The 70,409-nt window shown below is 45.9% G+C and overlaps 1 protein-coding gene across 1 annotated transcript; it reads right to left on the bottom strand.

Moving 5' to 3' along the window:
* Positions 1 to 26,479: 26,479 nt before the first annotated feature.
* On the bottom strand, positions 26,480 to 70,050 carry IFT43 (intraflagellar transport 43). Its single transcript, XM_069017926.1, has 9 exons — positions 69,941 to 70,050; positions 69,510 to 69,599; positions 54,290 to 54,357; positions 41,793 to 41,825; positions 41,271 to 41,317; positions 29,374 to 29,446; positions 27,899 to 27,974; positions 27,494 to 27,556; positions 26,480 to 26,724 (listed from the first exon to the last, which is right to left on the bottom strand). Exons 1-9 carry the CDS (start codon positions 69,992 to 69,994, stop codon positions 26,614 to 26,616), a joined length of 615 nt encoding a protein of 204 aa, XP_068874027.1. The 5' UTR covers positions 69,995 to 70,050; the 3' UTR covers positions 26,480 to 26,613.
* Between the last annotated feature and the right edge of the window lie 359 nt (positions 70,051 to 70,409).

The following is a 70,409-nucleotide window of genomic DNA, read 5'->3' as shown; positions in this document are numbered from 1 at the left end:
TATCTTTTAATTCGGACTGCATGAATAATATTTACCCTAGCTTAATCAGTGATATTTTTCCTCTAAACATAAGTTATTTCTGGCCAATGAAATGTCACAAAGAAGTTCCATCTCTGCCTCTGAGAGACAACTAGAGCAACACTGATGTACATATTCACCTCCGAGTATGAAGAGATGTCATTCCCTGTACTGTCAAAAACACTAATCAAAGGCTCAAAATGGCACCAGGTACAGCTGTCCACGTCACCATCATCCAACTACAAAAGTTTAGGGGAAGATCTTAGTGATGAGGCACATTTGCCTGTCTCATGAATCTTGCTGTGACTCACAGATGACAGCTCCTGTTAGAGGATGGCTATTGACCTCGATGAACCACACTTGCCTACTCTGCAGGGGCATTCCTGCATCTCTCAGTTCTGAGGGCATGACAGCACAGTACTGTATGTTCTTCACCATCTTCCCAGGCACAGTCCAAGAGCCTAATGCTAAACTTCAGGCTTATAATGAGAGATACTCATGCTATTCCATGGCTCACCAAGACAGTTTGAGCCAGTGAAACCATGGGAACTGGAAGTGGTCTCATGTATACTCTTGGAGGTTGAGAGTATTTAAGTCCTAGCTTAGGAAACACCTTGATGAAGCGGTTCCCAGTTACAAGACCAAACTAGAAATTCAAGTTTAAGCAATGGAACCTTCGAAGGCACAAACAAAACAAACAAAAAAAAAAGCAAAATTTTAATACCCTGGAATTACCTAAATCAGACTAGAGACAGAAACAGTGAACTCTCTTCTCACTTCCTGCCCCAAAGCTCAGCAGTGCTGGAGTCTAACCATACTCAGAACTATGCTCACTGCTGAGACAATTCTCAACATTATTTTAGCCTTTCCAGCCCCTATGTGCCAGCCAGCATTCTTAATCTTCCCATTGTCAGAATCTAAATTATTTCTCTCATTTATACAGCTTTATGATAGTTGTTCTCCTGTTCCATCCAAACTCCTCTTTTCCAGGATAGAGATATTTACTTTTCAGTCTCTCTTCAACTACTTTTTCCTCATTATTTGCTCTGCTGAAGATCCCATCTCTACCTTGGGGCTCCAAGGGGACATCCAAAGCTATATACTACATGGTGTATCTGGGAGACTATTCACCCAGAAAGCCTCATCTTGTCCACAAAAGACTCCAGACGGGGGAGTTGCAGAAGGAAATGAGCAGTGCCAGCACCAGGCACTGGGTTACCGGGGCTGCCAGTTTCTCCGTCAAATCATACCCGGAAGTGCATTCATGCATCTGATTTTTGAATGTCTGAAGGCACTCTGGTCTATGGTGTGTTGTCAGTGTTGGGATGCAGTAGTGGAGGGAACTTAAAACATATTTAAGTGGCCAAAAGCCTCTCCAAACAGAGGGCTGCTTCCTGATGCCAGCAGCTTTCCAAATTCCCTGTCTTTCTACAGGGCACAAGGTCTCAGTTTGGGGAACAGCCAGGGCTTTACACTTTCTGGTTTCTCTCAAAACCAGAAAGCCCCTGCGTCCCATAACCCTCCTGCCCACTCCTGCCTTGTGTCCATCCACTCCCCCTCCCTGCTCCAGCACCGCCCCCCCCCCCCCCCCCCCAGCCCGGGTGACGATCCATGAAAGCCCCCAGCAGTATGTCACAGGGGTGATAATTACATCCCCCCGCTCGCATCATGCCGCCTGCTGCTGACCTCTCACCCCTCCTCTCTTTTAATCACCCCCTGGCATCAGTCACTGTGACAGGGCAGCAGCACGGGACACGTGACCTGTCAGCCCAGGGACATGACTTATAGGGCCCGGCTGGTGGACAAAGGGAAGGGAGATAGGCAGCATAAATCTCCAGTACGAATAAAAGAGAGTGATGGGGCACTCTGCCGGGGCCTGCGTTAGCAGATTCTCGGCCTCTTGTTATTCAGCCCAGAGTTATGGTGATGAGGAAGTGGCCGAGAGTGACACGCGCCGGTCCCAATCAACCTTGTGAAACCTGCCGAGACCTAGAGGAGCCTTAATGTCACACATGGCTGGAGAGCCTCAACGAGGTGGGCAAGGGCCAGGGGAGCAGCCAGAGCTGTCCCCAGCCATCAGAGGCATCTGACCAGCAAAAGCTTCCACAGTGAGCAAGGCACTAAGTCACAGAGAACAAGGACCCCTCTCCATCTCTACTGAGCACGGCTGCAGCAGAATTTGCACAGCAGAGCACCCACCATTGGCTCAGGATGCAGGCTTCTCCCTAACTGGCACTTTCCCCCAAGCTTCCCACCAGCCCTTGCTCACCTGCAGACTGCCCTGCTATGTATCTTTTCCATCTACTCCCTCGCACTCACCTGTTGCTTGGTAGGATGAAATCACTGGTACATCAGTCAGCTGCTTCCATTATAAAGTTACAGGACATATGGAGTTTCCACCAAGGAATGGTCCTCCACCACCCCTCTGCAGGGACATAATTGATCCTCTTGGGACTGCAGAGACCTTTTACTTTTATACAGAGCACAGAAGGGAATGTGTTCTTCCTGCTGTGACAGGTGCTGCAGTGGACAAAGGGCACCAGAAAGATCATCAACTCCATCCTATGACAGTCACTACTCAGGTTGTCTTGTTCCCCTCAACCGTGTACTCCTCAGGAGGGAAAGTGGCAAGGGAGAGCTTATGTCCCTAGTAGTGCTGTAACTCCTCTACTACTTAAACTTCAGAGAACAGAAGTCAGGAATTTTAAGCCAGAAGGAGTAGAAATTAGAAGGAAGCCCAGAGAGAAGAACTGGGGGCAGTTTTGAATATACTGGAGAAGAAATTAGGGAGAGGGTAACAGGTGGGAGGAAGACAGGGAAATTTTAAGTACATTTTCTTTCATTTCAAAGTAGTATCTGAAATTATAGCTCTCCATCTAAAAGCCAAAAACTTTGATGATTTTCCTTTGTGCATCATGGAACAGAGTAATGAAGTCCCTTTCCAGCTTTGGGTGCAGTTGTTTCTGACTGAAAACAAGAAAGCGGAATCCCAGTAACCAGGAGAGATTTGGCTCCATAAACATCTATATCTGGGAACTACCATGTCTTGGGTACTCAGAAATGTGAAAGCATTGGGTGCAGAGTGGGAATGCAGTGTGCAGACCTTTTACACTGGTGCCACGTCCCCTGTCCTGCTCTGCCAGTGGCTCCTCTAAACTTCAAGTCTCATTTGCACAGTGAAAATATCAACAAAGCCATCTAGTAATGTTGGCTGTTCACTCTGTGCATAAGCACCACCTCTTGACCAACTCCTCCTACTCTTCCCTGAGACCTACAAATTCCAGCATTATGCCAGATATCTCATTTATAAGACAACTCCTAAAATGAGAAGTGTGTCCAGACAGCTATGGGTGAAGGTCTGCCATTCCCTGAATCAGAGCTTGCTTTTGTACACTAAGATGTCCTCTCACATGTCCCAGGTGAGGGGCCCCAGACAGGGCTGTACAAACCATACAGCTCAGTGCTGGTGCCACCACTAAATGAGAGCATAAAGGTGCTGAGACCTTTCTCCTGGACCAAGCAGCCACATCAGCATCCTACTCATATCCGATACCCTCCTCTCCCAGCAAGTAGCCAGTGCTGCTGCCCTCCTCAGTTTCCCCACCATTGCCTGCAGTCTCTCAGTCCCTGCACAGCATGAGGCAGATAAGACTCTCTCTCACACAGAACAGATTTTATTTAGGCTGGAACCTGAGGATTAGACTGAACAGGGCCCCACACTTCTCTCTCCATCCTCCCTGAAGGCTTCTTCTCCACTGGAAACTTCCTTTTGGGCCGAGGGGAAAGCCCTGAAGCCCCCAGCCTCCTCACCAGCTGGGTCCTACCCTCTGAGACAGGAGCACACTGCTCCCTACCCTCCTCCCCCCCATCTGCCTTTTAACGATGATGGAAGCTGCTGTCAGCGTGCTGCGACAGTAATAAACACTCTTCTTAATAACACAGGGTGTCCCTCTTATTAAAATGAATAGACTTCAGTGGTAAAGCCGGGCTGCCTGCCTTGCAGTCTGGTGTGGACAGCAACCCTCAAGCAGAGCAGTTTATCTGCTGTAATTACTACAGCAGCTTCAGCTCCAGGACATTCCTGGCTATAGCACTGTACTGTACCCCCAGGCAGAGACTCGGGTGCATGGAGATGCTACCAACACATGAGCACACAGAGAAATGCAGGCAGATAATTGCCTGTGTGCCTGCAAACATGTACGGTAATCTCTGAGATGCAAGGACACAGTAGAGTAGGGTTAAATATATCTACAGCCAGGCTTTTAGGCTTCCTAAATCCCACTGAAACCAGCAGCAGCAGCTGGTGTCACTCTTTCTGCTTCTCTCATACATAATAGGTATATTAATACACCTGTACATAAACCACACTGCACTGAAAGCAGGTGAAGAAAGGAAAGTGCCTGGTCTGTGGGTGACAATCCTCTCTTTCGCCAGCTCACAATATATCTGCTCAATTTTTCCAGTTCCCTGGTGGATGAGAGGTCACAGGATAAATATGTTCAGGTTTTACATACCAGTGCACCATGTTAAAAAGAACTGATGTGGCACATCCCTTTCTGGGTTTTGGATCACAGTTAATTTACTGCTTTCTCCCTCTTTGGGAGGCTGTCCATTTCCCAAGCATCAAATCCAGATGATCTTTGTATCTCAAGCACTGACTCTCCTTCACCATGCATACTGTAGCCAAACACCAAGTTTGGAATCCACATGACAGTGAAGGATACCATGTGACATGATGTTCTGCCAGAGGTTCTTTTGGAGGTATGTTTGGACTGGCTATTACACAGTGGCCTCTGTGCAAGAATTCTTGCCTGGGAAACCAAAGCACTCCCCTCCTCTGCAGATCTAGTTTATGTTCTTAGCCTTTACTAAGCTGGCTGATTCTGTAAATGTGCCCAACGTTGACCTGAGTGAGGCTACATGTATGCAGAAGAAAAGCTGCCCTAGGAAGCATTTTCCTCCTTTTGAGCTCTCTCAAACAGAGATTATCCAAGGGGAAAATCTATCAGAAAGACAAATGACAGTAGCGCATCCCAGCATCCACTCTGCTGCCAACTCAGAGCAGTTCTCTGGGCTGCAGAGACTCAGCAAGACCAAATCTGGTCCACTGCATCTCACCCTTTCAGGAGCAAGCACAGAGGAGCAGTGCACAGCTATTGCATCATTTCTCTCCCTCTTCAGTGCAGTAAGGCAGGTTTCTGCATCACTGTCACCATCAGACCTCAAAGAGCTCACACACTTACAGGATTCCAGCATTCAGAACACCTAAATCCATCTACCCTTGCAGTGTTCCTCAAAAAAGAGCCCACAGCAAAACACAAAGCTAGCGTTGGGCATTTTAGCAAATTTGCCAAAGGGGTAGAATAAAAATAATCAATTCATGTGCAGCCAGGAGAAGCAGCTGGCAGGACTCAGGTATGTCTACCTTTACTATCCATGAGAGACAGGAATTTGTTAGCTCTTTCTTAGAAAATATTCCTGGCATGGGATATTGCAGTCTCACTGGTTTTGCTGGTGTTTAGCACAGCACAAGAGACTAGAGCAGAGGAGCAGATAGTAAAAAAATAAAACAATGGGTGAATGAACCAGTCTATTTCAACCATTGTCTTCCTGGGCTCAGAAGTCAAATGCATCACAAGAAAGCTGCAGACATGCTGTTTCTTCATGTTTCCCAAGTTACTCATATGCCATGTCCTGAACTGTCCATCTTTCTGGTCGGTGGAAGGTTAACAAGTATGTATCAGGGGGAGCAGTTGATGAATGCAAAACAAGACAAAGATCTCATCTAAAAGGCTTCCAAAAGGCCAGCAGTATCCCAGAATCAGTATCTCTAGCTACATGCAAACAGACTGAACCACTGGTGTCCACAGTACTTTCACCTTTCCAGGCCATGGCAGGGATTCTCTAAAGTTCACTTCCCACCACCAGGCCTAGATTTCCAGATCCACACGGCTTCTCTTGCTAAGTCACTGCAACCAAGGGCTACAGGTCATGTTGCAGGCTGGCAGCAAGGCTGCTAGTCTGGGCTTTCAGAGCTGCAAGCCTGTGTCAGTGAAGAGGGCTAAACCAGCAGTAAGCAGCTCAGAAGAGACTGTGGGAGCACTGACAGAGCTCTGAGGAATAGCCTGGCTTTGCAGTCTATCTCATCTTGTCAGTGTCTTACTTAAGCGCAAACATTTCATCCATTTCTCACCTTAAAAAATAAAAAGAAAAATAAAAGGAAGAAAATAAAGGAAAACCTTGCACAAGAAGCTGAGCACAAGAGCTGGGCAAAACTAGGAGAAGTTGCAGCACATCCTTCACCCCTGCTACTGGTGAATTCAAGGGACACGCAAGCTCAACATGCAGCAGGGTTGAGATGGAAGCCACATGAAGTCTACTTGCACACTTCAAAGGCTGCTTTTGGCACGTTCAGTGCCTGCATGGCCAGGCCAGCTACTGGCTGCTGGGAGTCTGGTTACAGGCTGGGTAACTCCTGCCCTTGACAAAATCACCCTGCAGAACTGCTGGAGGGGTTCTGATGTTGTGGCATTGCCTGCACCATAGTGATGGCTGCTGCATATCTCTACATATGGAAACAAAAACACAGTATAGAAGCAAATTCTCCTTCCTATGTTGAGAAAGCAGTTGAAGCTTCATTCACCACAGTGCTGCACACAGGCCCTCACATCAAAGGGAAGTGCTTGTGTCTGAAGTCACCATGCTGTGGCTCATTGCCTGTCACCGAACAGCTCATGGAAAACAAGCCACAGTGTTCCCACCAAAGTGTTTCTCATAAATGTGGATACTCCAGCTCCTTGAGAAGGCCTTGTGCTTCAGGTAGCCTGCAGAGCAAAATTTGCTTGAGGATGTGGTTCACCACTGTTACGATGAAGTGAGACACGGGAAAGCGGACAACCAATCATCCAAAAATCTTAGCACTAGTCACACAATGTCCTTCCTTCCTTCCACTGCTGTCAACTCCAAACAACATCAGTATTTTGCTGCTGGTGCTTTTTGCTGGGATGCTGGATGGATTGCAGCACCCATCAAGCACACAGAAGTTGCAGAGGCATGGGCTCAGAAGGGCAAGGTGAGACTCTGCTGACAGCCTGTCCAGAGGATGACGAGTCAGGAGAGGACCAGCTCTTCACTAGATCCTAGAAAGCTCAGACCATGGTTTTGGCAAATCACTTCTTAACCCTGGGTGGGCTGACCGAGGGCAAAGGGCTATCGATGCCACCCAGCTGAAGAGCCCTGAAGTGCTGAGGAGGGTGCTGGGAGAAGATGGGAGCCTGGGAGAACTGATCAGCAGAAGACACTCTCCAGAGAAACTGAGCCAAGGAGAACTCAGCCCTCTGACTTCCCTGGGCTTGCATGCTCTACGGGGCTGTGACATGTCAAGAGGCAGATAAAGAAATTATTCTGAGCAAGTGTATTTTTCTCCCATTGGCCTGAAGACAAGCACATACAGATAAAGAGAGACCTCTAGTGATGCTGGAGGGACTCTGCCTGTCCTCCCCCTCTGAGCATCCCTCACAGCCAGAAACAAATGTCTCGATTGCTCTGACTAGTGCAGTAATAGCCTTCCTCCTGAGTGGGAGAAAAACACAGGCTTATCACAAGAATATCTGCTCATCCATGGAGGAGGTGGAGGAGTAGTATTCAGATTCAGGGGAATGATTACGCCAGACTTGCGGAGTTCAGAAAAACTGACAAAGGCAAGTGGCATGGGCTCAGGTCTTGCCCACACCTTGCCTCTCCAGTTGCAGCTATCTGAGCTCCAGCCTGGTCCTGGGATCAAGCATACGATTCAGCATGTGGGGAGTGGATTATTGCCAGTGCTGGGAAATGATGTTCATCTCGGTGGCAATGTGGAACATGTGCCTGAAATTCGCATTCAAGCAGGGATTTCAGTGGCTGCCAGCTCAGTGTGGACAGAGGCAGGAGCAAGGAACAGCAGGTCCCTGTCTAAGCCCAGCCATACCAGGAGATGTCATATCCCCCTTGCACAACCCTGGCAACTGCAGCATCTTGCACTCAGCTGCAGGAAGCAGAAGTGGTTTTGGCTCTTGCTGAATTCAGCCTCAAAACCCCAGTGTCCAGATGTGAACAGAAAGGATGATGGAGTCTGCATAAGGGCATGCTCATGATGAGCATCCCATGCCCAGCACAGAGAGAAGGCAAGCTGTTCAACTTCCCAACTCTTTGTAGCAAGGGCTGGACACAGAGCCAAGAGAAGTGTTTGTTTATTTAGACATACAGCTAGTGCATAAAACTTTCCAGGTACAAGAAAGGCTTGAAAGGAAACATGAGGAAAAGAGGCAAATGCAGGGGCAGACTTGCCTGTGGCAGAGGAACAGTGATTGTGCTATGCAATGTCAAAAAACAGATACATAGACCTGTCCTGTTGCTCTCAAACCCATGGCAAGAAAAGAAATCAAGGGCTCCTGCCAGCCAGGAGAGAAAGTCTCTCTTGCCTGCTCCTGCTATCTTCTCCGCAGCTCTGTGCTGCAATTACTCAATTAGCAGCTCCCGTAGTACCTTCCTTTCACTCAGCAGTCTCTCCTTTTGCCCAGCCAGCATGTAAATCAAAAAGCAGCAGCTCTTTCCCTGGGCTTTCTTTTTCTTGTGCTAGCCCAAGCCTTGGTGACCTCCTGTTGAGAGAGGGGAAGTCATATTTTTCTGGAATGCTTTATTTTCTTTGCTGCATGAAGAGTAATTGTGGACGGGAGGGAGAGCACGAACACGAGAAAGCATGTACACTGCCAGCCAGGCCAATGTCCTTGTCCCACAAGGTTATGGATCCATTTTAGCTCAAAGAATAATAATAATAAAGCCTCATAGAAGCAAGGGATTCATAAAACAAAACATGAGCTGGGCATTTGGCAGCAGCTGCCCATAGAGTGGGAAGCCCACATTTAAGTCCTGAGGTACACAAACATTCAGATTTCCGGGAGCTGGCAGGGTTTGTGACAGGGTGTGCGGGCACGTGTGTATGCAGAGAGAGCTGGCACAAGCCAACTCTCTCTTTCCCTGCATACTTCATTGGTGGTAATTCAGATAGTACAGCAGAGTGCAGAGGTGCATTCAGACTGAGGAGCACATCTGACCCAAACAAGAACAAGTGTCCTGTGTGGTGACCCCTGCTCTGCCCTGCTGCATCCCACCATGCTTCCCCACACAGCACAAATGCACCTTTCTGACAGCTGCATGGGATACTTGCACTGAACACTTCTCTTCCCTGTTTAGAGGACAAACATGAGGCACAGAACAACAGAACAGCTTCCACCTGAGACAGAAGAGCCTCCTCTGCGAGAATTCAGAAAACTTTGGGGATTTGCAAGTGTTCTGATGAAATCCCAACAGGCATGTGAATATTTCCAAGTGATAAATAAGGCCCTGAGGACCAAATTCAAGACTTTTTGAGAAAAAACACAGTAGTACATTTCCTTTTGCTTCATATATAGTGAGCTCTAATAGCAATTACTATTTCTCTCTTGTAACAGGCATGCATGACACTTTCCTGACTGCAAAGGACATCTCTATCGCTCATTTCCAGTATATCAGAACAGAGACATTTAGATCAAATGCAAAGGGAACTCAGATGAGTTAAGACTACCTGGTACTTTGGGGGAGTCAATTATTTAATAAACAATGGGTTAAAAAAAGTACTCAATAGGTTAGAAATTCAGGCAGCCTTGTTGAGAGGTAAGATGCATTTCTTCCTGATAGGTGTTCTTACATTAAAAAGCTCTACAGTTAACTGTGGAAGTTGAAGGCACGATCTGAGCAGTCAGGGGGAATTTCTGTGTTTACTGCTCAGAGTGCAAAGGATTATAATATTGACTGATGCCCACAACAGCCTAGACTGTAAGTGGCTTCTGCCCATCAGCATCTCCAGGCTACAGGGAACAAACTCAAACTGGAAGATCAAAAAGGAGTGGAAACTGAGGACAAGTCAGAAATGCTTTTTTAAAAGAAAACCAGCCATCCTTAACCTACTAGAAATCTCTGAATATAATTGTGAGAAAAGAGACACCAATACCTGGACTTCAAAAAAAAAAAAAAAAATTGTCATCCTGAAGAGGCTGCTGATGAAGCTAAGCCAGGACAAGGTAAAAGTGACAATGAAGTTCTGGCATGGGATCATAGCCAAGGATGATCCCAGCCCAGACAGTGTCCTCACGGCATGGTCCTGCAGCACTGGAGCAGGTGCTCAGAGGCAAATCTGGGTGCTGGTAACAGGGCCCATCCATGGCCCCAGCATGGCAAAGTCATGAAGCAGGCCCAGGGTTCGTCCAGGGAGTCCCAACAGGAGCAGCAAGAGCTGGGCCTGAAGACACTGCTGCAGCATAGGTCGGAGGTCAGGAGATGAGGCCAGGCTAGAGAAAGGCAGAACCACAGCACAGCTCAGAAAGGCAATGAGTGGCCCAGGCTGAGCTTAAATGGAGCTCCTGGGTCTGGGTGTGGGTCCCAGGTGAAACCAGGGCAATTAAGGCCTATTGGTGCCATCAGGACCCTGTCAGTTTTGCTTAACGTACAGACCCCCTTTACATGGGATGGGATCATACACACAAGGAGTTTATGTGCAATTTCCCCACTCTAGCTGGCCCTGGGTGACAGCCTTCCTTATGCATTCCTGTAACATCTGTCTGCCTGCACTCATCATGGGGAACATGTGTAACATGTGTTTGCATCCCTCGGGAGAGGACTTAGCACCATCTAGGCAACAGCATTAGGAAAAACAAAAAAAACACCAATTCCCTCAAAGTGCATTAAAAATTACACAAATGCATTGCATTTCCATTTCTCCTGAAGAATAAAACAAAAAGGGGTATGTAATGGGAATACCTCTTACTACAGCACATAACTAGCCTCTAGTAGTTGCCAATGGTACATGGAGGATGTAAGCCCAGGATTTTAAAGACAACATGTAATTTGTGAACCTTCTTGGTCAAGGACATGTGGCAACTGCTAAATACCTTGGAAGGAGGAAAACAGTAATCTCTGGGTAGCTTAGCCCCTAATTGTCCATTATAGCATTTCTTGGCCTTTTTTTCCTGAAGTATTCAATTGTGGCCACTCTAAGCACTGGGGACAGAAGTCAGTTCTCTCTGCCTGAGCAATTCCCATGCTAAGGGAGTGCTTTTTTCTCCAGTGCTCCAAAAGGCGCCATGGGATGCAAAACTAAAGTGTATTTTCTGTCCTGAGGAATGGGCTGTGCAGACGGAAGAGAGCATGAAAGCAGGCAGGCAGCCGGGAACAGTGATCAGCAGAGAGGGCAAAGGCAGCACAGGGGCTCGTAAATATGTTTTGCTGTTATTTTGGAATAGCAAAGACATGTCCTTGTAGGAGCAAAACCATACAGATTGCTTTATTATTTTCAGTCCAATGAAATTAGCTGGAGTGGGGGGAGAAGCGGGGTAAACAGCAGGCAGGAACAACAGGGATGGGGGGGTCTGTACCATGAGGGTACCTTGTGCTTGGTACTGTACAAACCCCAGTCCCAAACGTGCTGAGCTGGGTGATGCTTTGTAAGCTCAGTGCGGCCAGACAAACTGGGGGTCTGTCCTCACAGTCATGGCAGCCCTGCTGGTGCCTGGATGGAGCTCCAGCAACAGGGCCCCTTTGGCTCGCTGCAGGAGGCTGCATGGAGCCTCCAGTTCCTGCTGCTGCTTCACAGCACTGGATCCCCATAGAGTCCCATGCCTCTCCCTGCCTCTTCCGTGCTCCATGGTCCACCCTGTTCCCCTTCCTGGCACCAAGAGCAATGAGAGCCTGTGCTCACCCCATGCATGCAGCCCATGGGACTGGAAGGGAGCAGCACGGTGACTGCCATGCCCATAGGCACATTGGTTACTTACACTGCATTTAGCGACATATATTTGATGTAGGAGCCTTTGCATGCTCCCCCCAACCCTCATCTCCTTTCACCATCTGTCTGTTTGTTGAGAAATCTGTTCCAGCTGACCTCGAGCTGACCAGCACTTCCCTCTTCCCTCCATCCTGCCATGGGCTCCTCCAGACATTCCCAGCTCAGCTCGTGGGCTTTTAGCTGACTATGCAAATGTCACCCAGCCAGCTGGTGTCTGCCTCCCAGAAACACATGTTCAAAGGCCCCCTGGACAGCCAGGGGGGAGAGGGGGCAAGTCCCTGTGCCCAGCCCAGGGGCTGCCCAGAGAAAGTTACTTAGCCAGGAATTATTCAACAAACAGATGGGAGGAGGAAAGGAAGGTCGGGGAACATAGAAAATAAGACTCTGGTGCATCTGTGTCAGTGTGTGTAGGTGTGGGTGTATGGGGTTCCCAGGTGAGTGTGTGTGAAGTGCAAATGTAATCCCTGTGTGGGGATGGCTACTGAAGGAAGGGGTGTGAGAGAAAGATGTACAGGAAAGATGTTTTCAACAGTTTTGTGGCCTTCTCCTCCTAACGACATCTCCTGCAACACACAAAAGGAGCTCTAACAGAACAGCATAAAGGAGACAGCTGTCAGAGGGCCAAACAGCAGGTCCACAAAAACTGCCTCCCAAGAGCATTACTAAAGCAATGCAAAGCCTGAAGGGCTCATTTCTTCTTCAAGATCTGTCGTCTCTCTATCACCTAACATGTGACCACCCATCTAAGATCTCTAATTCTCCATTGAGGAACAGTGTGGAGATGCCAAAACTGGACCTGAGCATTTGGGACTGAACCAAGGAGAAGAAAGTAGTAGGGGAGTATCACCACAGCACCTCACTATGGCTGATGACACTGTAGGACACACGTGCCCAGCCAGAAGGCCATGCATGTGCAGCAGGGCAGCTCACCTGGGTATCTTTGCAGGGCTGTGACACTGTCATTTCCTGAAATGCTGGCAAGGAACAGGACTAATGTGGTGATGCTTGCTAATTCCTTGCCATGTATGAAGTGAGAGGAAGGCTTGGAGAGAAAAGGCCAAAGCATCCACAGTTCCTGTTATGGATCACCTCAGCCAATTAGGAACATCCCCATCAGCTCTGCTGCTGCACCCAAAGGCTAATACAGCCTTAGTTTCTCAGGCAAAAGGGAAAGGTTGGGTGTCTGCATGTAGTTACACAGAGCTTGGACACTCTCTCCAAGATGAGAAACTCTTTACCTCTTTCAGATGCTCTCCCCCATCTGATTTCAGGTGTCTGGATGTTTACTTCTGAGTACTTACTGACAACATTTGAGCAGGGGGATGCCAAGTCATGTTTAGCCTTCTGTCGGCTAAATAAAAATCAAGATATTGGCTCTTAAATTTTAACAAGATTCTTCCTTGGAATTATAACTAGAAGAAGTCAAGGTACCTCTCCCCAGCCTAAATTTCTCCTGTCATGACTGCTGCTCTGGCCCTCTGATAAGGACCCCTTAGGCTCTCTGGGAGAAGGCAGGATGGCAGCTCCAGATGTAGCTGACAGATGATGCTCTTCCTGGCCATAGGCAAGAACTGTGAAATGGTGAGCTGCCAGGAGCAGCTTAAGGAAGAAATGCAGAGTTTGTGTGCAAGGGACACTATGAGGTTACAGCACCAATACAGAGCATAGGGGAGCTGCTGGACATTGGAGATGTCTCCTTTGTAACCTCACAGGTGACAATGAAGCCTGTCCCTGAGCCAAGCCTAATGGTAGAGAAAATGTGCATTGCATGAAATAAATCCAGGCAGTAACATGTGCTCCTTTCCACTGAGATTAACAGGACACCAACAAAGGTAAACAGAGCTGAGTTTGGTCCCCATAATGGACTAGAAATCTAGGGTAAAGAGACTAAATCTTCAAGGGTAGAATGGACTGTTTCTGCTTGCATCTGTGTTCATCTCATCTGGATTTAGAGTAGCTCCCAGGTTGTCACTGGGTTTTAAAAACACCAAAGTGGAATACATGTGAATGGAAACTGCCATTTCTTAGGTGTGTTTGGGTTTGGCACAAGAAATAAAAGTGGTGCTGGGTTTTTTTACTGAGGAAGAAATCTGGGTTACATTTGCACTACAGCAAGGCTCAACAGAGGCAAAGCTAAGGGAACTCACAGGGCAGATCAGCAGACTATATGATCATAGAACCAGATATTCTTGGTTCTCATGTTCTAGATGACATGTCATAGGTCTCAACCACCCCAGAGATTATGGTGGAGGTATCTGACAGGTTTAGCTCCTTCAGGATCAGGGGCTTGGGAACAAGGCAACCCTGTATTGGATGATGCAGTCTTCAGAGCAGAGACTTATGAGTGCACACTTAGGTCACTGTAAGAGCAGCTGAATGTCCCTGGACAGTTTGAGGCTGAAAGAGAAGATCTGTATGGTAAGCACAGCAGAAGCACACCATGACAAGCTGCCAGAAGCATGAGAGAAACAGGCTGTACCAGCTTAGTCCAAAGGGCCATCCAACCCACTATCCTGCTCTAACAGGCAGACTGGGAGCAGCACTGGCCGCAGCACAAGCACTGTTGTGCACTTCAACACGAAGGAAAGAGAGACTGCATCCGTCTTCTTCTAGGGCCAAACAAGCATCAGCTAAGCACAGCATGAAGCCAAAAAGAACAGAAGTTACCTGCACTCAGTATGCACCCACATTTTCCTCACAGTCTTTGACAGGATCTTTGTGTATTGTACAGCAGTCTTCTCCTGAGCATCTCTGCAATATTTTTGTTGCTATATGGCCTTTCCTGGTAACTCCAATATCCTGAGATCAAAAGTCACTCACCAAACAGGTCAAGAAGGAAATCACAAGGCTGCATCCACTCTGGTGAATGTACGAGGCCACAGGCTCTAGTACTGGGGCTTTTTGAGCATGGGCAGGCTCCAAGCACGGTGCTGGTGCCCACCAGCTTGTGCCTTCTCAGGCACAGCCTGGCTGAAATTTGTGGGGAGCACAGGCAACATTCCATTTCCCAGAAGCAGAACAGAGAAGACCTTGTTGTGCTGTGGTGGGAGAAGTTTGGGACATTTCAGCATGAGCCATATCCTACAGCTTGCATTTGCCTGAATATACTTGTACAGGCATAACTGCAGAAGCCCACTGAAGGATACCAGAAGGATCCCATTTCAATGGGAAACTCAGAAACTGCAAACCAGTGGAGTGTCCTCCGATGCACAGAGCTGAGCGAGATCCACTGAGCAAGAGCCAGCCACCTGGGCCCATAAATCATCAGCCTAACCATAAGACCAGAACTTGAGCATCCAGTTTAACACGAACCCAAGGAGCCGTTCTCTCCTGGCTGCGAGTGAGCAGTACTGGCCTCACAAGCAGCCCCGAGCCGCGGTGGCAGGGAGCCGGCAGCCCTCCCACCACCCAGCCCAGGCGAGTGGGGGGGGTCCCACCAGGCTCCCCCATTCCGTGGGAAGGCTGCAAGGCAGAGCGAGGAGGGGGAATGGGCTGTGTCTTATCTCTCCTCTCCCTTTGTATGTACCTCCTGGTACGATTATTAAACGCAAATTACAAAAGATGTGACCCAAACGATCTTTTTTTCTTCTTTCACCGAGCGGTGCCTGCAGGGTCCTGATTCTGAATTCCGTTTCAATTACCGATGCCATTTTAACACAAAGCAGCTTCTGTCTGCAATTACCGGCACTAACGGCGGCGCAGAGGCAGCTCCGGTGGCAGAACACAAAGCCTGGCATCTTCCGCTGTTTAGAAACTTTTCATTTGCCGTGATTAAAGGCAACAGACGCGAGAGTTGTCCGTCTGCAGACTGTGCACTGTGCGGCACGCTCCTTCCCGGCGCACTCCCTGAGAAACCAGCCCTCAGCACTCACCTCCACGAATCACTCAGGAGGACTTTAACTGGTGTTCCAGCCGGTATTATGCAGACACACTGACAGAGTTAACCCATCGCTCTTCAGCTCAGCAAGGAAACTCTGCTTTTACTGCTGGTAAAATCAAGCAGCCTGAGCTGCAGAGCAGAGAGACCAGCACAGGCTGAGGCACAGGGCAATACAAAGATGAGTATTTTCCTTTTACACTGACAAGCTAAAGTATTAGTAAAAATATTACAAAATGCATTCTTCACTCACAGCTGAAATGCAGCCTCCTGCAGGTACGAGGCTAGAAGTTCTACATATATTACTGCCACAAATTAACTCAGCGAGAGATGGTGAGGAATCCCAGAGCCAAATGAAACCAGTAACAGGAAACATGCACATCTGCCAGAGTTGGCAATTACCTAAGACAAGGGGGGTTGGCACCTGAAATCCATTGGGTATGGACCCCACTTTGCATCTTGTTGAACAACTCAGCACCACCGGCACAGTATCTTCTGATTATCAAGCAAAATTCACAGCAACTGCAGTTTGACAGCTTAAGTCAGACACAAAGGAATTCAAAGAGTACATTTCTGTGCAGCAGCTGCACATCACTCCCTGTGGCTGGATCTGAAAGTCCCTGTTCTGCCTCAAGCTGGACCCATAGACAACCACACACACACCCCTAGATCACCCAGGCCCATGGAGAGGCAGGCAAACACCACCTCTCTTTTGCCCCATCATCCAATTAAGTTTTGCTGCTTCTTCTTCAGTATATGCAGCTGTGCCTTTGTCCTTCAGCCTTCTTCACAAGCTCACCTGGCCTGTGCATGAGTGTCAAGCTTATTAGCTTCTAGATCCTTTCCTTTCTTTCTGTCCAGTCTCCCCCAATGACGATGCCTGCTTTGTGTCCCCTCACTCCCTTTCTCCACACCATCCATAATATACCAATGATTTTCCAAGTGCTCTTTAATGCCACTGCTCTCGATGGGGCTTCCAAAGACACAGGAAGAATCCAATTGCAGGTGCTGATGGCTGGTGAGAGGTTCACATTTATTTTGTTACCCACTTTGCCCTTGCCTGTTCCTTGGCAGGTGGTCTATTTTTCTCAGGTGGTGGTTTACTTCTCCCTCCTGTAAGTTTGTTCAAACACAAGTGCACAGCACCAAGCCCATGTGAACACTTCAGCAACACAATGTGCAGTATGAATGCACAGCCAGGGCGATGCCGTTTCCCAGGGAAGGCCATGCCATGGATCAGCAGTAGGGCGTAGGTGTCTGAGATGCTTAAGCTGGGTTGGTGCAGACACAGGGAACACCAGCCATGGAGGCCCTACTCTCAGAGGTAACATGGGGCTCAGCCAGAGCTGCCAGCCCAGGCACAGAGAGACCCTCAGGAATCATCCTTCCCTTTAAAACCCTCCCAAAGCTTGTATGGATGGAACAAGTCTTGAAATTCTTGGCCTCAAAATATGACTTATTTAAGTGGTGGGTAGGTCAGGCAGGTCTTTTGCACCCCTTTGTGGCAAAACTCCCATTTTCCAACAAGTCCCTGGGGCCCCTTGGGCTGCATGGCCCCATGGGGAGTGAATCAGAGACACTAAATCCCACAGCCCCAAAAGACAGCACTGGAAAAGTCTCTGCCCCAGTGGTGGTGGTGTCCAATTCCCACTGGACTTCCTGATCCCACCCTGTATCAGGACAGCCCATTTCACAAGGGCCCAGCCAAGCTGCTGTCCCCAGAAGGCGGCAGAGGGTGAAGAGAGGGCAATTTACAGCCCTGGTTATTGAGTGGTGTGTGAGTCGTTTGTCACACTGAGCCCTGGCACCTTGTTCTACCTGTGTTGTGTGTGTTTTATTGGTGTTGAGCAGAGGGAGGCTAGAGCAGAGGGGAGTCTGGGAGGAAAGGCACTCAAGTGAAAAATGAACTGAGCCAAACAGGATTGAGAGAGAGAGAGAGGGAGAGATGCAGGGGAAGGGGGTGAAAGGGGCCATATTATAAAACACAAGACAAATGTGCCCACTGGCAGCAGGGTTAGGGAGAGAGGGAGAGGGAAGAAATGCAGGAGAGCAGGGGAGGAAAAAGAAAGAGAGAATAAAGACACTGCCTTGTGGCCAGCACTGTCCTAGTGGGATCAGGGATGCACATGTAGTCAGAAAAATAATTCTCAGTTTAACAAAGCAAGAAGAGGGGATGGGAATGGAGGAAAGCTACAGAACCAAACAGAAAGTGCCCCAGGGTGTCCAATCTGCTGGGTTTAAAAAAAAAAAAAAAAAAAATTGCCTCTTCTCCCCCTCCTTTCTCCACTGGGGGGCTGGCTCCTTCCCTGTCCCCCCAATCACCACCACCAAAAGGAATGGGACCAGGGAGAGAGCAGAAGGTCTGTTTAGAATTTCACATCCCTTCTATCCTGCTCCCTCAGTGCTAAACTTTCAAGACAAAAATCATAAAACGAGATGCTTTGTTGGTGAGGCAGATTCAGAGATCTTCCTGTTAGGAACAAGAAAGGGAAGAGAGAGACAGAGAGTGAGAGAGAGCGATAGCTAGATGGAGGGCTGGCTTTGTGCTTGCAACAAGCCACTAAAGGTGCATTTTTAATTAAATTTATACAAAATGTGTCAGTTTTATCTCTATGTTTCAAACCTGACTCTTTTCTATCAAAGTAAAGTATTGATCTTCACTGCCCCGAAGCTACCTGACTGAATTAAACAGAATAAATAGAAGAAGGACTGAAAGGGCTTAGAAACAACTGCAGAGAGGCGAATGTTTAATGGCTCCACAGTCATTTGCTGCAATTAAAAAACAAAACCGTTTAGAGGGGCTGTTAACACCTTGAAGTCTGAAAATCCTCACTTCAAAAAAGCCCCAAAACAGCTTCCAGGCAAAACATTTTAATTGCCATAAATACTTCCAACCCCAGCCATCACTGGTGCATGTGCACGTTATATTGATAGACAAACAGATGCCTGGGCCCAACAAGACAGAACCTGCTCAGCTGGTGAGATATAGGTATGCTTTATATGGCACACGGACACCACCACCCAAGGAAAGTCCTGTATCCAGCATGACACAATGTATGTCCACTTCATGTAAACAAAAAGCTTGTTTATCTGACAAGTTAAGGATGGATGTTTTAGACCCACATAGACACAACTATTCCAGGTACATTTGCGTAAGGTGACATTGCCTTTACTGAACAGTATTCTCCAAACTCTATACTCAATTGCGTGTCATGCAAATCATAGGCATCTTACAGAGCTCTCTCTCTGCCTGTTTTATGTCACAAGAAGCTGTCACAGACAGTGCCACAACCAGTCCCACTTGATTAAGAACTATGCTGGGGCTGGGATACCCTCTGACAAGAGCTTACAGGCCCTGGCACAGGCAGGGCCCATAGTTTTGTTAAGGGCTCTTGGCCCACCATGTGACTTAAGAAACCAACCAACCAACCAACCAAAAAACCCCACCACATTTGCTTGGTTAATCTTAAGGCAGTGTGCTACTGTGTGACTTACCAAAGCCTTTCTGAATACCTGTGCATCTCTCAGCATGGAGATTTTCAATCCCTACCTTGTGGTCATCTGCTGAACTCAACAGCAGAACTCTCTCTGTGCAGAGAGACATCAGCAGGCTGAAGAGCCCTATTGGCTTCAGACTTCCAGAGTTTGCACTGGAAAATAGTTCACAACTCATCCCTTTCCCTGGCTATTTCTGGGATAAGCGGAGCAGCCTTATGGTAGAAAACAGTTTTTGCAGGACATGATTACAGTTTCCTATCTTACCAGGCATACTACCAGGTGGGAAGTGTGCTGTGCTGTTCCTGGGGAAGATGTTTTTTACAGAGACTATAAAGATTTACTTTGTGTTTATGAAAATCTGGAAGGAGATCTGTGGCCTGAAACCAGCTCTTGGCTGAAAATCAAAATAAACAAATATATTGGCCTTGTGCATTATTTCAGTTAGTGAAGTAATGTGGCTGTGAAACAGGATGGATACTCAGAGGGGCTGGATTTGGTTCCTAGATGTGTCACAGTCTCACTGTGGGACCCTGGACAACTTGAATTATTAGCCTACAGTTCTGGTCCCTCTGTATGAAATGAAGAGCATCCAATCCCTGATGCACAGGGACACACAGAAGTCTTGGGGACTATGGATTTGAAAGCCATAGAAGTGAATAAGAGTATCTCTGGGGGCATTGAGCAATACAAAGGGGCAATACTAGAGAGGCTTTAACGGAACTAGCTCAGATCCTAAAGAAGAGGATTTACAGCACTCAGCAGGACAAGTCCAGGCTGCTTCTCATCCCTCTGGGTTAGATGGGGTTTGCTATCTGGACTAGCAGTGAGTGAGCTCTGGTACAGCTACCATAGCCTGAACTGTTATTGCCCATTTATTTGTGAGGTTGATTCACCAAGCCTACAGTCATTTGTCCATACAACCTTGCAGGCCACAGGGAGCCACAAGCTTAGCTCCAATTTGGCTTTGGAACTCCAGGCACTGAGAAGGTTGCCTGACTTGGATCAAATTCTTTGGCAATTTCCCAAGGCATTTTCCTGGCTTTGTGAATAGTTCTGCTGATCAGGGTAATGATCAGAGCAAGACTTCAGTCTATCATATGGACTGCAAGTCCATCTCTTTTGGCTGATTCAAAATGTCCCACTACACCAAAAACAGTGTCCCTCATCATTTCAGGGCCAAAAACCAACCTGAGAATTTTCCTTACTTGGGTCCAAAAGAGGAATGATTTTTGCTGAAGGAGCAGGGTCAGATAATAAAAACTGATCAGTTACTAGCATGTCAGTTTAGACAAGTGAATCCTGCATTTTCTCATCTTTCAAACACTTTGTTCAACATTAAGAAATGATGAAGAGATTTTCTGTAAACAGCAGGACATTTCACATGAAAGCAATAGCATAAATGTCACTATACACAATTCTTGCCTGTGATTGCTAGAGAATCACATATTTTTAAAGGATCCATGAGGCCACATACACGGATTTGTACTGTGGCAGTTCCATCACCAACACCTAAACTGCAGGTTAACGTTCATCCCAGTCAGCTGCAATACTCACAAGCAACAGAAGCCCAGGGACAGAAGCCAGCATGGCTCTGCTTGACAGGATTTCAGAGCTACACTCTCACTTGAGCATCAGGAAGTTCTGCCCTATACCCTTCCTGGGCTCACAGCCTCTTGGGTGAAGCAGCCCTACAAATCTGAGCCAGTTGCCATATTCTGCAGTAGAGGGTGCATACGCATCCAGTCAACCTGCAACTTGTGCATCTGAAATGAAGCGTTTGAGAGCCAAAGAATCGGCCTGTTTAGTGCTAAGGTTGAATACTCCTGCTGCTTATGGTCAAGCTCCTGCTGCTGCACTTCAGAGCGTTTTGCTTTGTTACGGACCCCTGATTAACACTTTCTAAGCATTTCAGCCCACACTCCAGTCACTTTGCAGATTGCAATGAATGCAGATTTGAGTTTATGGGTTCATAAAAGTGTGAATTAGCACAACAATTTCTCCCAGCCTATTTGCACAGCCCTTTCTTGAGTGACCTGTCCCTACAGACATCACAAATATTTCAGCTCAAGCAAACTGCCCAGCAAGGCATTTTTAAGATACTAGAATGAGATCCTTGGCCCCAGGAAGCAATGCCTGTGGGAGCACAAAGCGGGAGCATCACTGTGAAGACCAGCAGTTGCATCTTCTGGCAGCACTATAAAGCACTGAGAAACAAACTCCTATAGCCCCTGTAGGAACTGCAGTGATCCCAGCAGCCCTGGCCACTCATCCAGGCCACTCACACAGACTCTGAGCCTGGCATTGCTATTGCCACCCACACTAAACAGAGAAAGGTGAACAGGCCTCCCTTGTCTTGCACTGGTACAGTGCAGTCACACAGCCCTGCATCAATACACTGGACCAGACAGAGAGACCCCAAAATAAGTACCGCACAGTGACCCAGTGCTGTTTCTTCTCACAGCACATGTGCCTTAATCTCTTCCAGCCTCTACTCTGACATCCCATATCTTTGGGCTGTGGAAAACACTGTCACCCAGTAATCTGCCCCTTTTCCTGCTCCCTCCATATCACTGGTGTGATCAGTCCTATCTCTGCATGAAGGAGGGGCTGGCTCACCAAATTTCTTTAATTAAAAGAAAAAGGATCAGGTTTCTTTCAGATAAGCAGGCAGGATTAAAATAGACAGAAAGAATAGACAAGGGGCAGCTGTCAGCACTCCAGCTGATCCAGTGTGATTATTAATAACGATAAGCAGGAGAAGAGGGCTAATAAAAGGATAATGAAGTGGTCCTGAAAGTGACAGGAGATGGAGCCTGATAAGAGGGCCCATGGCCTGGAGCTGTTCTGGTCCCAGTGAGGTCTGTGCAGAGCAGCCTGCTGGGGCAGATGCAAGTAGCAGGGCACTAAGAGGAAATGTTTCATCTCTCCAGGGATCATGGCAGAGGGATTAGTGGGCTCAGGAGCTCTGGACGTCCATGCCACACAGCATTCATGATTGAATCAATCAGGATGCTTCCTAGGCTGTGACTGCCAGGAGTGCAGGTCATCCCTCTGAATAAAGCATGGCCCTGAGAGGACTGGTCTCACCAGGGCAGCCAGCTGTGGATCCCCCGTGTTGCCCTGCCTTGGCCCTCACTCAGCACAACACCATCCCTGCACAGCCCAGGACTGGGGAACCACATTTCAAAAGGGAGCATAACTGGAGAAGCTGCAAGGAGCAGTTGCTGGGAGAGCACAGAAGCAGCATGGGGCATCTCTGCCCTGCCTGGGAATCACCCACCACTCCAGTTTTTCCTGGGTTTGTCAGCTCTCCAGGCCATGAAAGTGTCCCATATCCCAGGCAGTTGTCCAAAAAGGTGGAAGGATGTGGCTGTAAAAAGAGCAGCCTGGAGGGTTGGCTCTGGGTGCCCTTTCCTGAGGGAAAGCTCACAGGCAGATCTCGAAGCACAAGCAAAGTTTACCACAGCACCCTGTACTAGTGGTCTAGGTCAGTCAAGGGGAAATAAGGCGTGAAAAGTTATTTCCCAGAAGCCATTAAACAGAGAAGGAAATCCCATCTAACACCAAATATAATGTCTGTACTCTCTCGCAAGAAGAGGATCAAATCATCTGTAAAGATGCAGTGGGAAAGAAGGAAGAGGAAAACTGAGGACTCAGAACTTCATAGCAAGACACAGAACAAGTCAGGTGGCTGGAGAAGGCAGGTCTTGGTCAGGGAATGCTGTGGGAGGAATTTAGGCTGTTTGGGACAAACTGGATTAGTTTCCATTTAAACTGGTCTGTTTTATATCCAAATATCCCGTTCTCCCTCCCCAAGCTTAGAGCACGTCTCCTTCAGAGGCAGAAATACTGTGACCTGGGCTGTGACACTGCACGGGCCAGCCGGCAGGCTGGCAGCTGGGTGTGTGTTCCACTGGAGCCGCCACGCCGCCCCCACGCCCAGCCACAGGCAGCGGCTCTGCGCAAGGCCCGGGAGAGGAGCTGGGAATACAGGCTCTGGCTCGCACTGCCTGGCACTCGGCTCCCGCCACTCCGGGTCACCGCGGCAGATGCTGGGAGCATATGCCATGAATTAATTCCACCTTCCCTGAGATGCTTTGGAGAGAGGAATGGCAGTGCCTTTCCAACTTATTAACATAGGAGCTCCCCCCCACCTCCAATCACTTTGTCACACTTAATAAAAAAGCCAGCCAGAGTCCCTTTAAGAGGTTCTTTAATGGAAAGCTGCTGGGTCTGGCTTTTTTTCAGCTTTTATTTCCTCCATTTTTTTTCCAGTGTTGCCTAGGCTGTCTCAGCCCCAATATTCCCCCATCACTGACAAACCACACCCTAGTAAGGCATCTCAACAAAGAAAGTCTATAAATGTCGTATGTATTATTACAAGCAAAACCAGAGATTTCTAACACTGATAGCATCTAGATTTAATTTTTCTTTTATGCACTTCTTTTACTTTACCTGTGATGAGGCTCACCATTTGCCCAGTATTGCTCTATTGAGCTCTGAGTCTGCCAGAAGCTATCTGCAGGTAGATATTTACACCCATCCAGAATCCCAGCAAGTCCCTGGGCAGACACCTCATGCCAGCTCACTGAGCTAAACATGCTGTTGACACACACACTTTGACAGGTTTGCAGCTCTTCCTCAGCAATGTAAGTACAGAGCAGAACAAAGACTAAGCAAGACTCTCTATGTTGAATTGCCATCTTTGAATTGAAAATGGAAAACACTTGGCAGGTATATGAAAGCCATGTTTGAACTGGGAACTGGAGGTTCTTAATTTCTGACCCTGATTCTGCCAAAGATTTGTTATCCAGCCCTAAGCACACCACTGCACCTTGCATTACCCCTCTGCAGTACAGGGTCTGTGGAGACCAGCAAGGGAATAACTCCTCTATGCCTTGGCCAGGCACAGCCCAGAGGGCTGATCCGAGTTCCTAGGAATTGGGTGCACTGTTTTGAAAACTGCTCTCACTTCTTATCTCACCTGAGGATCAACCAGACCTACACCTTTGCAGTCTACAAGAAAAATTTCCTCTCTTGCATGCTCTTTCCACAGGACTTGTCAGAAATCCAGGTTCCTGAGGCAGCTTTGTCACAGCCAATACACACTGGTGCATCACCATGAACCTGGGCATGAAAGAGCAGCTCACTGTTTCTCTTTAGCAAAGACAGCAACAGGCATGTGACAGCACCAGGACGTGAGAAAGAAGAAGCAACAGGTCTTATTCATGTTCCCAACACTGCAACCAAAACACAACTGTGGAAGGAAGGTGGGTGGGAACAGCTTACTGGAGAAGGGCCAGGAGCCCAACACCCACCTCACCTCTGCCAGCTGTGGAAGGAGTTGAAGAGACATGGAAACAAGTCTCAGTCTATTAAGTTTATTGAAGGAAATTAAAGAGACAACTCGATGCCAGTGCACATAAATACTGAAGCAATGAGAAAATATCTGACAGCGTGGATGTGGAAAGGTAAAAGCAAACAGGCTCAAGAAAAAAAAAAATGAAATTCAAAAACTGAGTCTAGAAATAAAGCAGTTTTTAAACCATAATGGCAATAATCTATTAAAAAGCTAACCAGGAGAGAGTTTTAAATATACTGTCTGCCTTTCTAAAAGACATGCAAAGCTCAGCCCCATCTCACTGGACTCTGCCATGGCCTATACTATAGCAGGTCAGACTAAATGATCAAAGCTATCTCCTCCTGCCATAAAATAGATGAGATTGGCATTTTTTTCTAGCCCTTCTCTCCAGCTCTGCTCAGGTATTTGCTGGGTTCTCGAAGTCCCAGACTGGGCACAGGCCTGGCTCACACACACCTGCTTCCCACCCCAGAGTATCTCCACCCAGGGTCCCCAGCTGAGACAGGTAGCCAACAGCACTCATTTTTTTTCCTCTCAGACTGGCTTGTTGTCTGTTTTACTAACCTATTTTAGTTTGCTGAATTTAATTTTTTTTTTCCTGGGATGTACAAAGCATTCTAAATTCTCTTTGGCCAGGAATCATAAGTGTCACAGAAAAGTAGACACTAGGTCACCTGGGAAGTTTCTGCTCCTACCAAAACAGGTTTCTCTGCTCAGAGAAAGACTTTCAGATTATCTTCCATACAATGGCCTCCCAAGCCTCTGCCTCACCTAGTTTTCTAGTTATAGGAGACAGGTCTTGGTTGTAAAAAACTTAGTGTCTCCTTAAGACAAATAAGCCTCCCCTTATTTTTGTGGTCCCAGACTGGGGCCCAACTACTTCTCTTTCGTTGGTAAAGTTGTTTGGCATACCAACTCTCATCTGAAATTCTGCAGAGTACTGAATTCACAGTGAGTTATTTGACCTGTCCTGCTGTCACAAAAGTGGGAATGCAGTACTCTATTAGACCGACCAAACAAGCAAAGAAAAGCAGCACAGCAAGCTTCCTCCCAGCACCTGCACTCCCCAGAAAAACATAGCAAGATTCTCCAACAGGACAAGGCTTTGAAGGACATTGGTTTAGAAGTAATGTTACTGTTTCCCCGCAAATAATGACCACAGTTCTACAGGGACAAGGTATTAACAGCTAAATGAGTTTTTCTTTAGATGACAATGAGAGTGAGTTATTTGGTTCCAAGGAGACACCCACCAGGGAGTTACCTTGTCTGAGAGCATCAGGTTCCATTCTTTCACACACATGGAATAAACATTTTCCTTGTAAACTACCTATTGCCTGAAGCGATCTCCATTCAGGCTGTGGTTTCACGTGATTGCAAAAGCTAAGTGAGGTTATGCCTGGTCAGAATTTAGCTGGGAGACCTCAAGGTATAAATAGGTGCTGTAAGAAGTGGCAGTTTAATAGGTGATGCTGCTTCCTGAGTCAATACAGAGGTAATGTTCCAAGAGAGAGGTTAAGCTAACAAGGAAAGGCTGGAGGCTGCTGGATGAAATGTAAATCAGGTATCCTGACAACTTGAGGTGTCTGTTGTGAGGAAGACGGTAACCTGGATGTCCTATGAAAACAAGTCTATCAGCCTAAGCTTCTCTGACAGCCATCAGTGCAAACCACACTCCATTGTATGATGGTCCACTCTAGACAGGCTGCATTCCCACAGAGGAAATACTGACCATTGCAGTTATCTGTAGAGGTGCTATTGAGGTGCAATGACTGTTTATAAGTAAATATTTTACTGTGTTTAGAATTCTTAATTTCTTATGAGAACAAAAGTTCTTATTAAAAAATAACCAAAACTTCTCCCAAGACAATTTTTCTATGAAGCAAGGTCCTATTTATTTTCATGTCTGAAATAAATTCTCAAATACAAACAAGTGAATAAAAAATTAAAGTGCTTAACTATTTACAGGGGGTGGATGTATGAGACGTCTGGTGTGTCAGAGCTCTACGGGAGACTGAGGTGGTCCTCCCTCTCCGACTGTCCCACGTCCCACTCAGACACTAGTTCTGAGGACACCTCTGTGAAGAGATGGTCCCAATCCCAGCTGGCATCATCCTACCAAGAGGAAAAAAGACAAACATGCTGACATGTTACTGGTGTCACCCAAAGTTCTCTGAACAATGCCAGAGCAGCAAAGAGAGAAACCAAAAGGCAACTGCCCTGACCAGGGAAGTCTCAGATTCAGCTGGCTAGAACAGTAATACCAGCCAGAATGAAATGTGAATCCCTGCTACAATTTTAAAACATTGACAAAATTATTCATGTTCCAAAACTCCAAAAAGGACATTAATTGTTAATATAATTGTTAATATTAGATACTCCCAGGCAGGGCGTAGAAAGGAGCCCTTCCACTCTTCTGCACTTCTGCAGTTCAAAGCTGCAGAAATCCTCTGTTCCAAGTCCTGAGCTCAGTTGTATTGAGGTTGTTCTGTCCTGCTTTAAAAACCCCCTGCCCAAACCCAAATGCTTTCTGCCTTTGTCCCTCTGTATTTTTCTGTAGAACCACCTGTAGCTCATGGTGGCTACCAAAGGACAAAACAAAGCACTGGTTCTGCAGGTATCTCTGACAGTACTAGGCCCTTTACATTTTCCTGACTAGCTCCTTCATACTGAAGGGGGCCAATCATAGTGATGCCATAAACTGACACCAAGAAAGCACTATCTATCTTAAAAATCATCTGCTGGGGAAATCAAACCTCCAACAGCTTGGACCAGCTCCTCCTCACATCTCTTCTCCACCCCACTGACATGGCTTCCTTTCCTAGTACAGTCTGAGACACACAAGAAGCTTTTACCTTGATGTTTCCACAAAACAAAGACTCACCTCTCGTAGTTCATGCTCTGGAGCCAAAACTTTGGTGAGGAGCTTCAGGTCTACCTCCCCATCCTATGAACATAGAGAGTCACAATCTTACAGACGCAGAAAATGGACATGATCATTTCACCAGATACGTTTGTTAGACATCGCCACATTTGTCTCATAAGGGTCACTTTGTCCAGGACAACTCCAAAAACCTCACCTGAGCAACAGACACCATATCCACATTATTTACAGGCACAAACAAGTACAAAAGCCATGCTGCAGAGAGGAACAGACTTACAGGGAGACTGCAAGTTCTTTGGATGATTAGTCTGTGTATTTTGTGCAGCTGAGTATCACTGTGGAGGATGACATGAGCCCGGAAGGAGAGGGACTCACATTGGCCAGCCCATAGCAACATCCACTTACCAGAGTCTGGAAGGCAGCATATTTCATTAGATCTTTGTCCAGGTCATGGTAGGTCAGCACACGGTTCACCTGCACACTGCAGCCAGAAAGGGTCAGAGAACAAGCCTGTGTCAGTGTGGAAGCACACGTGAGGAGAAGGGTGGCATGAACAGTAGTCTGGTGACATCTTGAGTGTCCACATCCCCCGTGCAGACTCTTGGGATGGATGTACCCAAACAGAAGCACAGTTCAGTCAGCAAATGAACAGTCATTGACAAATCTATGTACTAGGTTGTGCACATGCATAAAAATAGGATGTGGAACAACCATGGACTCCCTCAGAGAAACCAGCATGCCAAAAGAAGATCTGTAGACTAGCTGCAAGGGCTAGAAAGAAAAGAAGACCGTAGTGAGCATTCAAACAGCCCCAGTGCCTTAGCAAAGGAGCCTCTGAGAGCAACACCATACAAGCTACAGAACAGTACAGATTTTGGGATTTTCAAGTCTGAGCTGTAACAGAACTATCAAATATGACTTTAAAATGTAGCCTTCCAAGAAAAACATGGTGTAGTGGGGTGATAACACTGTTGTACCACACTCGCCTTCACAGGTGATACAATGCTATAGAAAAGACCTTCTATTAATTGCATTTGCTTATGTTTGTCCATGAAAATCACTTGTCTTTTCTACTGCAGGAAAACTATGAATACAGATTGCGTGATTAAAAAAAAAAAGGACAAAAAGAAATGAACTCCAGTGAGAGACACAGTAATTTTAAATTTATTACTATAAAGTGTCAATTATTTTTGTTAGCAGCTGTATTTTGTTAACAGTAACTACTCCACACTTGTGAGAGAGGCATCTGGGCCAGGAGTAAGATATCCCACCCCTCCAAATAAGGGTCAACAGAAATCCCAGTCTGTGACCTTGGCAATAGGCCCAACAGAGGAGAGAAGACTTTCCTGGTATGTTTAAGACAAAATCCCAAAAACTTTCATTTCTTAAAACCTTCTGGTCTCCCTTGAGCTGACTCCAAGGCTACTGTGATAGCACCTTCAAACAACAGGATTGTACTTTGCAAATTAACTATGCACTTGAGTAAGAAGGATATCCTATGGAGGGCAAAGCAGCCTATGACCATCATAATCAAAGTGTGTGTGATAATGCATGTGTATTGGAGATGTTTGAGTTATGCAGGCAACCTTAAATCAAGAAATTCCCTACTTCTGAGAGTTTAATTTTGCAACATCAAATACGTTATTCTAATGTAGGTTTTTTATAGAGAGAGAATATGCAGTAATTGCTTTCTCCATGTAATAGGAAACAAGCAGTTTGCACTGTTCCATTTGGAGCCCTACTGTTACAAAACACAGCACCAAATCCTGCTGCACAGCACTGCTGCTGACATCCAAAGAGCATGAGTAAGATGGGTTTAATTTCACTAGCCAGTTTGCACTGCTGATGAGAGCCTCGAGGGCACCTGGCAGTGTTCTTACCTGGGGGGAGCTGCCACTTGCATGGCCAGATCTTCCTCCTGGACATCCTCCAAGTCAGGGATTACGGGAATGTCTGCAACAAGAGAAAGCAGCAGCAGTAAGTGGGGAGTGTTGTGCTCTCCTCTCACTGAAGACAAAGGTTCTCTTGCTTCACAGACACAAAGCTCCCTGTTTCTTATTAGAGGAAAACACAAAAGGGTTATTTAGAAATAATTAAAAATACATTGTTTAATATTAAAACAAGGCAATAAAACTTTGAAGTGTGGGGTCACAAGAAATCTTGCAAGAGGAGCAGATTAATCCAGGTAGGGCTCTATAGGCCATGGACTATGCATCTGAACACAACCCTGAAGCGAAAGAAGCCAGCTGTACTAAACCTTGCTGCCTACACTGCCATCATCAACTGGTAAGAATTTGCTTGTTATGTGTTATCATTTATTCAGACACCAGGCACCTAGACTCTGTTAAAAATGAAACGTGGGGCAGAAACTGAGAGAATACACATAAAACTACATGTTGAAGAAGCTGCTGTTGGGGTGTCAGGCTGTGCAGAGGCCTGTGACCTCCCTCAGGAAAGAAGTGCTGGTGGTCTAGCAGACACAAACACTTGGGAACACATCTAGTTGTATTGTCACAAACCTTTTCTTGATTTCCAGTGTCATCCTGGAATCGCTGAAGGTCACTGGGTATTCCCAGCACAAGGACTATGGCTACTCCAACTAAAAAGGATGCTAGAAACGAAAGAATTGAGAACAGAAGGAAGAACTGAGTGTACTTTGCATCCTGCTAAAGAAGCAAGGCTCTGAAAGTATTGCACAGTTTGTCATTTGACAAAGCACTGCAAAAAGTTAGTGCAAAAAAAGGAGAAAGAGAAGGCAAAGTAACTGGAGGCACAAAGCAAGGATAGAGTACAGCAATACAGAGCTCCTTTAAAGACTCAAGGCCACAAAGGCTCTCCAGAGACCCCAAGCCCTCAGACCATGGAGAAGCTGGTTTGGCTTAGGGAAAAGGTTTCGTTTGCCCAGTGTGCAGGCAAAGTTGGCCCCTTCAGCACTGGAATGAGCAGTCTGCTCCCACCTCTGCCAGCAGTGCAGCAACGCTACTGCTGGATGGCAGCAGGCAGCCGAGCCTGGCTTTGCCCCGTTTTGCAGCCCAGGCTGAGATGAATATTCAGAAGCTGGAGAGACATTCCCACCTATGGTGCCGAGGGCTCTGGGCGGGGCCTTCCCGAGAAGCCCCTTCTCCAGCCACCTGTCAGAGCTGCGCAGGTTCTCAGCTGCCCTCCCCTGCTGCACGTCCGCCGGTGCCCCCGCTCGCTGGCCAGGAGATGGCCCTGGCCCAGCTGCAGCAGGGCACGGGTCAGCCGGGCCCTGGCGCGGTGGCCGTCCGGAGCTGGCCACACAGTGGGATTTCTCGCTAATTGGTTGCCTGGCGGAAGGCTGAGCGGGACAGGGGCTGTCACGAGCGCCTGGCCACGGCAAAAGGAGTGACAGCTTGGCCGGCCTCAGCAGAGCTGTGCTTTCTAGCTCCCCAGCCGCCCAAGGAACAGGTGCCTGCGAAGAGGCTTTCCAACTGCAGCAAACTTCCCAAAGACTTTTAAAAGGGAAACTGCAGCAACAGCCCCTAGGCTGCCCCTAAGACAGAGGAGGCACATGTCTCACCTGTGCATTGCTGGGAATTTGGGGCAGATCTCCCCACCTCTGCTTGTGAGGACAATAGCTGGTAGAAGCTGCTATCCCGCTGGCTCTTCGCTGCAGAGGCTCCCAGCTCTTGGTAAAACTTGGAGCAAAATTTAGGGGACAAAAGCAAAGGGGACAGACAGAGCAACGTGTAGGCAGCTGGTAAAGTCTGCTCAAGGATAATATGTGAGAAAATCCCTGTACATAACCAACACGGACCAAGGAGGGAACCAACTGGTGAGACCGGTCCAAAGCGGGGAATGAAGGCCTGTGCAGAGGTGCCCCATTAAGTCCAGCAAAATGAGCATGGAAATGAGAACCATTTAACCTCTCCTGAACTAATGTATCCTTTTTAGGATGAGACTATGAACGTTTCTCAGCAAACACAAGTTAATTAAAAACTACCAGGGAACAGAGCTGTCTTCACCCACGGAGCGGGAGAAGGTCAGATCCTTATCCATCTTTGACAGCAGAAATGTAAAAGGTGTATGCAGAAAACTGAATTTCTTCACTCAGTGCTCATTTTGGCAGCTATTTCAGGAGTCTCCTCTTCCCAGTTCTCTTTTGTTTTTGTTGATCTATTTTTACACTAGAAAAAGTTGTAAACTTTGAGCCCTGATCAGTGATGTCCCTTCCATTTTTCAGGTTCACAAAGACTCCTGGGTTCTTCAGTGCTGATTTTATCTCATTGCCATTGAATTCCATGGAGAGATTTCTAAACCTCTTGCAGAGCACGACCTCCACTCTGTATTAGCAAAATTCAGGCAATCACTTAGAAATTCTTTCCAAAAGAAATTCAAGGCTCCGATATTTTATAGACACTTTGAAAATATTTCAGACGGAAGAGCTGGAAAAGCTCTGGGGGCTCCTGCTAGCCAGTGCATGCTTGTTCTTACTGCAAAGTGTGGATGCCTTGCCCATTTCTAGGCAGAGGCAATGCCCTTTAGGACTGTGAGACTGACAGGAAACAGTACAGAAATGTCACAAATTTTAAGAAAATATCAGGTCCTTGGGCTAACTGCTATCAGGGACAAATAATTCCTGAAATATTTGGGTCTTTATTTCACTTGTTACTCATAATTACCTTGTCCCTCTGCCAAGTCCCATGGTGCCACTTTTGCACAATCCCTCTCCCTTGTCTCTCTGTACAGTTTGCAAAGTCTCTCAGTTCTGACTTATCACCAAGGGCTCAACCTTACCCCACTCATTCTCCAGCCAAATAATTGTTTTGTTGCTCTTCTTGAGACTCACATCTTTCTTTCCTATAAGCTCTGGTAACATAGCTAAGCTGCAGCGCAGTGTCTGCTGCAGGGAGAAGAGCACAACACGGGCTATTGTGCTGCAGGAGAGTAGGCATATGCTCTACTTTTAATATTCCCACTAGCTGCAGGGAGGCTTTACATATAACATTAGTAGATCAGAAATGTTCACAGGAATAATGTGTGTGAATGTCCTCCCAATCTCACACTGCATCTTTTCCCAACAACAAAGTTGCATGACAAACCCCCCACCCTGTGTGCTTTGCTCTGTGACCCACATTTTGCCTCTCCTGTTCATAGTGTGGGGGCTTCAGATCATTTTCCATAAACCTGTGTTTTTGGTGCAGAACCTTGACAGATACTTTACTGGCCATGTTCTCATGCCCGTGTAGAAAAACCTCAGAAATGACTGCACAAAAGAACACACCTTCACAGATACCAAGTCGCTGTAATGTAGTGAACAATGAAGTGAACAAACGACCTGTGCAAAGATGAGTGGGCACCAAATGCTAGATGACAAATGCAAACTCCCCTCCACCTCCCAGATTATTATGAACAAGTGAACAAACAATAAAACCAAAATGAGTATACTTGTATGGAAATTATGGTGGGGAAGGAGACACCAGCACCAAATGTTGCTTAGCTGGGGAGTTAAGCCACTGCACAAAACTGATTGTCCCAGAACATCTAAGCCCCAGCATATAATTAAGAATAATATTTTATTTCAATAGCTGAACTTAGCTAGGTCTTACACAAAAAGAGCTTCGTGACCAAGTTATGGCAAGGCACCAATGACATAAGACAGAAGAGTGTGAATGGGAGGAGGAGAAGATGAAGGGGAAAGAGTGAAGGCAACCCATGCTACATTGCAGACAGTCAAACAATAAGAAAGGAACAGCAGCTTTTCAAGTCATACAGAAAGGAGGGCTTTATGTGCTCATATTAAAGTACATGTACTAACCATCACCTTTTTGACTTCTTCGCAAGTAACTTACTGACAGGCAAAGAAGACAACCACAGAAAACAATGAGCAGGAGGTGGAAGAACCTGTACCAATCTAATACCCAGCTGCTCCTGAAACTTGGTAGATTGCACCTCCCCTACCAAGCAGGAGCTGATTTTTGGTTTAGTAGCAATACCTGCAGTCTGGGTCTCTTAAAATCCTGTAAACTCACAGTAAGATCTGATCCTTGCCCCAAAGAACTAAGCTGTCTGCTAGATACAAGATGGCACATAAAAAGGGACAGACAGAATCTCTTCCAGGGACAGACAATAAATCACTGGCAAAGCTGGATCTAGAAACCACATTCCAGTTCAGGCCTGCAGTTAGTTGGGAGTGTGGTTGCTGCTTACTCCCTAAGCTGCTTTAAGAGTACCCTGAGCCCACATCCTGGCACCCATAAACAAAGAAGACTCCATCTCACATAGTCTGATCCACTTTCCCCAACTGGGTCAGTGTTTCAAAGGCCAGTTCAGAATGGACACTCTTGTGGGGACTGTGCTGCCCTCCCTGTGCACACACCACCATATGCAGAGAACACAAAGAGGGTAGTGGCTTCTGGAGTTGACAGTCTCCTACCACCAAACAGGTATAAAAATGAAACTAACTTTATGTTGCTTGCTCATAAAATGTAAAACTGAAATAATTACAATATCTCTGCTGCTGCAAAACTTTGTTTTACTGAATGCTGTTACCTTCTGCATCACGTTTGGGGAATTTTAAACAGGCAAATGGAAGGTCTGATTGAAGATGAAGTTAAGTGAAAGAAATTGGTCTCATTTAGCACATGACAGGATTCATCTGTGTTCCCAAGTCCACTGAGGTAGCATCATGTGCGTTTCATATTCATGAGCTGCTGCGACACTGTGTCCCCTCATTTACAAAGCACCGTGTTCAGCAAATTCTGTCCCTGTGGACACACTGTGCATTTCATGGTCTTGTCAGAGAGACATCAAACACTTCAGTAACCAAATACCAGAAAATGGCTTTAATTAGCACATCTCAATGCAATAAATAATTTTTCTCTCTAAGTGGAAAAATGGAGAATTAAAAAAAAAAGAAGAAAAAAAAAGAAAATAAAAAAGTGGAAAGCAACAGGCAAAAAAAAATCTTCAAAAAACCAAAAAGAACAAGGGACACAGACAGCTTCTGCTGAGCACACAAACAAGCTTGAAGCCTCTTGGAAGCTTTCTCAGGAGAGCAGCAGGCAAATGGAGACAATAAAGAACGCTTCTTTGGATGCTTGGACATTAATTTCATAGGGATGTCTTTCCCTGACTGAAATTGCCCTACTAGTAGGCCAACATGGAGCAGCGTACCTGCCTGATCAGCCAGCAGGGAGATGAAAGCAGCAGAGTGAAAAGCAGGCAATACTACAGCTACCAGGGCACTGTCTCAACAGCTGAGATAAGCAGAAGATAAGCTGAGTGTCCCCTGTCCCAAAGCACCCTTCTGAGAAGAGAATAGTAACAGCACAACCTGGCCAAGCTGATGGGAAAAGTCACCCTGTGAGCGGGTGCCAGAGGAATCACAGGATCTAGAGAAGGTCATACAGCAGATTCAGTACTGACCCTACAGCTTTGCCTTAAAAGGTTATGCATTTGCCTTGCATAATATTGCATCTCAGCTAGACGGATGACTGGCTGGAGGGTCAGGTGGTCTGGGAGACATTCTACTTGCTTCAATAGTGTCGTGCTTTCACAGACTACTTGGTGTGGCATGGCTTCTTCTGCACCTGACAGCTTGAAGGGGACAGGCATCAGGCTTATCTGCTGCTTCCCAAGGCTGCTGCTGACACAAAGGCTCTGCCCAGTTTCAGTCATTTGAAGTGGGAGAAGAGGCACAGAACAGCCCTGTCAGATGAGTCACTGGGCTCAGTGCAGGGCTTCATAAGCAGTAGTGCATGTGCATGTACTTATGCAAGAAATAGGAGCAGACACTGATGGCTTTTAAGGTGAGAAATCTCTTAATGCATAGGTTTGTTCATCATCAGCAGAAGACAGGAGAGACTGGAGGCCATGCCCAAGACCTGGAGTCCACCATGCTCCTGAGGTTATCAGCATTTAGAGTGGTAACACAGCTCCTAGTCTTACCAACAGCCCCCTGACAGAGTGCTATGCCTGCCCTCCTTTCCAGTAACATGTGTCTTCCTCTTTTTAAAGACTGTTCCCTGTTCCTTTGCAGTATTCCCCTGCTAAAACATACTCAGAAGGTAGTGGGGCAGCAGATGAGAAGGCATGAGGTGTCCTTCTCATGTCCTCTCAGGAGAGGGTGTGGTAAACTCAGAAACACAAAACCCTCTTCAACAACGCTGGAGATGAGGGACTTTGCATTAGAGCATTACTGGGGCAGGGAAAGCAGCTTCTCAGGATGCTCCTGTGGAAGTATGTTCAGGAGCAGGCGTGCCTGATTCTATTTCATCCTCTTCATGTTATGCTGGAAAAACAAGACAAACTACATTTCTTTTATGCTAAATCCTTAGGTTTTTTATTTTTTCTTATATATATTTATTAAAAAATGCCTCTTTGATCGGCAGCACCCATGACACTTCCACATCCAGCGACTCCTCAGAAGCCTCCCTCCCTCCACACAAGGCCACCACTGCTGACAGCCAGCTGGGTTTGATCAGAGCCACTCAGAATCGGATTTTCATAAGACAGATGAGGAATCTTACTGCTGCTCTCTCTCATATCAGATGAGAAACTGAGGAGGAGGGGGGACGGGTCCTGAGGGAACAACACTACAATCAAGGGCTACGTGGTTCTCTCTCTGTCCCTCCACTGCTGCAATTTTCAAAGGAGTTTGCCTCAGGCAGTTTTAAATGATGGTGTCTCAATTCTGTAATCATCTTTCAAGAGCTTTTTCTTAAAGGGTATTTTAGGTAAACCTAGTCCGTCAACTACATTTATGGACTCAGCAATCACAGACCCAATATGACTGTGTATCAACCATATCGCAGAATTTAGCAGCAGAAGATGTTTCCCAGACTGTCATTGTCAGCCCCCAACAAGCTGTATGTGCTTCCTTGTAATTAAGGAGCCCACTGTCCCTTGGCCAGTGGTCTGCTGCTTCAAACAGAATTTCAGACAATCTCTTGGGACATACTCTCTTCTCTTCCCTGCCCACTGTGGCTCTCAAGAGAGAGCTTTCCTCCAGCACCAGAGGCTCTAGATCACAATGCCAGCGTTACTGGAGGAGTTCGAACTAGCCTGGACCAACAGTTCAGTGGAAACCATCCGGCTGGGCTGAGTCTGCCCTTCAGTGACCTTGCACAGAGACTCAGGGTAGTGCATTGGGGGAGCAGCAAAGGGGAGGACTGTGGTGTGCTGACAGAGCCACACACAAAGTCACAATGGAGAATCCCAGACACCCAACAACCACTGACACTCTCTACCTCAAAACCTTCTATTCAGCCCATTCATACCGCTGCCAAAACACTATGTCTTTCACTCTGTCTCCATTTCACTGATGCTCAGAACTTTTCATCCATTTAGCTCTCCCCAGATCACTCCAACACTGCCTTCTAAGCCTATGAAGTACCCACTGGCCATATCCCTGACTGTTCCTGCAAATTCTGCCCTCCCATTACCCTCATTCTGCCCCTCTTACCCACTGCAGCTATCCTTGCAGCTCATGGCCTCTGGAATCCACCAGCACTTGGAGTGCTCTGTAAAAATGGCAGCTTACCAGGGAAGCAACTGGCAAAATTGAGCAGGAATGATAGAGCAAACAATAACCCTCACTGTGCTCTATTCTCAGCTCTGTTTGGAGCAATACCATCACTGGTGCATATTCGCACGCAGCTCAAGAAGTGTTGGATATTTTATGGCTGTGAATTACAGACCTCCCACCTGACAGATAGGTATCACTGCCCAGAAGGATTGGGGACCATGGCATCTGCCCACTTCCTCCTCTGTTGTTCAGTCTGGTCTCTCATCCTGCTCAAATGCAAAGGAGCTGCTGGCACATGCCAGAAGGGTAAGAAGTCCTACTAGACGTTTGACATTGCATAGAGAGGTCTAATCATCCGCTCTGCTTCCTTGAGAAGGCTTCCCAGCAGGCAGAAAGGGGTTTTGCCTTGAGGGCACAGATCTAGTAACTGTCTCCTGGCAGCTTTCCTCACCTGCAGGTCAGGTTTGGGTTGTCTGTGTAGCATAGTCAGGCTTTCATTTCAATCAGCTGTCTCATTCACACACACTATCTGCTTTAAAATAACAAGCTGTTGTTCCTGCAGACAGAAAATCACACATCATATCCCAGTCTTCCAAGAAAAGCCCTAGGAGCTATGCATCCCAAGGGTAACAGAGAGAAAGCAGAAAGGAAGGGACTTCTGATGACGGGGCAATAGTCTGTGTGGGAATAGCTGGGAGAGGGATTACAACCTTAGCTAATAAGTTCCCATAAAGTGCTGAGGAGAAAAATCCAAGGGCAAAGTAGTAAGGAGAAAGACATCGGGGGGAATGCAATGCAGCAGTACAGAACTGGTGGACAAGAAAGGAACAACAAAGAAACTTCTAGCCAAAGGACAAATCAGATTGCTGAGGTGGGGGAGGAATGTTAGCATTTCTCATCCCGACAGGAAACAGCCCTATCTAGCTCTGTGCCAGAGACATACAAGCAGAGCAAAGCCCTCTGTGCCCTGCTGGAGAAAGAAGCAAAGGGAAGGGAAAGCCCATCAACTTCAGCTTGGTTGTCCCATCTTCCCTCCCACCTCATGACAAAGGAGAGTCTGCACGTGGCAGAAGCTCCTGGCTGCTACAGAAAAGGAAGCAGTGCTCTGCAGATAGCACCTTTTAAATTCCACTGAGAATCTCACATCTCCTATCTCATGCAGTTTCCCTGCCATACAGAGCTCAGTCCCGGCTGCTCATTTTCCCCATTGACATGGACAGAAAATTGAGCAATTACCCTTAAACTCCTCTCTCTCAGATTGCACAAATTGCTACATACAAAGCATTAAGCCCCCAATTGCCCCTGGCCAAAAGTGACTTAACTAGGCCTGTCCTTTAGGAATTAAGCACTTTTGTGTTGCTTGTGAAGGTTTATTATTCCTCAAGTGTGATGCTTTAAATCCTGCAAAAGCAGGTTTCTCACCATGCAGAGGACCTGGTCCCCCATGCCAAGGTCCCACTAACAAAGGCGTTATCCATTTGCTGTGCCTGAGTACTCACGAGTACCAGCATGTGTTCAGGAGGGTGGGGACTAAGATCACAGTGGGTGCTGTAGGCATCAACCAGATGCTCCAGAGCTACTTTTGAAGAGACACTGCACTTTTTCAAAACTGTCTTCCCAGCTTGGAGTTTTGCAGGGGCAAATGGTGCTTTTAGCCAAACACAAGTCTTTGCTTTCCTATAACTCAATAATGGCAACCTCTTAAAGGGGCTGTCTTGTCCTGGACTCTAGAGAAATAATTCTGAGCATGATCTGAGCCAAAGTTCTTCACTGCTGGCATCTCAAGGGTATTTATTGTGCAGTATAGATGACTTCCACCTTCTGGGTTTCCCTGTGCAACTGTAACAAATTACTGAAACTGCAGACCATTCTATGCATGTCCCTGTCTGGTCCACCCACTTACCATCTCCCATACTGTTTCAGTCGTTTCACACAGCCTAAGAAGTTTCTGTCCTTCTCTCCCAAACTCCCACAGAGATAAGGAATCAGATGCTATTTCATACACAGGCCAGGAGCAGTGAAAGATTTCCACTTTTATTTCTGAAACTACAAGGCATATCAAGCCCAAAAGCCTCCACTTGGCTGTACAAACTTCCCTCCATTCTCCACATGCTGAACTGGGTTCTCTACAGGCCCTATACTTTTTTAACACATTCTCAAACGGACTCCAAACTCGGAGTCTCTGGGTGTAAGTAATGTATAAAAGATCACAACTGAGCACATTCCAAATTCACAGGAACACCTTTTTAAGGGCATATAGTTTTGTCCTTCATTCTTCTAATGAAAAGGTTGGATGGGGGACGAACAATGTTAATGGAATGGTACAGCTCAGCTTTCTAATAGGTTAAAGGAAGGCGATCCAAATGTATTGGTTGACAGCAGCAATCGTTATGCAACCGCGCCTGTTCATATTAAGGTGTACAAGCTAACACATTATGCAGCACAAAATAACCGTGACCCATCCTTGGGGATCCATACACCAATGTCTTGATTTTTGTATGTTTAGAATCTGAGCTATACGGTTACAGTTAAGGACACAAACTCAAGTGCAGTTCTATGCAAAGGCGAGGCTGCTACAGCTCAATTTACTGCCCAGCCACAGCCACTGCATGCTACTCCCTGCCTTCTACACTAGGCACTTATTTGTATCTCTCTGCTTATTCAAAAAAGTAACTTTATTCAAGTTCTGGAGTTTGTTTATATGTCACTTTTCTTCACTGCAATTGCTGAGCCCACATGGAAAACTCCTCTCCCAGAATAGTTTCTTGATCTCCCTGTCGAAATAGGACCACAACCATGCAATGCACCATCCATTTAGAGATTTTCTATATGCAAATTAGACCCACAACCCAGCATATTTGCACCAGAAACTGCTTGGGTAGGAACTGTATCAGATTTGCAGGATCCTTCTTCTAATGCATAGATTTAATCCAAAGCCAAACTCCAGTTTGCAAACAATCCAAATTCAACTGCTAATCTGTGCCTAGGTTAGGCACAGATAAATAAGTGAAGTGTATTAGGATTCAAAATGTCTTCATACCACACTCTGCATCAATTCTATGCTATATTTATTACCCAAGGTCTTGAAGTGCTGAAAGTCACATGCTACAAACAAACATGTGGCAAGCATATTTATGCCTGGTTAGCAAAGACAGTCATACTCCAAGTACATGACCAAGGTTCAACAGAAAGGACAGCATGTGTGCAAACAGTCAGAGCTGTTCAGAACAGACTACCAGCCTCAGTGACATACGCTGAAATTTAAGAAGCCCAAGAAACTTCCCAGGGGGAAAATTTAGTCTGTTCTGAAGATGCCAATGCTATAAAGGTGCCACTTCTGGCAGTCATATGTTGCAATGCTTTATCTGTCTGGAAGACCCAAATAAGTCTTCATTTAATCTCATTAGCCACACTGATGTCTGATCCTTTGTGACTCCAGATAATTCTTCTGATGCTTGGTGATATTTTACAGGTGCAACTTTTTATACACTGTATAAAATTCTTAGTCCTTGAAAACTGAGGTACCTCCTAGAGGCTTTAATAAATTTTTATGCTCCCTACCGTTGTCTAGAGCTTGTCTTGAAATTCACACTGTGGTTTTTTCCTGAGATTTTTCTTGACTCATGCAGTCCTAGAAGAGCTGGTAATATACACTGTAAAGAAAACTAGTGCTAAGTCAGGAGTCCAGTAGATTTCATAGCAGCCTGTACAGGGATGAGATGGGACACCAGTGCTTATGTTTAGCTTACGATCTATGATCCTGGGTTAGGGCAAGCAGATTTTTTTAAATTAAGAATTCAACCATGACAAAGACCCCAAGACAGTGGTGCTTGTCTTGTTGGGAACAAGGATATTGCCATAAAAGGTAACAGATGCTTTAAGCAGAGCATACCATCACCTAAACCAGGGGAGAGCAGGGATTTCTTTCCCCACTCTTAACCTTTTTTTATGCTTTTAGCTCTCCTTTTGCCCCAGTCCACGATTATCCATGGAAGTAATTACAGAGAAAAGTGTGTCCTCAGCACTTTCCTGCTTGCCAAGGGTCCTCTATAATTCTGTGTTTATGAAGAGCCAGAGTTAGACTACAGGTTCATTTCTTCCTCCTCCCTCTCCATCTCCTTTACTCTCTCTCCCTCATTCATCTGGGGAGACCTAAGCAGCTCCCACATTTGTTTACCCCCAGAGTGGTTCATTTCCTTTCAATTTCTTACAAGATGCCTCTGCTCACTGGAGAGCCCCCAGACATGCATGAAGGCACTTCTTGCAGTCAAGTAGGTGATACCTTACCTCCTCCATCATCTGATGCCTCCACGGTCTGCTGTCTGAGACGATGGCTGCAGCAAAGCACAAGAAAGAATTTCAATTTCAAGCCCAGAAAAACATCTTGTTGTGCCCCCTTCCTCCCCATAAGCTTCATAGCTTGTCAAGGAGAGAGTTCCCAAGTATGCTTAGCCTGCAGACTGATCTTCCATACCCCTCATTGCTGAGCTCAGCAGAAATCTCATCTTAAGCAAGAGGTACCTAAGACAAACCCCTAGGCTGCAGACAGTAGGGCCTGGAGTGGGTCTGGGAGGAAAGCAGTTGCTTTCTCATTTTCCTTCTTTCTATTTTATGGGAGTGACAGAGCCATTATCTACTCCATATCCAGGGAACTATAGACTGGCCAGCCCTGCCCCATCCCAGGACACATGACATGAATTCCTGAAAGGCTCTGCATCCTTCCCAACTTTCAGATCTTGGTGTGCTGGTCAGATGATCATATCAGATGTAAAAGTTATGGAAGAAATCTCAGTAACAATGGGAACTTACTCTTCTACTTCTTCTGCATGCTTTCTTCCTGACCTGCAAGACAAGGAAGACTTATATTTAGGAAAGGCTAGAGAAAATTAAGAACTTCACCTTTCCCTATATAATTGTTATTGTGTAAAACAGTTCCTGCACCAGGTCTGATAGAACACATCACACCTTAAAGAGTTCTGAGTGACTATTAAGCCAGTGTATCAAAAAGTCCCTGAGTGTGACAGACTGAAACAAAACCACTTGGTTCCAAAAGACAGCCATGCCCAGATATGGCAAGAACCATATTCCCTGTTTTTTTAGTTTCTCAGATACTTTTTTATCCCCTTTGCCATCAGCTGCAGGTAAAGCTGGCCATACCTAAGCAGAGAGGTTGGCACAATGAAGAAGGTGCTATACTTTGTCTACCTACTCCTGTGAGGTCAAGAGGTTCTTCCTCCCCCTGGTTGTGCATAAAGACTTTCTGGTTGCCTTTCAGGTTAGGAGTCCCGCCTGAGCTGGCCAAGCTCAGGTCAGACATGCAGTCGCTGCAGAATATCAGGATTGATCTGGCCAAGTTAAAAGGAGTTCATAATAATAATAACATGGTGGGGAGGCACTGGCAAATGGCAGCTCCCTTGCTCTCCACCCCAGCAACCCCAGAACTAATTCAGTCCCGATTAGGGATGCTTCTTCAATATTCAAAATGTAAAACATGGAGGTTGCTGAACCAGCACTTTGAAAAGTTAATTAAATGCCAGGTTTCTTTTTAGCAGATACTCCATCACTCGCTGATTGCTTTGGCCATTTTGCAGAGTGAAGTTTCATGTCTGTGTGTTGGGAATAAATATTCTCCCCTCCCCTGAAGTCAGGGTGCCATGACAAAGAATACATGGGGCTCTCCCTTATCACATGGACTGTCCCAGGACACACCAAGATGTAAGAAAAGTTGCCCTGCCTTGCACTGTTCTTTTCAAAGCACTTCGTGACATGGCACAGGCGTTTCCTCATCTGTTCTCTGTTCTAGCAAGTTACAGTCTTCATCTAGCTCTCCTGTGAATAATCTATTCTTCTAAGAGCAAGGAGCAGGGCACAGAGGATGTCTAGCTATATGGAGAAGAGGTACAAGGAGAAGAAAGTCCTTTGTGTCTACTGCTCTCTCTGGAGCTTGCAGAATTGAGAAGCTAAAGATTACACTGAATCAGTGATTTGAGCCCAGTAATATCGACTGCTCTAATCAGAGTTGCAGCTGTGTGGTGACATCTGCATCGGAGCTTTCAGCTGTATCTGCACCCTCTGTTCAGAAGCAGAAATGCAACAGAACTGGGGAGTTTAGGAAAGAGCTCTTCCAGTGAGGATGAACTGTCCAGCTCCATCCTTCTCCCCAGTGGTAGTACAAAGCACTTTTTGTGAACCTCCTGATACTATGGAGAAAGACATAGATGGCTTCAGAGAACCCTCCACCAGCGCTCAGTGGCATTTAGACTCTGAGAAGATAGAGGTAGAAAGATGATGCAAGATTTCTCCTATTTTATTCCTCCTTTATGCCTTCACAGAACTGGTTCCCACATAGCCTTGCCGTCTCCGAGCTGAAACATCCCAAATGATGGTGTTGCACAGCCTTGCACAGTGAGATGATTTCCTGGGGGTTCAATTTAACATCTTCTTGGCATGATCCTGTTACTCTTGATGATTGTCCAACCCCAAGTAAAATTCTCTTGCTCAGTACTCACACTCCTTACATCTTTTCTCCTGTCTCCAGGCAGGAATGAAACACTCCACATGTTTATATTTCCCAGGAGAAAAGGTCACTCCTACTATCCCTGTAAGCAAATTCTGTTTCTTCTTCCTAAGCTGCTGTCATGACTGATATCCAGGTGGCCCACAGGGAAGGCAGTCATGTTAGTCCTAGAGGCAGAGACTGCTTTGCTCATGTTCTGAGACTTAAGCTTTCTCAACTTTCCCTTGTTGTTAGGAAAGGATTTATTCAGGACAATAAGCAAATACCTCATTATGAAACAGCTGCACTATATATTGGAAAAAATAGTAATTTGGGGAACAAACTCATCAGCAGGAAGGGGGAATAGTACCAGCCCCTTTAATCCCAGAGCCCAGGTGTTAGAACTCTCCTGTCAAACAAGACTGTTCCTTCCTCTTTCCAGGGCAAGTTACAGGCCCATGGTCAGCACCCCCAGGAAAACACCTTAGTCCCTGTGCCACAGATCCCAATGGTGGCACTGGGTGAGGCAAGTCTGTCACGCTGACAGTACTGTGGTTTATACAGATCATTTATATATGAGCAGCACTGGAGCAGGAGCTAGAAATGACTGCTCTTCTGTTTAGGAGAGACATCTGCTTCCAGTCACCTGTACCAGATATGTTTGTTAATATTTGATTTGGTATAACATTATTTGATGAAACTAGCATTTCAAGCCAGCTGATAAGTCACATGTAGAAACCAATCCCAAAAATATAGTATGAACCTTCTGTAGCACAGTCAGGAATTGTATGTTTTACACTCTCCATGGCCTTAATGATTGAGCAGAGAAGATACCAGGCAACCCACTATTTCATCTATTTTTTTATAAGGCTTCCTTTCATTTTGTTTGGTGCCAAATTACTTTTTTGGCTCTTGTTTCAGATTGAGGAAAAAAAATCACGAAACATTTTTTGTTTAACTAGTCGTTTGCTTTTTTGGTGAAATCGCATTACTTAAATCTACATAACAAAGTTACTCTGAGAGGAAAGACAAGCTTTGTCTTGTGTCCTAAGGTTAAAAACCTTCAAGGCAGCATGAGAAATCATTAATAGATCTTCAAAAGGTGCCCCACATTCAGTTCTGTCCATTCCATAAACTTAGCTGAGGGCTAAGCTATACATGGGGATAGTATTCCTGCAGAACCAATCACCTGCTTGTCTCTTTTCCCTCCAAATACTATGGAAAGCCTCACAGGATTTCTTCATGAAGTTACTACATTGCTTTAAGGATTGTGGAGTACCCCTTCCTAAGAACAGTCTCATCTTACCAATGCCAATTGCAACACATTGAGACCAACATTTCCTCCTTCAGGAATAGCAGGTCTGGGTACACAGCACCCTCTTCAATCATCTCGTGAGCTTTCTAGTGGTGAGTGAAAGCACACATGGAACAAACCTGGCTAAACTCAAGCCATACACAGCTTTCCTACTCTTTTCTCATGTTCTCACCAACACGAAGTGCACTGCCCTGCTTTGTCTGCTGCAGCAGCAGGCACAGCCCAGGGAGGGCAGCAACAAGGACCTACAAAATGAGCAACTGAATATGAACTACAGATACAGTCACTCGAGTAAAGACAAACAAAACAATACAATCCCTGGGGCAGTGAGCAGAAATACATTCAGTCTACTGTATTATACACCAGCCACTCCCCGTTTTTGTGAGACAGGGATACATCTGGTTTTTTCACTTATGCTTCCAAGTCCATTGCAACTGCAGGGGCAAAGAACACACACTCACTCCGTCACCTGGACAGTTCCCGTAAAACTCTCTTTCCCTGAGAGGCCATCAGCACTCCCAAACATAACCATAATCCCAGAATATTCCCTCTGGTTTTGGCCAGCTGCTTACCCCTCCCTCTCTATTTCAGAGTGTTGAATAGCTATGAAACTGGGTGAAAGACCCTGACAGTCCTTGTGTAACCCCATGGTATGTAACTCCTAGTACAGAATACCTGTTTCTCTCCTAGTTCTACCTTGGGGCAGAGGATATGGATCTGATCTCGTTCTTGAGTGTTGTCTTTGCTCAGTTCTGCCCAGGAGGAATCCTTCGTCCACATTAATGAGAAGGGGTTAAACCTCAAACCCGAGACTTTACTGCCACACACCCCCCTAATGTACAGCTGAGCTGACTGCAACTTCTGTGCTGAAGGGTGAAAGGCAGTTCCAATGTAGACATCATCTCTGTTAAACTGTTTCTTTCTCATTTAATGGACTACCACGGAGATCTAAATGGAGATAAAGTGACAGGGCTCAGAGAACAGCCAGGATGCTATCTTTATGCAGCATGACAGTGTGCAGTGGTTAATTAGACACCGTTAACCTATTTTAGCAGAGGACATAACTGGTATGAATGGGAAGAAATGTCCTTGAAATCGTTTAATGTCCACAGCTCTTGAGAGCTCCAGACACACTTGCGTCCTGCACCGCGCCACAGCCAAGCTCCAAGGGGTTCACTGTGCAGGATCGGAGGTTCTCATGCGGCCCGGGGAGGTGTGGGGGCGGGCAGCACAGCTAAGGAAAAGGGAAGAAATTACAGCAGCTTGCTAAAACGCATACGGAGGAGGCCGGACGGGAAAGCCCGGTATGGCGCGGCGGAGGAGGAGAGAGGGCTGGGAGCGCGAGCAGCCCGCTCGCCGGCCCGGCAGTGCCCGCCTCGCTCCGCCCGAGGCCGCGGGGCCGGGGCCGCTCCGAGCCGCGCTGCCCGGGCCGCCGCCACAGCCGCAGCATTGCCGGGCCGCGGCCGCCCCCTGCCGGGCACAGCGAGGGCCTGCGAGCCCGGGCTCGCCTGCGACCCGCCGCGAGCGGGCACCGCCGCCACCGCCGCCCGCGGGCTGTCCCGGCACCCGCCGCGAGTCCCGACCGAGGGCTGATTTCATTTGACAGGGCAGCGGGGGGAGAAGTTCATCTGCCCGTGTGTGTTGAGCCTATTTCCTGGCATGCCTCAACCACTTCTACGAATCGCGTGGAACCAGAAAGCCGCTCCAAGCTGCCCTCTTGCTAAAAGAATGAAACGTGGAAAAAAGGAGAAGGTCGTGATGATCAGAGATACATTTTGTTTGGAGACAGCAGGGCAATCAAAGGGCGGGCAGAGACGGGCTGGATGCGCAGGAAGCAAGTCAGCGGCCCGCGTTCTGCCTCAGTGCCTCCATACAAAACCACAACCCACCTCAACACCGAAGGCTTGGCTCAGCCCACAGGGAAGCACGAAGCCTTTTGCCTCTCGGGCAAAGACTGTAATTCAGGTCTAGGCCTGAGGAGGAGGGGGGGGAAAAGATTTAAAAAGACGCTGTACTCTCTTGCTCAAGTGTTCCTTAGGTGCCCATCACCACAGTGAGTGGGCGGTGAGCTAGGAGTTGCAGCTTGTTCAATAGCCTAAGGCACAACTAAGTTACACATCCAGTATGACACAGAAGTGCTAAGTGATAGTTCTCCGGGCTCTCCAAGTGTGGGTCTCGGTCACTGCTTGTCTGCTGTGGCACAGGAAAGGACACATTCACCAAGGCTGTCTGTAAATTATAACTGCTGCCCGTGCTGGAAAGCACCACAAGGTCTCTTCTCAGCTCTTCCATTGCACCTTCCCTGGGGCTCTAATCTCTTGTTTTAAGTTTCCACCCTCTCTTCCTGGCCCTGTGGCAGCCTGGAAAAGCCAGGTTTTCCTTTACAAAATTAAGGAGTTTAATCTTCACATCTCCTACAATCGAGGCAAGTTTTGCCATTGATTTCAGCATGCTATGAGCCTTTATTTTCGTCATAGGATGTCACCTCACAGCCCTCCACTTCCTAACCCTGGAATGCATGGCCAGCTGTATCACCCCAACAGGGTTTTGGGCAGACACACATTTTTTAAACTGTAATGGCCCTACCATCCACCTTGTGGCCCCTGTGCTTGCCAGACTGCATGCTGAACACACTGCCCCAGAGCATGGCTCTGGATGAGGATGGATGCAGCAATGAGCAGGCATGCTCTGTGAGATAGGATCTGACAGACACTGCTGCTAGCCAGCGCCAGCTGAAATGGACTTGTGAGGCACTTAATCAATCTCCAGCTGAAGTGTTTTTGTTTCTCCTCATGTCCTAATATGTGGGCTTACTTAACAGAAACAACAAAGGAGGAAAGCTCTGGCAAGCAGGACTTTAGGAACTGGCACAAAAGAACAAGCTGACAGAGAGTGTTCCCAAGGATCACTGAACCTCAGCCTACTCACTGCATCATCCCCGAAGCAGATGTTCCCAGGGTTCCCCCTCTCGCTCACTGGTAGAGAGCTGACCGGCAGAGCTGTTCAGAGCTCCCACTGAGCAACAGAAAAAACAACAACACTCAACACAAATTCCTGCTGTGTGGGAAAACAGAAAACAGTGCTGCAGTTTCTAGAGGTATCCACCACACATCTTTGGTCCCTGAGAACAGGGGCTCCTATCCAAGTGATCACGTTCTTGGCCTCCAGTAAGCACAAAGCCCAACTCTCACACCAAATGACTCTTGAGGTTACAGGAGCATTTCAGCTGCCTTTTAAAGAAAAAAGCACACTTCTGGATCCTCATGGTTACAGGAAAGAACTGACTGCTAAAGGAGACAGGAAGTGTATTTAAGCTTGTTTGGGTTTTTTTCAAACCTCACAATAGAGAACAAATCCATGATTACAAGGTTCAAAGACCTTTCACTCGTGACTGGCCTCACTGAAAACATTTATATGAAAAATACTAGAAAGAATTAGGTGTCTATTACTGAATGGTATCTTGTTCTGTCATCTGAGAGCAACAGCTTCTGAAAGACGGTATTTTAAGAACTTGCATTAAGAATTTGAGAGTAGTAGAGGGGTTATATGGGGAAGGGGGCTGGGGGAGGGGGAAATAGGGCCAAGCAAGTAGATCAGGTCATCTCAGGTCCATTTTAACAGGTAAACTGCATTAAGCTAGACTTCACAGTCAATATAGAGGTGACCTACAATGGCCAGACAAGCTTTTAGCCTTGGCTATGACAGATACAAAAGGGTTGAAAGTTGCATGTGTTCTTCAAGAAGGTTTTGCTATTTTAAAACAGAAATATTTGGGACAGCAATAATAGCATCCCCTAAATTTGCTGTGAAATTTCTTGGAGATGCAGAGAAATAAGGAAGAAAAATGCTTTGTTCTCAATTAAAAAAAAAAAAAAGTCAAAGAGACTTCGCCCTGAGAATACTCTGCCACTTCAGCAGCTTACATGGACTGCTACCAAAAATGCCACACTGCTGTTCTGTTTTTTTCATGCAGGCTTCATTTCTAGGGGAGCAAGAAGCTGCAATCCTACTAGACCTTCCATTGCCCAGTACATTTCCAGAAAAAGAAGTCAAAGAAAACTTCACTAACTGGGAAAAAATAAACAGAAATCTAGGTTAAAATTAAGGTAAAAAAAAAATAAAAAAAAAAAAGGTAAAAAATACTGAAAAGAAAAAAAAAGGGGAGGGAAGGAAAAAGAAGAAGCAAAACTCTTTTTCCAGGCTCTTCTGAGCACTGCAAAGACAGAAATGGACATAAGTCTAACACTTTCCCCTTGCAGGAAATTCTTGCAAGTCACACTAAGCAGGTTTAAAAGGACTAAAAATCCCCTGTCACAGCCAGGGCACTGAGATTCTCAGGTGACTCTTCTGTCTTTTAGGGACTTTTCTTTTTCTGCCAGTTATCTTTACTGAGTCTAAACAGAAACACCAAGGAGAGCTCACCCCAGCAATGACATGAAGGGACAAGAGGACAGGAGCTTGTTAGCATTCCTGGAACATCCAGCCTATTAAAAAAAAAAAAAAAAAGGAAAGAAAAAGAGGAGGGGGCAGGGAGAGAGAGGAAAAAACCCACCCTGGGCCTGCACATTGCAGCTTACCGCCATCTTGATGTCCTTGATGCGTGCCGATGGCATGGAGGTGGCTGGCACCAGATCAGCCCAAGAGAAGGAATGAGAGGCCAATGGAGATTTATGTGAGGAGAGTGAGATGGACAAGGTAAAATTGTCAGGAGGAGTTGTTAGAAAGTAAAATATATTGTGACAATTCCACTCCTGCCGTTCATCAATAAACTGACAGATCATTTAGTGTCAATTAGGAGTGATAGATGGACAAGTCCCCATGATCCTGGGCCAAAATTAATGGCTGGGAGGGAGAGGGTGATTGAAAATGACGGCTGACATTGAGAGGAAAGTCCTGAAGGTCCCCAAGGGGCCATTACTTGCCTCATTCCCTTGCAGATCAATGCAGGGACAAACCCAAAAACAGACACTTCAAGACAAAACTTAATCAGACTTCCTTTTCTTTCTTCTCCTTCTAAGTTGTGCCTCCTCACTTGGCAGCCTTGATCCTCTCTGCCTATACTCTTCACTGAGGACATCCGCAGATGGCTGCAAGCTGCAGAGTGAGGCTGACGTCTCCCATGCAGCCAGGAGTCTGGCTCTGCTCCTAACGTGGCAGTGTCACAGGGAAGCCCAGACTGAGACTCACCTCAACACTGCTGGATTGGGAGTAGAGGACAGAAGCAATGACACAAGCTTTCCCCCACTGTGCCAGATAGAGAAACTCATGAGCACTTTACTACTCCCAGCTGCAAGACGGGGATTGCTAGAGGTTCTAAAACCAGGCACTCTCAAGGGTCATTTCTTATAGAGAGAATACAGGATAGTTTAAGCCCATATTTTTGCAACAGGAGGTTTTTAACTCTACTTATCTCTAGAGACCTTGAATCATAAAACCCCTTAATCTCTTAAATAACTTTCCTCCAGCTCCAGGGTGCAATCTCACCACTGCCCATCCTTCAGAGCCTTAAATGATATCTACACAGAGGCTGAATTGCCCTGTTTTAAAGGTCATCCCGACTGCATCCCCTTCCTTCCTAGAGGCACTTAATATTCACCTTCGTGCCAAATGCATTCCTGGACACTGTACCACTTCTGTTCCAAAATACTTCAGCATGGTCATTTTCCTAAACAAGTTTTGATTATCCCAACTCTGTGTGGCCTATCAGTCAGAAAGGGGAAATTGCAATTGTAGCTGAAGCACCTGTTGCTAAACTGTGATGATCCATGTAGAAGAAACGAGGCACATGTGCAGGCACTGGAAGGGACTTTCCTACTGAAAGCAACACTTTCAGTGTTTGCTTGCAGGGCTACCTGAAGCAAGCTGTGTTTATTCCTCAATGACCATAGCTGCTGCCCAGAGCTGTAGGAATTTTATGGGACTCATTGCAAGACCAAATGGATCAAGCACCCAAGTAAACTGAGTCCCAAGAAGCAAAGAAATTAAGATACTGCTAGAGAGGAAACTGGAAGAAATTCTATCAGGAAAGTCAGAGAGATGAGATCAGAGGATGTTGGAATTAAATGAATCATGGAAGCATCCCTCCTTTCTCAAATCTTCACCAGTATACAAAACTGAGTTCCCTTTTCCTTTCCCCACTGGCATGCACTTTGTGTGTCTTCCTTTTGATGCATGAGATAACCTGACAGCAAACCTCTGCTTTGCTTGTCACGATTGTCAGCACTGATGTCATTAGGGACATCAGCACAGCTTTCAGAACAGCACTTGGGCTCCATCCAGTGGTTAGAGAGCTGCTTCTGTAGCAAAACCCAGCTGTAATTACTGTTATTTATCTCAGCAGGCTACTGGGACCCAAGTGGCTGCCCAGGTTCTTGGCTGGTCCCCTTTCTGCTACTACTGGGGCTAGAATGTTGCTGGGGCAGCAATGAGACCGCCTCTTCTCACAGAATGATTCTTCTGAGTACATGTTTAACTAGATACAGTAGATTCAGGTACAGATGGCCCTGGTAGTATGGAAAAATGAATTTTCTGTCACTACTTTGCACCATTTATTTGCTGTTTGCAAAGGACCAGCCTGGGGGTTTACTCAGACACCAGTGGTCCTCATCTTACCCAGATTTACAAAATGGGACTCCTAGTGATGACAGCTTTTCTACAAGAGTACTGGGAGTGCAAAGTAACCTTCCCACATTTGGCTTCTGAAAACTTGAGCAAAAGAGATAATTTTGATAGTTCTCAGCAATTTAAATATCTGATACTTGTAAATGCTATGGGAGCTCATGATAAAATACTGTACCTCACACACCATCCATGCTAATTAATTTAAAAAACAATTTAGGTTGGAAAACTTTAAGAGTCCTCCTTCTCTTCCTATCATGCAACAATCTGGGAGAGCAGCATTCTGATGGAAATAATCAGCAAGATGGTGAGAATATTTGCAAGTTTACATAAGCATGACATGAGCTGGGCAGGTAAGGGACTAAAAGAGAGCACAAAGGTAGAAAAACAGGTTACAAACTAAATTCTACTCTAATATGTGCCAAATGGAAATAAAAAGAACAGTTTCAAGTAATCATTTCATACTGATAAGACTGTGAACTAGAAATATAGCAGAAAAGTATCCCTGCAGGAAAAGCAACATATGTGCAGTTGTAACTGACTGAATCTGTCAGAAACAGAACTAAAAGCTGACTTCAAATGGAGAAAAAATAACTCATAAATAGCTACAAGATCATTGCACAGTATCCCATCTGACCCACAATATATTTACACAACACAGAAAATGTAACTGTAGCCACTCTGCTCATCCTTCCTTTTTAAGTGAAAGGAAAAACAAAATCAGATTTTAACATTGTCAGTTCTGAAAATCAAATTACTTCTAACAGAACAATTCCCAAGTGTAGGTTCAGTTACACTGGCAAAAAAGGGTTTAAACCTAAATCAGATATATCAACAGAAGCATGTTATTCTAACTCCATCTACACTAGTGAATTTGGAGCAAGTTAACTTGATGGGGTTCCAAACTGAGTCAAATTGGTTGAAAAGCTGTGGGGAGATAGAGCCTGAGAAAACAGAAACAACAAAGCTACAGCAACACTGGTATGACATCAGTCGATGACTCAGACATTTCACATGGAGGCTTTACCCTGGGATATGTCACAAAGAAAGCCCTACAGGCCAGCATCTCAGACTTTTTTAAGGCAGAGAAGAAGAGAGATCAGCTTAGGGAGAATACAGAGCTGAAGGAAAGAAAAGACAGGGAAACTAGTTGCACAAAATCCTTGTACCTCATATGACTGGAGAAAGTCAGAGCAAACTTCTTCATAAAATTTATTCCAAAAACCCTTAATACAAATGAACACTGTCAGGTATGACATATCACATGCATGATTGAGCAAGGGGCACATCTTGGTCTCATGTCCCCGTGTGCAGATTCTCAGAGGCAGAAAGGTCTGCAACCCTATGTGTCCTGTTCTGCTTCTCCAGCTGAACTGCATCCAACATCATAGAAGTCTTTACTCCAGACTCCTACAATGCCTTGTAACCCATGCAGTTGAGATGCTGGGGAAGCACCACCTACAGCTACTGCTGCAAATCTATAGGATAAAGCTAATGTCAAACAATGGAAAACATGGTAAAGTAGCACGTGGCACAGTGCTGTTACATTAGGAACCTGTTCAATGTCCTTCAGGGCACATTAGGCACAGCCCTGCATATGTATTACCTCCAGTCCTTCACCTAACCAACAACTATATAACTTATTTTTCCTAAACAATTAAATTCAGCCTTCTTGTCTGCTGTCACATTTCCATAAAGCTTCTTCTTGGTCCCACAAAGATCCAGTATCATTGGTCACACTTTTTAATACCCTGAGGTGGATGCATCTTTGCAATGGCAACTTCTAGCTGCAGCCAGCCTATGAAAAATAACCATTATCTTGGTTAAACTGGAGAGCAACAGGAGTTCAGGCTGAGATCTTTATTCCAGTCTCCAGATTTCCAGACTATTTTTCAGAGACAAATAGAGTGCTAATTTTCCCAGAAAAGTTCTGTTTTCCAGAAAGGCTAACCCAGAATACAGACCAGCTTTCTCCCCTCCCAAGAAATACTGACTGTATAACAGGTTTCTGGATGTCCTCACCCATTCTCAGTTTCAGAAAATACATAACTTTTCATAAATCAGAGTCCTCCAAAGTATATATTAAGACATATATACTTTTATTATAGGCCTTTAAGTACACAAGCAATCTCACACCACTCCATGGCTGAGCGCTTCAGCTCTGTGAATACGAAATACAGCATCAGCAGATATTTCTCAGCTTGGAAAACCACAAATATTTGAAAGCAAGTAATGTCCTCCCAGTCTGAACTGTCCTTTAGTTTTCATACCTATTCTATTACCATGTCCAGATACTTCCTTTGTCCTATGTGTCCTTCATAAGCACCAGGCTTCTCAACATACATTGTACAATTTGTATACTTTTTTCTCCCACCTCTTCTTGCTGACCATCTCCATCCATCTCCATTATACCATAACCCCATACACACATAAACATTGACAAATTTCACCTTTACTGTCAAGGCTGATCACTAAATCCTGATGTGTTCATTGCACTCTTGTCAGTGTGGTGCTGTCATGTGTCACTCTCCTGGAAAGGACGGAACCAGTCAAATCCCCCCATCCTTAGCTCCTGCATTTAACATGCTTATTATGTTCCTGACTCCTTCCAGGCACTGTACCAGGTAAGGAATACACTGCCTCTGGCAAACAGGGACATGTACACAATTCTAAGCCTCACCAAGTCAGTTAGCCAATGGAACCAAGCAAGAGCAATACTTCAAATGGCTTGAACAAGTTACATTGGTATTGGAAACAGAGACCATCTAAAAGAACCAGGAAATCTGTTCCAATGTCTGTGACAGCAAAGTCCAACTAGTGATGTTTCTTTATTGCACACCTAAGTCCCTCTTAATAAGAAAAGAGGTGAGGACTCACTTGGTAGGTGCCAGAACAGGATCATCTGCCCAGCCTCCTTGCCGGCGTGGCGGTTTAGGTGGTGGGACCTTTAATAAAGAGAAGAGACATGTTACAGACAGCTCCAGTCAAGGCAAAGTCAAGCTAATTGAGACACAGGTCCACACACACTCATGTATAACACTTTACCAAATAATGGAGAGGTAGTGTTTAAAATGCTGTTTATTCATAAAATAAAAGGAAGACATAAACTACAGGACAGGTTTTTAAGCATGTCTGTAAACAAAAGATGCATCACCCTAATCAGTATCTTGACAAATTTCAGGTCTGCGTGCCTTTGACTTTTTGAGGACACACAGTACAGCAGCAGACTGAGCCACAGAGGATGTGCTCTCCTGGCAAAATAGGGTTCACTGGGAACTTGTTCATCACTGTTGCCCACATATCAGTGGGAGGTATCACATTATGTCTTTCCTAGGGTACGAGACAGCATGTTTTAGACATCTTGTTTTAGATGAGGAATTGTTCCTAAGAAGTCTGCTTTTGTCCACTGCTTAGAATAGGAGGATAGATGCCAAGTTCAGATACAGTGAGCCATACCCAAACACTTCCAGAGTTACTTGGGATGAATCCCACCACTGCCACCACTGAAATCTCTTTAGATTCATCTGGAGCTTAAAGATATCCCCTGCTATTTTCTTGCATTGTCTTGTGTGACACTCTGCCACATGGCAAGAGAAAATGGGAATTCAGCTTGGGGCTTATGATGGGAATTTTCAAACAGGGCAATGAATTCCCACTATTTGGAAGCTACCTGTTGCCAAATACAGTTTTGGGCTTGGTTCCCCCAGCCTGAGGCACTTTGTACAGCACGGCCTCCAGTGTTCTGCATGGCAGGCAATGATGAAAGCAGAGGCAAGATTAACCCAGTTTACATAGTTCCCAGTTGATGGTGCCCAGTGAGGAAAGATGGATTACAGGGACCTGTGAATGGACCATCATGAGAAAGAATGATTGGGTAAAAGCTGTCCCAAAACAGAGAAAAAATGGTAACTGCAAAGGAATTGTGGAGGGACAGGTGGCTTCCACAGCTTTTATTAAGAAAGTGAATGAGTGGGATGACTCCTGAGGAGTTTTGACTTCAGAGAGGACCTTGCATGTGTGGTGGGGTCAACCCTGAGCTAAAGCCAAATCACCTCTTGCCACAGATGAGGACAGGGTCGAGCTAACCCCTGATGGTAGGGGTCTCCCATGTTTATTTCTTGAAGTAGAAGCATTGTTTGTGAGTGTGGGAAATTAAGAGACCCTGCCAGGGGCAGCCTCTGCCTGCTGCAGGGAGGGGGCATGACCCTGCATAGCTCCCTGATAGGAGCAAAAATAGTCATCCTCCAAAAATAAACAGGGAGCAGGAATGAGGCAGGAGCTGCAGTCCCAAAATACCAACTTTCTTCGGCAAAGGGAGCACAGGAGGGCAGAGGGACAGGCAGGGAGCGTGAAATGCAGGAAACAGCCTCCTTATATGGGCTCATCCGTAGAGGACAGAGCTCAGTCGACTGGAATGACCATGTCACAGAATGTGAAGCCTTCAGGGGCCCAAGTGAATGGAGTTTTCTGATCTTTAAATGATTCCCCCAGATTCTTAAGATGCCAAACCAAAGAGGCTACAGTGCCAAAAAAGGAGCATTTTGAATTCAGTTGATCTGGACACACCCAGAGCCCAGGAAAATGCAGGAACACACACCACATATGGGTGTGCATGCCCACATAAACATGCCTATTCCCATTACACACAACCCTAACTCAAAAACACACTCCTTCCCACACAAACAACCCCCTTTCCCCTCACAGTATCCCTCTGAGAGCCAGCAAGCCATGTTTCCAACACACAGCCTCACAACTCCTCAGAAAGGTGCATGGAGATACACAAATGACACCAAAGAGCCTGGGCCATAAGGCTGAGGGAAAATGCAGCATCTCTAGGGCATTTCAATGCACCTGCAATTTAATTTACTCATCATCAAAACTAGCCTTCAGATCAAAGATAACTCAAGTGGGGCACACCAGATAAGAGGGTGATGACAATGACTGCCCCAGTCTTTGCACAGGGCACGACTCCAGGACATGCAGAGGTTTGATTCCAATGTCTTGCCAATGTTATAACGTGTTCCCATTGATCATACACACAGGGCAACCCTGAATGTCTGTCAGACCCTGACAAACATCTCATATACCCCTACAGGTCTTTTATTCCTCTTGCAATAAATCAGGTAATTCTTTCTGAATTGCCTACAGGAGCACTAGCAACAGGAAAGGTAATGTTAACTGTCAGCTGAGGAGAAATAGCTTTTCTTTGTTAGTTGCCTGGAAAGTGCTGTAATAAGGTCACATGCCACATACACTTTTGTTGAGTAAATAAACTTACCTTCATATACTTTCACATTTCCAAAACCTCAGCATAATTTACAACTGAGAATGCAATGTCATGTATTGCCATAATATGGTGACAGGTAAGGACTTTGCAGCTGCAAGCAAGAGCTCGAGGAAGAAAGTGGGATGAACATCAACCCAGATCCATCCCAGAAGGATCAGAGCACAAACAGAGTGCACAGTCATTCTGTAATGCAGCAAATGTGCTCCTAAACATGCCTTTTTGGTGAAAAAGACTGGGGGATTTAAATGATCAGAACTTGTTCGTACCTACTGTTATACCTTAGGCAAGATTTGTATGTATGTTCCCAAATGCAAAGCTATACATCCAAACCGTTTAGCGTTCAAAACACTGAGATTCCACCAGCTCCTGACAAGTGCTGTCTCTCAGCCCTTGCTGCTCAGTCTCTTTCACAACATTAACTAATCACTTACTTGCTGTGATTTGCCTTTCCACTTTGGTTTTGTCTTTTATCTCCAGAAGATCTCCTCTACTTGAGTTTCTGCGGATTGCCCCTTTTTCAAGGAAAATTGCCATGGTCTGAGTTTTTTGGGGTTTTGTTGGTTTCTTTTTTCTCAAAAATTCAGCTCACAATTTTTGTGATGGCATTTTTCCAGGATTTCTCAGGCCACCTCCCATACCAACACTTTGATACTACATCCATAACCAGTATTTTATCTCCTCCTTTGAAAAATGACTGGCCTGAATTCCATCTCTCTTGCATCAAAGTAGAAACTCTACCTTCTTCTTTATCGTTTTTCAGGCCCTTTCTTATCAGACAGATGCAAAGTTCTAATTTGGCTTCCCCATTAAAGCAGAAATTTCCAGGCTACTTGTCAGATCACATCTGCAGTTCTGAAGGTGCCAGCTGGATGTTGCTTCCCTCATGGAAGCAACTACCCTGTGTGTCTCTGAATCCTGAAGGTCCAGCAAAGTTTCTTTTAGGACCTACCACAAAAGAGGTAGATTTATGGGCATGTTAAGTCCCTCAGATTCTCAGGTGGGTCTGGAAATACGGATTAATTTACCTTCATCAACATGACAACTCCTTTGAAACACTGAGCACTCTGTGCAGGGATGCAGGGACTCAAATGACATTGACAGTGTGCAACAGAGGACACACAATTCTTCTATCATGTCATATTTCTCCTAAAATATGTAGGATCTATAGGTATGTATATTTTCCAATATACAAACACTGTGACATTTTCCACAGTATGCTGGTGTCTTGTTTTTATCCAGTATTGCCCATGGAGTGGAAAGAAAGAAGTATGGGCAGTTTCAAGGATTCTCCTCTCCAGCAAGGTGCCAGAGGCTCCCCTGACTGAGGAAAAGCAAATCTCCACAACTAGGCCTGATGAATTAGTTTTGATTGTTACCAATTAAGGAGCTGTAAGTCAAATAGCTCCACTGCTCCTAAACAGCCACATAAAACAATCTATACTCATCTCAGAGCATGTATGATATCAAAAACACATCAATTCCAAAATCTGTGCAAGCCTGGGCTTTTTGCAAAGAATAACCCATCTCTGCTGGCTCTCTGATTTTAATGAATACCCTCCAAGGGCTTCTGCATGTCTTAAATACCTAGCAGAAAATACTGGATTTGCATTTCATCCACAAACTGTCCCTCTCACAGTCACTGACTTTACTAGAGAAAGTGTTATTGAGACAGAAAAAGTTCCTGGGGGGCTTCAAATACTCTCTACCACCTATCACAGCAGGTAAAGGAGCAGTTCATATTGTTAACCAACTATCAAGAATTGATCTCCTGAAACAGTGACCCGCTATTTGTCAGCTGACGTGCATCTGTGAGGAAAGCTGTCACCTTTGCAGCATTTGGCACCTTAACCTGCCTCAGGAGTTACTGCTCTCCCCTGCAGGAAAACAGTGAATCAAGACACAACAATCTGATTCTCTGAACAAGGGGTCACCAGGTAGAATCCTCTCACAACCCATAGTTACAGGGAAGTGCCACTCCAGCCCTCCTAGACACGAACATTTCTCAAACAGTTTGCTACTACTTTATGCTACATATGGTCAGACATTTTCCCATCTACCTTTCCACCTCCTACAGTTCTTTTGTTGCCTTGAGGTGGGTCCAGGAGCACTCAGAGTATGAAATAAATGTGTGGAAAAGGAAAAGCTTTTAATAAATCTTTTTTCTATGAGATTGTCCCTAATCCACCTCAAGGTAGACAAGCAGGCAGGATACTACTAGAAAGGCTGGGAAACATGGCTGACTAGAAAAGCTGTTTCAGAAGATGTCATCAAAAGGCAAGGAGATAAGCTCAGAAAGCTGAAAATAACTGCCCTGCCGGTCAGCCAGTCGGGGTGCACAGGAGAGAGGCTGCGCAAGGCCTTGGGGAGCTCCAGGCCATGCAGTGCTGGGGCTCACACTGGGGAAGTTGGCCTAATTAGGGAACAAAAGTTCAGCTGCATTTTTCAGATTCCTCCTGGAGAATCTGGCCAACTTCCAGATGAGAGGTCCCCAGGAACAGGCTGGGAGTCCAGCATTTCTACAAGCAACCAGAAGACCTCTGGGAAAAAAAGATGCAAACCCTGTAAAATGGAAGTAGGTAAAAAACCCAATGCTTGCTTGGATGCTGGATCCTTTTGGTGGAGGGTGTTTATTAGCATGATGCAAGAATCAAAACAGATGACAGCTCTGGGACATGGAGGGACAAATTCTCAGCCCAGGACAAACACGCAAATGGGAGGGCATTCACAATGTGCAATAGCTACAGGAAATTCTGTCTCAGAGAACCCTCCCAGGTTCTCAGAAATGCCAATTGCTTCAAGAGCTATCTACTGCCAGTCCACCCTACTTCCAACTGCACGCCTAAGAACGCAGAACCCTGGCAATGTGCCATACAGAAAATGCAGCTACCCCTGATGAAGGCTCCTCTACAAGCTGAAGATCACAGGTGAGAACAGGATGCTAGAGAAAAATATTGCAGTCAGACTGTAAGGTCTTTGGCAATAGGAAATTTTTGTTCCAGCCATATACCACCACTCTCTAGATCTTATTGCAGTGCAAATTGTAGATATAGAAATTACTATAACTGACTGCATTACAATTATGACTTATTAGGTCATGAACTCTCTAAACCGGAGTGGAAGGACAGTGCCCAAACCATTGTGATTATTTTTACACAAATAAGGTCTCCTGATCAACACTCAGCTGAGTACAGCTGGTGCTGGGTTCCTCACTTGCATGTTTCTAAGTTTCAGGGAATGTTGGGGAGAGCACTTGGGGGGTGGCTGCTGCACAGATCCAGACCAGACAATGGAATGATAGTTTGGAGCTGGGTGCCAACCACGGTGCAAGGGTAAGAACTGGGTCAGGAAAATACCGCTCTGATTAAAGGCCCTGATCATATCAAGCCCCAGGCCATGTCTACACCACAGGTGCAGACACACCTGCAAGCAGGATCCATGTGAGTCAGCTCAAGTCTGGAAATTGTCTTGTTTCAGGTACTTCTGGTAACCAAGCTGGTACCTCCCCAGGTAGAGTGCGGGTTGCTTCTCACCAGGGGATCTCCACATCATTCTGCACTGTATTTTAGGATGCAAGTACACTCACTCAAACAACCCCACCCAACTGGGAGACCTAGCAATGTAAGAACACAATAGGCTTTATATTTGAGGTACTTACATTTTTTTTATAGTTGCTCTTCCAACAAACATTCAATGAGAACAATTGTTCCTGACATGTTGTCTTAACCTAAAATGCAACAGCCCATTTTCCCACCCAAATGTTTTAAAAGCACTGGCAACTAGAACTACAAAAGGACTTCAGTGCCCCCTCGGGAAAGGTCAGATCTTCAAATCCTCCTTCCAATTGTTGCCTTTAAGTGTGTTGTCACTCAAACACCAAGTGATATAGAGCCACAGAGGCAAGCATCCACCTGTATAAGGATCAGGAATCAGGTGCTGTCCCTGGTTTTAGTCCATGAAGGACCTTGAGACTACCTATGGCATGTCTACCAAAGCACAACTAGAGGATGAGGTCCCAGCTGGACTCATTCATAGACTCCCAGCTGAACAAATGTCTTCCCACTCAAATGTTGTTACCTTCAGTTAGAAAGTCCTTCCCTATGGTACCAAAATTCTTTTGGCTCCATTTGCAAAGCAGAACGGCTTCAGGAGAAAGGACTGAGAACCTTCTCAGACTCAGAACAGCTCATAGCCTTGTCATTATATATAATATTCTCTACAGAGGTGGAAAACATTACTTGCTACATCTTTCTCAGAGAAGGAAGAGGACAATAAAATCAGCGTTTCCCAGCTTAGAAAGGAGATGGCCAGTTTAATCTCTTTGTCTAAAGCATGAGGTTTCAACACTGAAATGAACATCTGCTAATTCAGGATCTGGAGGTCTCTGAAGGCAAGGAAAAGCCCAGCTCTACTTCTGAAGGCTAGAAAACACAGGATGGGGATCAGGGTCTCTCATTAGCAGTGCAAGGACATGCGCTCCCAGAACTCTCAGAATGGGGCCAGAACTCCACAGAAGGACAGGCTTTCAGACACACTCCCATTCCCAGCCACTCTTTACCATCCCAATAGATCCACCAGCCCATCCTGAGATTATCTACATATTATGCAGGCACCCAGTACTGGATATGGATTTTGTTATGAGGATAAGGCATCTAAATCCCCCTGTGCGTCTATTTAGGGAATATCCACAGTGCTTCTGCATAAAGCTCTAGCTTTTCTTTCAGTTAGGGACTAAATAACTAGTGGAGGGACTTCTCCAAGGCCCTAAAGCAAATCCATGGCAAAGCCAGGAAAAGAACCCAGCAAAATCTTGGCTCACAACCACAGTCATACTCCTGCTTATTCTGCCTCTGCAAATTAACTAAAATATTAGGATACACCCTTTATTATACCATTGATCGGCCTTACAGCCTTTGGCTAAATATCCCAGGCAGTCTTGGAAGGTGCAGCCAAATGAGTGATTCAGCTGGCAAAAATTCAGATGCAAGATGAGTGGTTTGCCAAAGGATGCAAAACATATTTCAGAGTGGGCAGATGGCTGGAGGGCAGGACTTCAGCAGGTATGTTCACATTGACAACCCAGATGGGGCTGTTTGTTAGCATTCAGGCAGCTACAAAGTTATCTTCAGCACCACAAGAGGAAAGGGACCAAATCCAGGAAGAGTTCAGATTGTAACACTCAGCAAAGCCCAAAGGGAGTTCAGAGAAGGGTTATATGAGCCATCAGGGGTCGAAGGGGCCAACTTCGGACAAATGATTCAAGAAGCCAAGTATTTCAGCTTGGCCAGGCAATGACTAAGGGAGGGATATACCACAATAAGATTTGAATCACACTTTATATTATAAAGTTCCATTAACAATTGATTTGGAAGAGACTTATGACACAATTTAGAGAAGTTTGTAAGCATACAGTAGTATTAAGTTACAAGCAGCCTACTGATCAGTCAGATTTCTGAACACTCAGTTAACCATTTTATACTATTTACAAACTTTTACAAATGGAAAAATACTATAAAGTGTGACTGTGATGCTTAAGAGCATAAGCCTGAATAAAGGACACAGGAATTACCCAAACAAGAGGGTTTTCAAAGCAGGGATCCCCTATTAATAAGTAAAATCTCCTTGCCAGGCACCATTGCATAACATCCCTGAAGCAACAATTGTTCATGTGGAAGAGTCACATCAGTATAGTTATTTTAATGAAATTTAGCAGCCAGAAGCAAGAAGGCGCCTGTGGCATGTGACCAGTCAGCACTCAACAGCAGACCTTGGGAATCAATGATTTAGGGCACTGTATGGAGGTGGAATTAGTTCCAGGGAAATGACTGTAAGGACTGGTTCCAGCGAGGCAGGGGGGGAAGATTAGATCAATTATCAGTAAAAATTTCTATTAGGCAACCAGTCCCCAAAACTATACCCATCAGTGGGAGGTCTCTTTGCCTGATAAATGGAAAAGTGCTCTGGGCATAGTCCTGAACCATCCATCCCTGCCAAATAAACCCAGTGGATCTTTTTTACAATATCATCTCTTGCACTACCAAGAGAAAACTGAGCTAATCTGCATAGTCTGTACTCCTTGTGATGAGCATATCCTTCTGAGGCCAGAATTAATGAGATGGGTGATACGGGTTTCTTTTCTGGGCTTTAAATTTCACAGATGAATCTACTATGCTACCAGTACTGGAGTGGTCCTTCAGCAGAAGGAATTAAGAGCACAGGAGAGGGTGTTTTAATTGTCTTACATATACAGACAGCAACTCTAGGCAGGAGAAACTGGGCAACACCAATTCCATGGTTAGGAAAAGTGCAAGGCAATTAGCCCAAAGACTTCAACAGAAACAGGTAGAAGTTCTCAAGTTGTTCTGAATGGGATCATCCTGGCTTCTAATGCTAAATGAATGCTGAGATGTATTTTAGTTTTGCTACAGGATCAGAAAGGATATGTGTATTTCTTCTCTGTGTGTAATAGGAGCCTGGTAAGAAGCACTATGACATCCTATTAACTACAGATTCTGGCATTCAGTGCTGGTGCAATAAAAAGACTTATAGAAAATACAAAGGCACATGTCCTTGTTACTACTGGCTGGCCCTCTCCTCTGGGGCACCAGCAAGAGTTCATCATCCCTGAAGACAACTGTTATAAGAGCAAGCTAACCATACTGGACAGCAATCTAGGTTCAGTCAGGTTTTGTACTCTATTAGCTAATTGCTGCCCTGACTTCTAAATGAAAATAGAGCATCTTTCCAGTGGCCACATACACATCTGTGACCTCAAAACAAGATGCAGCAGCTGATAAGAGCAGCTGTTACAAAGATAATTAAAAACCTGTCAGCAACAGAAACAGAGGATGCAGGAAAGGTACTGCATCCAAAGCAAACTTTATATTATTCTCCAGTACTAGAGTACCTTCTTAAGGTAGTCTCCAGACACACAACAGGTTAATCCTACTAGTCCCCTTCAGAGGAGCCAGCATCTACCTAGAAAGCCTCTAGTCTTACATGGTCAACTTTTTCCTGAGAGTCTTCATCCTAGAAGGGTCAGGAGGGAAAAGGAGAGAAAGAAGTTAAAAGGAAGCACTATGGAAGCCTGCACAAAATAGGCTTGAAGATTGACATTTATGGCTGTCCTGCAGCACATGCTTTGCAACCTTATTCTCTTGACAAAGCACAAAGTTGTTCCCACCATTGTAACATTTTATATCCAGTCATTTATGCATATACCAACTGTGATACTTGAAGAAGAAAAAAAAAAATGTGAGCAAGAAGATACAGACTTAGTTCATCCTCCCTATAGCATGATAAAACCCAAATTATTCAGGTGTGTAGGATGCTAGAAAGATTCATATGGAGAGTCACTGCAGCCATGCCAGAGACCAGAATTGATGCTGGACCAGTCACACCAGGGGTTATACACTGTAGCAGGCTACAGCCCTTTTTTCAGAAGCTACTGTTTCTCAAGGCAACATCAGATTCTCCCGAAGAGCAAAAGCTGTAGCAGTTAGCATAAGATAGGCATAGCTGACAACAGTATTAGCTTCAGCAGATGATCTTTAGCTAACACTGTAGTATAAGGGAGCAGCTTAGTTGTGGGGTAGATAAGTAACTCAAGAAATCAGCCTGTTAGTCACGGTGGAAGTTGCAAACTGGTCAAGAGCCTTTTAGATGAGCAGACTGTCAGCACCAGCAGTGGCAACAACTGTGCTGTTAGGCACCAAATGCAAGGAGGCAATTAAGAACCCAATAATCTCTATGCTATTCTACAAATCACAGTGTTCAGAATAGCTCAGAGGGAGAATCTAGAGTATCCAAGATTGACCTATGACCCTTTACCAAGAGTATGCATGGGATGGCTGGAAACACTCCACTAACCCACCTGACTTTTCTTCTGGACTGCATCATCTCTCCCATAGAACACAGAAGCTATGTGATTCATAAATTGCATGTATCTCTGATGGAAGCAGTTTGGTATCTGAGTTCATTTTGTGTCTTTGCTGTCATTTGGTCTTATGATCTATGACAAGAGCAGAGGGAGCCTACATGCAGATTAGGGCAGCTGAGGTACAAAAATGTCCATACCAATGAGCAGCACAAATGAAACCAGATCTGCCCAACTGGTAAAAATCTGTTGGAAGTGTGTATCTGTCAGCCAAGGGCCTGCTTGTTCCCACAGCCAAAAGCAGAAAGGCTTCTGTGGGGTCCAACAGGACCTAAGCTTCTCTGGATGTACAGAGCCCAAGTGGCACAGACTTGCACTAGCATGGAAGAAAATCCAGCTGGGCAACACATGTTGGGAAAGCATTTAAATAACCACTTCTTGGAGCAATCTTCCACGTGGGTTTCACCCTCAGCATTTTTTTTTAATTCATTTGGGTTAGGTAATGGAGGCCTATTTAAACAATGCCTGGATGTCAGCCTAAAGAATCACTGCCAGGAGTGTTTGTAAACTGGGTGGTGGAAGTCCAGATAGCTGTTTTGTGAAATTCACCTGTGGGAACATCCTTCCAATATGCAGCGGACGGGGCCCAAGTTTTTGTCTGTCTACATGGATCTCTGCGGAATAAGGTATTTTTTACAGCAAGAAATGCTTTTTAACTACCACCCAAGGACCACAACTACATAAGCAAGCTTACGAATACCAGCTAGGACAACAAGAGAAGAACATACTTTCACAAGTGAAAGCACAGAGCCTTTCTCCAAGCTGTGGTAAAATATGGTGGAGAGAACCAGCAAGGAACTTGATTTTTGGGCATGCCCTGATATAAAGCCATTTTGTCCCACCTGTGTGGAAATACTGTGTGGAATACGGAAAACCTTCATCGTTTAGGCTGACCATTGCCTAGCAAGGCAGTCTCCACTCAAAGGATCTACAGAGTGTTGCCAGAGACACACTGGCAAAATCATACTGAGAATGTAAGAGGCAGAAACCAGGGAACTCTTGGACAACGTCCCAAGGGGATCACATCACTGTAGGATAAAGAGAAAATAGACTGGGGAAGTAGAATAACAGTAAAATATTTTTGCATACAGATTTCTTACAGAACAGCAAATAGTTCGCTTGTCCTGAGAGAAGAAACAGGAAAGGAAAAATCTGCTGATACATTTTTTAAAAAGGCTTTTCCACTCAGCTTTCCAAATCAATCTCATCAAGAGCTCCAAACCTGGCCAAACAGCTTCTTCTGATGGATGTCATCAAGCCAGCATTCAGGCTGTTGGGTGCAGTGATGTTAGAGCCAGGAAAAAGGTTTGACTTTTACTCTATGAAAGTGTCCAGAAGTCCTGTTAGGATGGGATAGCAAAGATCTTTAACAGATCTCATTATATGATCTGTCCCTCCCATTATACAAATAACATGACTAGCTTGAGTTTCTCCCATTCTGTCAGAAACTTGATAGCATCAAAATGAGTAAGTGTACCACATCAAGCCAGGGGATGGGAAAGGCCTCTCAATGGAAAAAGAGATAAATTACCCCTATGAAATGTTTGAAATGTGGAGTTCTGGCATGCAGCAAGCAGATTTATCTCTAGGAATTCCCACTTACAGCATATTCCCCTGGGTGCCCAAGAAGCGCCTGCCAAATTGCCAAGGAGCTCTGAACACGCACAGCCCTTGCTGCAGGAGGGTGCCGACTGCACCAATTACAGCAAATAATCATGTTCCTTCTTGCCTGGTGAAAAAACACATAGCTGCAGTGTTGTTTGTCAGTACTTGTACTTCTGAAAAGGCAGGAATGCTCTGCATGTCAGATGGCAGAGTGTGAGCTTTGTGACCTTTCACAAGCCCCTTCTACATCTGAAGATAATGCAGGTACTTCCACACAGAATGGGAATTATCAAATAGAGATTTGGGCAGAGGAATTACAGATTTGCTGCTGTAGTTAAGAATATTCTTGTGGGAGACACATACAACAGGCGCTGAAAAAATACTAATCATAGTGTTTTCATAGAGCTTGGGGGAACTATATTAGGCTACAAGGCACAAGACATTACAACTATGCCCTGGGGAAGGGGGTTTTAACAACACATTTGTTGTATAGAGTAACTGGAGTCTCTTTTGGAAGAGAGGGCCCAGGCCAAGCAGAGAGCAGCAGTAACCTGATAAGATCTATGCTCCAAGTCAGATGATTTGCCTATTGACTTCAAAATAAAGATCTTTTTAATTACATTAATTGTTCACCTCTCTAAGTGAATTTCCTTGTAATAAGCCCAAATATTGAAACATGGATAGAGAGGTACTTTTTGCTTCCTTCAAGCAAGCTACTCTGACTGGAAAACACTTCCTGGATGCTTCTCCGTGTCATGAAAAGACCAGAACAATAGCACAAATGGTATGCTCATACTAGAAATTTGCAATGGGTGGAAACTGGGTGGATTGGCATGGGATTTAAAAAAAAAAATTAAAGAGTAAAGGTGAATTAAACCAGTTTTAAAACTCTGAGGAACCTCTGAAGCCAAAATCACCAACCTGAATGTGAAACTGCGTATGAGGGGTGTAAATGTGGCAAAGGTTTAAGACAAACATCTTTGTCTTCAACATTAGTAATAAGAATAAAACCTTCTATGCTGAAATTAATTACATGGGGCCTACTCCACTACTGCCAGTTCCAGGAAAAAAATAAAAAAGGACTGTTTTTTTTTAATTTTGAATTTCTTTTGGGAAGATTTCTTATAAAAGTTTCAAGATGACTAGATGGCTGAATGAGACATTCATTGTAACAGCTGACCCCAACACTTAGCAGCAAGCCAAGGCCAAGCTTCCAGAAAAGTAAATGGTGATTGCCAGTCTAGGGTGATGGACAAAACAATATTGGTTCTGTTAAATGCTCACTTTGGTAACAAATATGGTCATGTATAAAAAGCCTCCAATTTTGGAGCAAAGGAAAAGATTGAGGGTTATTTATAGTGGATTTTGTCTTTATTCCAGTAGCTCCACGGTTTTCGATTAACACAAACATTTAACAACAAAGATCTGTCTGAAGGGAGACTATTGACACAAACTATTCTTTCTGGTGGTTAAGACCCAGTAGTAACATATTTGAATGTTGTAAGGCCTGGAAGTCCTCATCTTCTGCTGCTGAAAAGCTCACTGCTTTCAAACAGAACACTAAATATTGCTTCGTCTTCTTCAGGGTTGCCCAAGGCCTGGAGCCCCTGTGATCTCTTCCCAGCTGTTGTAATGGCTGCGATGTGAGCACTAAGCACAAGCACACCTGCAGTAAGTTACAGTCCATCAGTTGTACCTCCACAAAATGCCCTGGTCTCTTTAAAACCAGGGAATCTGCCCATGAACTAGGATGGCCAGTTCCAGCAAGAGAACAATCTGACAGCGAGACACCCTAATCTGGAGGCCAGCTAATGATTACATGCCCTTAAGCCACCTGGTTTCTTTAAGACTTTTTTTACCTATGAGGTCCACGGTTACTTTTATTTCTTAAATTGTGTCTTCTGCACATTCCCTCACAGAATCCATCCTGAATGTCTACAGCATACCCAAGGGGAGAATGCATAGGTGGGAGATGATTCTCCATCATGCCTATCAAAAGAAAAGAGCATACTTTCTCCAGAAAAAAAGCCTGCTCTATGAGGTATTATGGTAAGCTAAGCTGTAGCAGTGCTATTTTCAACAGCATTGCAGGGTATCAAAGGAAAAACCACCGCCCAACCATGTTGGCAAAGATGTCTGGGACACAGCTACTCAGTGTAACAGGAAAGCTTTGTCACTGCACAGAGAATCAGGGAGTACTCACTCCAAGACAGAAGGTCCCAGGGCTCTGAACAGAGTAGCCTGAAGCAGAGTTGGTGCCAGGGTGGCCAGCAGAGCAGAATGTGTTTCCAGTTTAAAGAAGCTAAGAATATGGTATGCTGGAGACCATTGACTGGCATTGCAAAAAGTTAAGCATCACCTCATTTAAGCAAATATCACTGTCAACAAGCAAAGTCTGATGACCCGTTTGTCCTTCTGGTATGTGTCAGGGAGCAAAATTGGTATGTAATTTCTTGAGAGATGCTCCTTCTAGCAGGAGGTGCCTGTGGAGAAGCCATGCTAGCATCCAAGAGCAAGCTTCCAGGAAGAATTTCAGCATTCTGCAACACTAAGCAAAAAAATGAATTGAAACAGTTCAGATCTATTTCTGGATTCTTGAGGATGTTGCCTCACTCTCCTGAGAAAGAGGAGTTCCTGACCCCCTTCTACCATTTAAAGATGTACTGATAGAACAGCCTCTGAACCAAAGTTTTCCTCCAAAGACAAGTGGGAGCTGAGTTTACACATTATTACCCACAAGGAAAAGTCTCAGATGCTGCAAAGCTGGCTCCTAGCATGACCTTTGTAGCCGTGCACAGAGGAAAGGAAAAAGAGCATCACTGCACAAACTTGATAGAGACCATGTCAGATACTCTGGCTCTAGCAAAGCAAAGCACAAAAGTAAGGCATCTGTTTACCTGTACTCTGACTTGCTACCATAGATGGTGGCAAAACTGGTCACAAAATTATGTGCATTCTCATATTTTAATTCTAGGAATTAAAATATCAGGAAGATATGCACGAACAGGAGGGACAGGCCTCAGTCCTGTATGATACTACTTTCCATACTTGACACATGAGAAGCCATAGCCCTAGATAGGACCCTTTGTGGAAACTATTATACAAAGGGCAACACCAGGAAAGGGACAGGGCAGTCGTATGAGTCCCAAATCTAAGGACAAAATTCAAAGTGCAAAACACACCATGCAGGAACGAATCTCAGAAGAAATTAATAATTCTCCACTGGAGACACCAGCGGGATAACAGACAAGTCATCCTGACAGGACACCCACCTCTCCAAGAGAAGCAGACGGAGAATTCTTCCTGCTGAGATTTTCATCTCCAAAGAGGTCTTGGCGGGCTCGACGGCCCATCTTTAGTACCTGTAGTACAGGGGGAAACACGAAGGAGCAGAGGACACACAGTTACTGACAAAGCAGTTTCACTGCAGGCGGCAGAACGCCAAGGCACGGCTCTACCGTCGCGCCCCGCCCCGCAGCGAGGCGCGGTGCCCTCACAGCGCAGAGGGATCCCTTGCCGCAGGTGTGAGCCCCGCAGCCGCCTGCCGGCCGGCCCGCCCCGGCCGAGCTGCTCGGCCCTTCCGCCGCACGGCAGCCGGGCCGCCGGCCCCGCACCCGCCCCGGGCCGCGAACGGACCGCGGTTCAAGGCCCCGGAGCCCCCGCTCGCAGAGGCTGGGCCCGCCCCGGGCCCGGGCCCGCTCACCCCGGCGACGCCGCCCCGCCGCGGCGCCTCCGCTCGCTCCGGCTCAGCCTCCATCCGCTGCCGCGGCCGCCGGTGCTTCCGGCGGACAGCCCGCCCCGCCGCCCCGGCAACCGCGGGCACGGCCCCCGCCGGGCTCGGCCCCCGCCGGGCTCGGCCCCCGCCGGGCTCGACCGGCAGCCCCGCACCGCCCGGCCACCCGCCCGCCGGGGGCTGGGTCGCCGAGTCGAGCACTCGGCGCCTGGCAGCCACTGATATATCCACCCCCCAGCAGTCTTAAAACCTTGGCCTGACTAAGGGTGACACCAGTGGTGCAACACCTCATGCGGGTACTCTGTTAGCCCTTTCTGATTCCACCCGCGGTGGGGCAGGCCGGGAACAGCCTGACGCTTTGCCTTCTCCAGCTTTTTGCCGAAGACACTTTTTAAGTTCCCACTAAGGCAGATAATCCTAGCCTTACAGATTTGTCTCC

This window comes from Aphelocoma coerulescens, chromosome 5 (assembly GCF_041296385.1).
Source record: "Aphelocoma coerulescens isolate FSJ_1873_10779 chromosome 5, UR_Acoe_1.0, whole genome shotgun sequence".
NCBI classification, from domain to species: domain Eukaryota; kingdom Metazoa; phylum Chordata; class Aves; order Passeriformes; family Corvidae; genus Aphelocoma; species Aphelocoma coerulescens.
The sequence above is the reverse complement of the archived record's forward strand: the minus strand, read 5'-3'. Positions and strand labels throughout refer to the sequence as shown.

What these genes read in the sequence shown, in the direction of transcription:
- IFT43 (XM_069017926.1), bottom strand. Translation starts at nt 69,994, where the DNA reads ATGGAGGCTGAGCCGGAGCGAGCGGAGGCGCCGCGGCGGGGCGGCGTC. An exon ending in ATGCTGCCTTCCAGACTCTG is followed by an intron (nt 27,557 to 27,898) that starts GTAAGTGGATGT and finishes CTATGTTCATAG; the next exon opens with GATGGGGAGGTAGACCTGAA. An exon ending in CAGAGCATGAACTACGAGAG is followed by an intron (nt 26,725 to 27,493) that starts GTGAGTCTTTGT and finishes TCCTCTTGGTAG; the next exon opens with GATGATGCCAGCTGGGATTG.